Source organism: Nuphar pumila, chromosome 10 (assembly GCF_984573655.1).
Source record: "Nuphar pumila chromosome 10, dmNupPumi1.hap1.1, whole genome shotgun sequence".
NCBI classification, from domain to species: Eukaryota; Viridiplantae; Streptophyta; class Magnoliopsida; order Nymphaeales; family Nymphaeaceae; genus Nuphar; species Nuphar pumila.
In genome coordinates this window covers 103,864,550-103,936,638 of record NC_143258.1, presented here as the reverse complement: position 1 = coordinate 103,936,638, position 72,089 = coordinate 103,864,550, and the positions used below count along the sequence as shown (strand labels likewise).

The 72,089-nt window shown below is 38.2% G+C and overlaps 4 protein-coding genes, 1 long non-coding RNA gene and 1 pseudogene across 7 annotated transcripts in view; 2 read left to right on the top strand and 4 right to left on the bottom strand.

Annotated features, from left to right (window-relative positions):
• The window catches only part of LOC149827723 (PITH domain-containing protein At3g04780-like), an 11,739-nt gene extending 7,525 nt beyond the window's left edge, over nucleotides 1-4,214 (bottom strand). Inside the window, exons 1-3 of the mRNA XM_090019570.1 lie at nucleotides 4,130-4,214; nucleotides 3,952-4,038; nucleotides 3,753-3,876 (exon numbers count right to left, since the gene is read on the bottom strand). Of these exons, the coding sequence (XP_089875696.1) occupies nucleotides 3,753-3,876; nucleotides 3,952-4,038; nucleotides 4,130-4,168 (250 nt within the window). The 5' untranslated portion in view covers nucleotides 4,169-4,214. The remainder of the gene's footprint in view (nucleotides 1-3,752; nucleotides 3,877-3,951; nucleotides 4,039-4,129) is intronic.
• An 11,394-nt stretch (nucleotides 4,215-15,608) lies between these two features.
• Nucleotides 15,609-17,072, top strand: LOC149827722 (putative ribose-5-phosphate isomerase 3, chloroplastic). Its single transcript, XM_090019569.1, has one exon. It carries the CDS (start codon nucleotides 15,712-15,714, stop codon nucleotides 16,579-16,581), a length of 870 nt encoding a protein of 289 aa, XP_089875695.1. The 5' UTR covers nucleotides 15,609-15,711; the 3' UTR covers nucleotides 16,582-17,072.
• Nucleotides 17,073-19,011: 1,939 nt separating this feature from the next.
• On the bottom strand, nucleotides 19,012-25,648 carry LOC149827721 (uncharacterized). 2 transcript variants are annotated; one of them, XM_090018227.1, is made up of 6 exons: nucleotides 25,461-25,648; nucleotides 24,362-24,511; nucleotides 20,891-20,968; nucleotides 20,204-20,329; nucleotides 19,486-19,575; nucleotides 19,012-19,213 (listed from the first exon to the last, which is right to left on the bottom strand). In XM_090018227.1, the coding sequence occupies exons 1-6, from the start codon at nucleotides 25,591-25,593 to the stop codon at nucleotides 19,137-19,139; spliced, it is 654 nt and encodes a 217-aa protein (XP_089874353.1). In that variant the 5' UTR covers nucleotides 25,594-25,648; the 3' UTR covers nucleotides 19,012-19,136. The 2 variants fall into 2 exon arrangements, with proteins under 2 accessions (XP_089874353.1, XP_089874352.1); XM_090018226.1 differs by lacking the exon at nucleotides 19,012-19,213 and having other exon boundaries at nucleotides 19,290-19,575.
• Nucleotides 25,649-48,343: 22,695 nt separating this feature from the next.
• LOC149827720 (uncharacterized) lies at nucleotides 48,344-49,443 on the bottom strand. The gene is made up of 2 exons (XR_016434560.1): nucleotides 49,132-49,443; nucleotides 48,344-48,766 (listed from the first exon to the last, which is right to left on the bottom strand). It is a non-coding gene; the product is annotated as an uncharacterized LOC149827720 (long non-coding RNA).
• An 8,002-nt stretch (nucleotides 49,444-57,445) lies between these two features.
• On the bottom strand, nucleotides 57,446-60,263 carry LOC149827719 (pentatricopeptide repeat-containing protein At1g08070, chloroplastic pseudogene; annotated as a pseudogene). The gene has a single exon (XR_016434692.1). The product of XR_016434692.1 is annotated as a pentatricopeptide repeat-containing protein At1g08070, chloroplastic pseudogene (transcript).
• Nucleotides 60,264-69,600: 9,337 nt separating this feature from the next.
• On the top strand, nucleotides 69,601-71,688 carry LOC149827718 (protein IQ-DOMAIN 19-like). The gene is made up of 4 exons (XM_090018564.1): nucleotides 69,601-70,038; nucleotides 70,119-70,355; nucleotides 70,634-71,320; nucleotides 71,451-71,688. The coding sequence occupies exons 1-4, from the start codon at nucleotides 69,601-69,603 to the stop codon at nucleotides 71,469-71,471; spliced, it is 1,383 nt and encodes a 460-aa protein (XP_089874690.1). The 3' UTR covers nucleotides 71,472-71,688.
• Nucleotides 71,689-72,089: the final 401 nt, after the last annotated feature.

The following is a 72,089-nucleotide window of genomic DNA, read 5'->3' as shown; positions in this document are numbered from 1 at the left end:
ACTTACCAACATCGCCTGTAACATGGGTCGCTGCTCCTGAATCAACATACCATGATCCTTGATCATTTTATTTCAAGTGTAACCCAGACAGTGCTGCCAGCAAAAGTTGTTTCACCTACCCATCAGACTTGGTAACATTATCTTCCTTCTTTCTCTCAGTGTTTTGCAATTTGCCTTTATTTTGAGGATTAAACCAGCAATTTGCCTTAATATGTCCCTTTTTATTGCATAGGTAACATGTTGGGACAACTCTTTGAGTTTGGTTCTTCGCATTAGAGTTGAACCTGCAAATCTACCACGACCTCTTCCTCCTATGAAGCCATTTCCTCCACGACCACGACCAAAGGAGAACCCAGTGGCTAAGACATCTTGGGAGTCAGATTGAGCACCAGAATCTTCAGCGATGCCTTTCAATGACATTTCATATTGTAGAAGTTTTGCTCAGAGGTCTTCGAATGCGGGAAGCACGGGCAAGCACAATAATGATGTCACCAATACATGATAATCTGGGCCTAAACCATTCAATGTCTGTTGCACTTTATCCTTGTCCGGCACTTCACATCCAATAATGGCTAGTTGATCTGTAATAGTCTTCATCTTATTCAAGTAATCCATGATAGATAGACCACCTTTCTTAAGAAGCTGGAATTCTCGCTTGAGGAATAAAACTCTAGCTTCAGATATCTGAGAGTATGTCTCTGTCAACCTGTTCCACAATTCCATCGTTGTGCAGTCGTCGGGGATAGCAACTAGTACTTCCTGAGACAAGGTAGACGTGATGTAGGCAATTAATGCCTGATCTTTTCTCATCCAAGAGACATAATCCGGGTAGCGAACAAGGTGAGTAGATGCAGCCTCATGAGCGTCTGTTTCCTCTTTTGCAATGAACTCTGGTGGGACTGGAATTGATCCATCCATATGACCAAAGAGATCTTGGCTCCTGATAAAAGGAACTATTTGTCTCTTCCAAGTCAGGAAATTGGAGTTATTTAATTTTTTAGAAACGAGTTGACTAAGGAAGTTTGATGACAAACCGGACTGGGTTGGAAAAGAATCCATGATTACGAGACACAAGAATATAAAATGGAAAGCACTCTAAGAAAAAAGCAATTAAATGACTACTTAAAACTCAAGATAGTGTGACTCTTTAAAATCAGTCCAGAAGAGAACTCGCTATAACAGAACTCGGATCTGCCTTCTTTTTTTTATATCAGATCACGAGAGTACTTAAATTATCAATTCAATATTTATGAATCAAGCCAAAGCACAATTAATCAATATTGTGAATATTCAAGTTATCGGATCACGTGAACAAGTGTCAAATCACGTTGATTAACCGAGTTTTCAGATTAATCAACAACGAATATTCAGATAAAGGAATGAGAAAACAGATCCAACAGAAAGAAAAGAAAAGAAAGCACGAGCGACGATTCAAGAGATGTTGATTAATCATATTTTCAGATTAATCAGCAATAAAGGAATGAGAAAACAGATTTTAGAGAAGTAAGAAAGAAGAAATCGTGTTTTCAGATGAAGGAAGAAAGAGGAAATCACAAGTTTCAAGAAAGGGTTTCAAATGAAAACACGAAAGTGCTTTCAAGAAAAGAAAATCTGGATGAGAAGAAGAGATCGGTGGTTTGAGAGAAAATACAACACAGATTGTGGACGAGGGAAAGTTTCCTGGCCGAAATCAGATGATCTCTAAGGTCATACCTTTTGGAATCAATACCGAGCCCTAGGTCCAACCACGCTCTGATACCATGTTAGAACATTAGTTTCCACCTGGGTTGATCTGCAAAAGAGGGAAAAGTGAGAAGAAAAAGATAGAAGAAAGAGGAGACGCTGAGTCGCTTTTACTGCACACAGGCTCACGATTTTTCCATTCAATTATCATGGCCTGGTTTAATGTATTTAAGCATTAGGTATTAGGTTACAACTTAACAAGTTACAATATTACATCCATGCCCTAGTAAACACGTCAATAGGATTTCCCAGTTTGGGTCTGGGTCAGACCCAAACTGGGTCCAGACCCAAACTGAGTTGTTAGAACATCAGTTTCCACCTAGGCTGATCTGCAAAAGAGGGAAAAGTGAGAAGAAAAAGATAGAAGAAAGAGGAGACGTTGAGTCGTTTTTACTGCACACCGGCTCATGATTTTTCCATTCAATTATCGTGGCCTGGTTTAATGTATTTAAGCATTAGGTATTAGGTTACAACTTAACAAGTTACAATATTACATGCGTGCCCCAGTAAACACGTCAATAGGATTTTCCAGTTTGGGTCTCGATCAGACCCAAACTGGGTCCAGCACTACATGACACTTAATAACCCAGTTTGGGTCTGGATCTAGTTTGGGTCTGACCCAGACCCAAACTGGGTCCAGCACTACACGACACTTAATAAGAATCTCGATTCTCCCACACTTCTCATATGCTTTCCACATGCTTCATCTATTCTTCTTATATGTTCTCACTCTACTTTTCATGTTTTTTATGTGTTTCCCCCGCACTTCTCACTCACTTCCACGTGCTTTCTCTAAATTAGCAGTCATCATTTTTAGATTTTGTTAAAAAAATAATTCTTACACTAAAAAATCATGAAATTTACAGTCATCATTTTTAGATTTTATTTTAGTTTTTATTTGTATTTCACTTCAATTCCCATTGAATTCATATATTGCCTTTTTTATTCCTCGCTTTCCGCTTCCTATAAATTTTAAATTCATTGCTTCTCGCCTCCACTTCCCATATTGTTTCCCACTTTCGCTAACTAGTCTAATAACCTTGGTCAATCAACTGCTCATCTAGATTAGAATTGTCATGAAACAGAACAAAAGACTGTTGTCGATACAATTTCCCTTGAAACCAAACACATCATAAGAATATCTAGATTTTTTGGGATGTTCCCCGTATTGTGGGGGGGCCTTTGTTTCCATTGCATTAATATGGATTACCTTGAGAAATACCCATAGAGCTTTTTCAGGCATTTGTAATTTATGGTCTAATCAGGCAACAACTTCAAGCTTGCTAAAAGTAAAATTGGGGAAATCAATCAGCTAGTCCCCCTATCTCGTTGAACTGTTCATGAATATGTTACAATATTAAGAAGCCAAATGTGAGTCCTACTACAATTTCCTGCACTATATTCAATTTTGGGAACAGAAACATGTCAAAAATGGAGCTCAAATCCCAGCAGTATTTTCCAAAGGCCACAAACAGATAATGCATGACATGCACAAGCTTCCAAAGGCAACACCATGAAACTTGATCTTTCTCAGATTAACAATGAGTTCACCAAGCTTATGCATGTGTAGAGCAAGAAAAGATTGAGAAACCATAAAGATCAATATGTTGGTAACTGAAGACTGACACCATACTTCGTCACAAAGTTCACCTTTCCTTAAACAGTTCTTCACACGATAAAAAGGATCTGGTAGAGTGGTGTCCATTTTTTTTCATTAAACGCATCAAACGTTATTCTGTTACTACATATCCTAACATGGAAGGAATCAAAATATAATCTCAACATAGGTGATGGAATTAAAAAGAATCCCCTCAACATTTCATATACCAACATCCTAAAACTGATTAATCCTTCAATTGATCATCACCGCCATCATCAAACAGATTAAGCTTGCGCAAAACAACCAAAACAAAAATCAATAGAATCGTAAAGAAAGTGTAAGCAATTCCAGAAGGGGAATCGAAGAATGCTCAGAAGTAGGGAAATAGAAGAGAACACAAATCTCATACCATCCCCTTCTGGCCCTTTGATGATGAGAGAGTGCAATTTGACGACTTGTTTAAAAGGGATGTAGATCAGAAGCTGCTCGTCCGCATCGCTTTCCAGATACAACTCATCGACCTCCCTGTATTCCTACCACCCAACCCCCCAAAAACTCCACAAAGTAAACAAATGCCCACAATTTCAGAGAGAGAGAGAGAGAGATACTTGTTTGAGGGCATTGACTAGTGGGTGTGAGGTGTTCTGATTCAGACATTCGACGCCGCTCCAATCCACAAAATCCAACAAATCAACCTAAATAAGAAGGAAGACTTTAGAGAGTGAAAGAGAGACAGAGAGAGAGAGAGAGAGAGAGAGAGAGAGAGAGAGAGAGAGTTGGCCTCACCTGAACCCTATGTGTTGCAGTGGCGCTCTCCCCGGACATGGCGGACGAAGAGGAGGTGCAGGAGAGAGAGAGAGAGAGACTTCGCGGTGGAAACGCTAAGCATCTTTTTCCCTCGTTTTTCTACTACCCCCTAGCGAGGATGACAACTCTCGGATATAGGGTCGGAGTCCGGATTCTCAGATCCGATCCGGTTAGAAGACAAACTGGAATCGGATCTAAAGTCTGACATTCGGGTTCGATTCACCATATGAATATTTGGGTTAACAATATTAGGGGAGTCCAAATGGCACGCTCAATCTGGACCAAGATGTTTTACTCAAAAATAAAAAAACCTGGACCAAGGTCCGCAAAGGTCCGAGTCCGAGCCTGACCTTGACAGCGTCCAGAGCGAACCAGGTCAGGGGGCACCCTCTCGTAAGAGGTCCATCTGATGTTTCTCATTGTTGAATGACATCCCCAACACCAAAAATTGGGTTGCTTAACTCATAGAGGTGTCAATGGGTCGGGCATAATTAGATCCCAATCTATACCAGATCCAGTAAGGTCAGGGTTTGGTAACAAAGGAAGGGTCCGATTAACTATTCAGGTCAGACCTGTGAGGTCAGGTTATTACATGGGTTGGGTACGGTTTATGAAATTTTGTACCAAATCTGGGTCTGACCCCATTTTAGATTAAGATTCATAAGTTTACAATGTAAAGAACTAAAATTATTATTTTGCTGAGTATGAACTGGGCTTGGTTTATGTAATCCTTATCGGATTTAAGTATGATTTTTCTTATGAAAGAACCAATCAGACCTGGATCCAAACCCAATGCGGACACCTCTTGGTCGGATCTAGCTCTGGACCTAGTCATTTTGGCAGGGTCAGACCTGTTGACACCCCTACTCAGCTACTCTTGATGAACATCATCCCATCATGTGACATATGGTAGGATCCAACACATGGTATTTGGGATTTGATTAGCATCATAGGGACCCTGAATAATTACTGTTAGAGGTACTTGTGACATGATTTGCTCTCCATAGATTTTAGGGCCAAGTGTTGGATATTTGATATGATCTGGCATAACTTTTGATGAATTTTATCGATATTTGAATGTCTATGATTATGTTAATGAGCAGTTGTTTTGGTATTACATGCAACTATGATTTATACAAGATTTTATCTTAGTATTTATCAATTTTAATTTCAGGATAAGCTCACTTAATAAAGTATATAAGTTTGTGTCAATTTGGAGATGAGAAAAATCCTAAATTCAAAACTTGCATTTTATGTCTCACAAAACAGGTTTTGGGTATAAACTTGAGTGAGTTTGGATAATACAATATACCTTAGGATCTTTTGAAGATAAGGCATTCAAAAGATAAACCTATTCGGCCGTACAAAAAAATTACCTGAGAATTCGATAGAGAGACCTGACATTATGATATGAGCAGGAGCTAGAGTTCTATCTGAGAGACAATAGTTGATAACCACACTTGTTAGTGACGTTCAAATAAGGCTGTGGAATGTTTGGGATTTCATTAATCAGATAGACAAATCTCATCATGGGGACAGGATCATTATTAGAGGTACCGGTGACATGATTCACTCTGGAGAGAAGATTGGTGTTAACAACTTATCCTGGATTATGGAGTTGGATCTTTATTCATAAAGGTCCAGAGTTGTGGTCAGGTTAATCTTCGTTGCAGCAATTTTCTTTGTTTTCTGTGGGTTGAGATGAAAGTTTTAAATGGCAATTTCTTGTGATATTTTCAAAATATTATGATATTTTTATGAAAACAGAAATATCATTACTTAAATGTAATATTTATGATTTTAAAGGCTATTTGTCATAAAAATGTGGTTTATTTTTAAATATTTTTGTTTTATTTCTCCATAAAATTTTATTTTTGTAACTCTTTAATTTGTCTATTATTGACGATATTTTGTCGAAAAAACACATGAGATTTTTAAAAAAATTCTAACTACTGCAAGTTTTTGTCCGCCAATATTTTTGTCGTTTTAAACTTTTTGTCACTACGGCGGTGAGGCTAATATTGTGTTGCAGCGATTTGCTGTACTTTTTTGTAGGCGGGTACTTTGTTAAGTCCTCGGTTGAGTGTTGGACCTGCTCTCTCCTTAGTTAGGCTAATATGAGTTTAGGCAGACCCCTACCCATTGGGTTTTGAACCTGCAACGTCCCAACACAATGTGACGTGCACTAGCTTCTCCTACCAGACAAGCTGAGCCCCAAGTTGGTAACCAGATTCAGTACCGGTTAAGCGTGTAAGCAAGCCTTACCAAGCTGACCTAACAATCTTATATTTACATGGCAAATGAAAGCGCATGTAAATTTTTTTTTATAAAACATAAAGCTCCCCAATGGAGCTGATCAGGATCCAAATGCGAATTGTAAGAAAAGGATCCAGAATAATATCCAAATATTGTTAGATGAAGTAGAGTTGAATCCAGATCTGAATTGTACATAGCAATACTATATACTTGAAATAGAATAAGGCTGGGATTTCTTTACATGTAAAAAGTACAAACCTTAAATAAACGCAAGCTTGGTGGAAAATTGTGATCCGAGTCCAAAACCTAAAAAATCTGATTTATGAATCTAAATCCGATTCTATTAGGCATTCTGGATATTATTTCAAGATTCACATTCAAGGTGTCAGATTCAGATTGGAAGTCTAGCTGATTACTCTGTATTTGCATCCCCTATTTTGAACAGTGTATGGGTTTGTTTGGGGACCGGATGCTGGGGATGAAGTTGTGGATTCCACAAAGTGATAAATGTAGATTTGTCACCTGTTTTGGACAGTTCAATCCATAGTTACCAAGAAGCGAAATGGACACCATAAGTGATGGTATGAAGTAGGGATGGCAGTGGACCGGGGGAAAGCGGGGCCCTGCCCCGCCTCGCCCCGTTTGGACCGTGGATGAAGGGTATGAAATGGGGATAGAGGCGGGGACGAAGGTTAAAATCCATCCCCGTTCGGGGATGAACGTACACTTTTTCCCTCCCCTCCCCGTCCCCGCTTCATCCCCATCCCCGCCACTTTTCCCCACAATAGCCCCACCCCGCCTCATCCCCGTTTGAACCGGGGATGGAGGACATGAAACTAGGATGAAGGCGAGGGTGGAGGTTAAAATCCATCCCCACCAGGGATGGAGGCGGGGATGGAGGTTCTAATCTTGAGGTGGGGTGGGGGTGGAGACCTTGTCCCCCGCCCCGCCCCACTGACATCCTAGTATGAAGCGCGAAGCGGGATTTGTTTAGGAAGAATTGTAGAAGCATGTAAAAAGCAAGAAAGGAAACATGAAGAAAACAAGTGAGAAGCCAAAAAGATAAACAATAACACGAAAAACATAAGAAAAGAAGATAGTAGCTAAAGGAATAGAAAATGAAAGGGGATGTGAGGGGGAAGGCATCTAAGAAGCAAGTGGGAAGCTTGCTAACGTATATGGATTCACAATTTCCAACCGTATTGGAACTCAGACCTGAATGAGTTTGGCTCTAACTTTTAGACCCTAATTGGAATCGGGTTTGATATGACCCGACCTGAATCCAGTCCAGTTATACTCCTAATCACAGATGTTGTTAGCGTCATTTTTTACAAGCCACATTGATCATGTCACCAATTTTCAAAATTGTTCTGACTTGGTAACGTGAGCGATTTTAGAAAATCATTTTTTTAGCAATTTTTATCAGAAAATGCTGAGAAATTTAGCAAAAACTGAAATTGTCATTTTTTTTTATGAAGAGGAACCCTTGCCGAAGCAAGGAAAACCCTGAACGTGGCCCCACGACCGCCCTGCCTTGCGTAGCCCACCTCTGAAAGCTGCTAAGGATGCACTCGTGCACCAGCAACTGGTAAAATATTATTAATGATTAGGGGGTGTCAGCGGGTAGAATTTACATAGACCAAACCTTATAGGGTCCGGGTATGATGACAAAAAAGAAAACCCGATTATATTCTGGTCCAGACCCCAAGGTTCGATTAATACATAGACCCGGGTATAGTTTCTGAAATTTTATATCAGACCCCGGCCCGACCCAAGTTCCTATTAAGACCCATAAATTTTCAATGTAAAAATGATAAAAAAATATTATTTTACCCGGTATGATCCAGGTCAGGTTGATGTAGTTTTTATCGGGTCCAGGTATGGTTTCTCTTATAATAGACCCGATTAGACCTAGGTCTGGATTCGATACCATACCCGAAAATCTGATCGAATCTGGTTCTGCCTTGGTCCAAACCAAACCTGACCCATTGACACCCCTATTAATGATGTCTATGGCGTTGGGACAGGGAGCATGAGGGACACGTATTGCATTTTGAGGGGCCTGAGCACCATGCTAGGTGCTCGGCTTTATCACTGGAATACTGGAATGGATTTTCCACCGGTTATTTAAAGATACAAATATTTAAGTTGTCCGAATTTGCATGAAAATCAGATTCACATTTGCCTAATCGGATTATTTTCGGAGTTAAAATGGATGAGGATATGGTTTTCATTTTTTGCAACGGAAACTGACAAATATCTAAATCTATTTGCATTAAAAAAGCAGTTGAATATGTATTCGAATTTGTTTAGCCAACATCCTATTAGTCAAATATGGTATTGGCCACATCCGATTCTAATCCGAAGCTATTGAATTCCCCATATCGGGATAATGGATTGGATATCTGACATTTGACCCACTAACAACTCTAACAACATGTGTCTGGATCCAGGCCCGATCTACATACACACCCCACCCCATTTCCACTAACCAAATCTTCTCCAGTCCTTCATCATTTTCCTGGTCCAGGCCTAATCCACAGGCACACCCCATCCCATTTCTGTTGGGTTTTTCTCCTTTGTGGGAACCATTGGTTCGATGCACATTCAGTATCGCTGCAGAATTTCAAACACGACACTTGATCTTCTCGAGGACGATGTGAAGTATTCGCTGAATAGCGATTTGTAAAAGTCTTCTCAGCTGAACGACGATTCAACTGTTCAGGGCTTGAGGATCAGCGATTTGGCAATGACGATTTGTGGTGATTGCCTTCAGCTGCATAGCGATTTGTGAAATCGCTGGATAGCGATTTGTGGTTATCGCTAGATAACGATTTGTGTTTATCGTTGGATAACGATTCATGATAAGGCATTTCAGGCGCATCGTAAGTTGTGCAAGACGTTTAGTCTTCCATATTTAATGTGGGTCTCGTCTTCTATATATGGGGTGGATGAGAGAGAAGTTGTGTGTGAGATGCACCAGGAAGAGCGTGAAAAGACAGAAGAGTGTGAGAAACTCTTTTTAGGGCACCAAAAGGGTGTGAAGAGAACAAAGCAAGAAGTGCTGCTACACTTCTTTCAGGACAGCTTCGTCAAGTTGGTTCTTCAGATCATTCGTTCTTTGTTCTTCAGTGAGGCATATCCGCTTGTTCATTTCGTTATACCTGTGTGTTTGTAAGGCTTATGCCTTTTGGCCATTCTGTAATCTTTGTTTGAAGATAGTGGAAGTTGTTAAACTATTGGTTGTCGTGGGCGTACTTCACTAGAGAGGGAACCACGTAAATCATTGTGTGCTGTTTTGTTTTCGCTATTGGTTTGGTTGTTGTTTTGAATTTTTGGGTTTTTTTACTTCTTCCACTGTCATCGTTGTATTGTTTTCATCGATTCACACTTGGTGGGGAGATTCGGTACGTCTGCTTTAACCCCAACATTTAGTATCAAAGCCTTGGTTCGTATATTTGTGTGTGAAGTCATGGAGAACAATGTCGAGCATATGATCAATTTAAATGGCACAAACTGGATGACATAGAAAACTAGAATGGAAGGCCTCTTGGTTTGTAAAGATTTGGATGGACCAATTGAGGGTGTCAGCGGCAAACCAGAAGAAATGAAAGACGACGAATGGAGAAAGCTAGACCAAAAGGTGATCGATTTCATTTACCAGTAGATAGATGACAATGTCTTTCATCATGTATCCACAGAAACTTTAGCGCATGGTCTTTGGACCAAACTAGAAAGCCTTTACGACAGAAAAACGACAGTAAATAAGGCTTTTCTATTTCGAAAGTTTGTGAACCTCAAGTATAAATAGGGTGGCTCTATTGCAAAGCATTTGAATGAGATCAAAAGCATTATGAATCAGTTGGCCACAATGAAAATCGCTTTTGATGATGAGTTGCAAGCTTTGTTGCTCCTTAGTTCCCTTCCTAAGAGTTGAGAAACCTTGGTGATCACAGTCAGTAACTCTGCACCTGATGAAACAGTAACGATAAGCCAAGTTATCAGCAGTCTGTTGAATGAAGAGACCAGAAGAAAGTCATCAGGTCTTTCTACCTCTGAGGTGCTTGTGATTGAAAATAAGGAAGAAGAAGGAGTAAGAGCAAGACACCGCACTACCGTGGCAAATCCAGAGGCCACTCACACTCGAGTTCAAAGAAAGATGTCGAGTGTTATTATTATTACAAGAAAGGGCATATGAAGCGGGAGTGCAGGAAGCTCAAGTTTAAGGAGCAGAGCAAAGAAAAGAGCTCAGAAGAAAAACAAAGTGTCACAGCCGCAATCACAGATGAAGAGTTCATAGTTATCTGTGATGGCACTAGCATAAATTTGATCAGTCAGGAGACTGATTGGGTGATTGACTCTGGAGCTTCGTTTCATGTTACCTCACGTGCTAATTTCTTCACTTCTTATTCGCAAGGTGATTTTGGGAATGTCCGAATGAGAAATAAAGATGTATCAAAGATTGTTGGCATGGACGACATTTGCTTAGAAATAAGTGTTGGCTGCAGGTTGTTGGTGAAAGATGTGAGGCATATACCAGACATCCGACTGAATCTGATCTCTGCTGAAAAGTTAGATGATGAGGGGTACAACAACATCTTCAGTGATGAAAGGTGGAAGCTAACCAAAGGCTCATTGGCGGTAGTAAGAGAAACAAAGGCATGTTCTATTTACACTTTGCAAGCGAAGATCTGCAAGAGTGTTGTGAATGCTGTGGAGACTGACTCTTCCACAAAGTTATGACATAGAAGGCTCGGGCATATGAGCGAGAATGGGCTACAAGTCCTAGTCAAGAAATAGTTCCTAGCGGGTGCAGCAGGTACATCCTTGGAACCTTGTGTTCATTGCTTCCATGGTAAACAGAATAGAATTTCTTTTCATAGAAACATTGCATCTAGAAAATCTCATGTTCTAGATCTTGTATATTCTAATGTGTGTGGACCTTTGAAGGTCAAGACGCTTGGTGGTGCATTGTACTTTGTGACTTTTATAAATGATAAATCTAGGATAGTCTGGGCTTATACACTAAGAACTAAAGACCAAGTTCTAGATGTATTTAAGCACTTTCAGGTTATGACTGAAAGAGAAATTGGCAGACAGTTGAAGTTGTTTAGTCGGATAATGGTGGCGAATATATTGGGTCATTTGATCAGTATTGCACCAATCATGGCATCAAGCATGAAAGGGCTGTGAGGATGACACCTCAACAAAATGAGGTTGTTGAGAGAATGAATTGCACCATTCTTGAGAGAGTCAGATGTTTGTTGTCACACTCTAAATTACCAAAAGCTTTCTAGGGTGAGGCAATGAGGACAACAATTGATCTTATCAACTTGTCTCCTTCTATTCCCCTGAAGGAAGATATTCCAGAGAAAGTTTGGACTGGAAAAGAACCTTCCTATGGACACTTAAGAGTGTTCGGCTGCAGAGTCTTTGTTCATGTTTCGAAGGAAGAGAGGTCCAAGCTTGATCCAAAAGCCAAGCAATGCATATTCCTTGGTTATGAACATGAAGAATTTGGCTACAGACTGTATGATCCTGTTGATAAGAAGGTGGTCAGAAGTCGATATGTTGTCTTCTTGGAAGATCAGACAATTGAAGACATTGATGAGTTTGAGCCATCAGAGTCCAGTACAGGTGATCTTGTTGATTTAGATCTCCTAGATGCACCGACTACTCGTGATTTTGTGGAAGAGATGCCACCTCCTCACAATGATACAGAGGAAGGAAGTGCTGAGTCAGAAATTGAGTGGGAGCACACACCCCAAGAGCCACTCCCTCAGACTCCGGTAAGGAGATCCTCTAGAGAGAAACAACCATCCAGGAAATACTCATCAAATGAGTATGTGATGATTACAGATTAAGGTGAACGAGAAACTTTTGAAGAAAGTTTTGGTAAATGAAAACAAGTCTGAGTGGCTTAAGGCAATAAAAGAGGAAATGAATTCATTACATGAGAATCACACCTTTGATCTGGTAAAGAGGCCTGGAGGGAAAAAGGTGTTGAAGAATAAGTGGGTCTTCAAGCAGAAGACTAATGGGAACTCTCAACCTAAATATAAGGCACGACTTGTCGTGAAAGGTTTTGCTCAAAAAGAGAGAGTTGATTTTGATGAGATCTTCTCACTAGTTGTGAAGATGTCCTTCATCCAAACTGTGCTCGGTATAGCTGCTAGCATGAATTTAGAAGTTGAGCAACTTGATGTGAAGATTGCATTTCTGCATGGTGACTTGGATGAAGAAATTTATATGGAGCAACCTGAAGGCTTCATTGACATGGGTAAAGAGCACCTAGTTTGCAAGCTGAAAAAAAAAAAGCTTGTATAGATTGAAGTAAACACCAAGGCAGTGGTATAAGAAGTTTGATTCCTTTATTACTGAGCATGGATACTCAAGAACCTCCACAAACCATTGTGTGTTTGTGAAGAAATTTTCATATGGTAATTTTATCATTCTCTTGCTTTATCTGAATGATATGCTGATTGTGAGTCAAGATATCAGCAGGATTAGCAAGCTGAAGCTGGAGCTGGAGCTGAGTGAGACATTTGCCATGAAGGATCTAGGTCCAGCAAAGCAGATTCTTGGGATGAGAATCATTCGTGACAGATCACATGGGCTGATCTGGTTATCTCAAGAGAAGTATATCAGAAAGGTTCTTGAAAGGTTCAACATGGATAAAGCAAAGCCTGTTAATTGTCCTTTTGCAGGGCATTTCAAACTTAGCTCAAGTCAATGTCCTGCAAATGATGAAGAATGAATCGAGATGCAGAAAATTCTCTATGCTTCGATAGTAGGTTCGTTGATGTATGCTATGGTTTGTACTCGACCAGACATAGCTCATGATGTTGGAGTTGTTAGTCAATTTTTGTCAAATCCGGGAAAAGAACATTGGGCAACAGTGAAATAGATTCTCAGGTACCTTCAGGGTACTTCGAAGATGAGTTTATGCTTTGGAAATGATGAACCTGTTCATGATGGGTTCACAGATTCTGACATAGCGGGTGATGTAAATAGTAGAAAGTGTACTTCTGGGTATTTGATTATTTTTGCAGGGGGAGCAGTTGCATGACAGTCGAAATTATAGAAATGTGTAGCTTTTTCCACTACAGAAGCTGAGTTCATCGCCATTACAGAAGCCAATAATGAATTGTTATGGGTAAAGAAATTCTTGCAATAGTTGAGCTTGAAGCAAGAAAGGTATGTTCTTCACTGTGATAGCCAGAGTGCGATTCACTTGAGTAAGAATTCCTCATTTCATTCAATATCAAAACATATTGATGTTCGATACCACTGGATTCGAGATGCCTTGAATGAAAAATTGCTGCAACTGGAGAAAGTTCATACTTATGACAATACATCAGATATGTTGACCAAGTCATTGCCCAAGGACAAGCATGAGAAGTGTCGATTCCTAACACGAATGAAAGAAGCTTCCACATAAGTCGAAAAGGGGAAGAATTATTGGGTTTCCCTCCTTTGTGGGAACCATTGGTTCGATGCACATTCAGTATCGCTGCAGAATTCCAAGCACAATGCTTAATCTTCTCAAGGATGATGTGAAGTATTCGTTGAATAACAATTTATAGAAGTCCTTTCAGCTGAATGACGATTCAACTATTTAGAGCTTGAGGATCATTGATTTGTCGATGACGATTTGTGGTGAGTGCCTTCAGCTGCATAGCGATTTGTGGAATCGTTGGATAGCGATTTGTGGTTATCGCTAGATAGCGATTTGTGTTTATCGCTGAATAATGATTCGTGATAAGGCACTTCAAGCGCATCGTAAGCTGTGTAAGACGTTTAGTCTTTCACATTTAATGCGGGTCTCATCCTCTATATATGGGATGGATGAGAGAGAAGTTGCATGTGAGACGCACCAGGAAGAGTGTGAAAAGGCAGAAGAGTATGAGAAACTCTTTTTAGGGCACCAAAAGGGTGTGAAGAGAACAAAGCAAATATGACTGAATATGATGTCATTTTGGGGATGGATTGGTTATATGAACATTATGCCAACGTTCTCTGTCGCTAAGGGAAAGTGGTTTTGTCCCGACCAGGATTGCCAAAGGTTGAGTTTCGGCTCTCGAGACCTACAGTAAAGGGCCGAATTGTATCAGTATTAAAGGCCCAGAAGTATATGCGACAGGGGTGCCGAGCATTCCTAGTAAATGTATTCTCTTGCGAGTCGAAGGTCACACCTTTAGAAGAACTTGAAGTGGTTCGTGAATTCCCAGATGTGTTTCCGGATGAGTTGCCTGGACTACCTCCACAGCGTGAGGTGGATTTTCATATCGAGTTGGTGCCTGGGACGACACCAATCTCGAAAGCACCTTATCGTATGGCTCCAGTAGAGTTGGAGGAGCTGAAGAAACAACTCCAAGAGTTGATGGAATAAGGTTTCATTAGACCAAGCGTGTCACCATGGGGAGCACCAGTTCTGTTTGTAAAGAAGAAAGATGGCTCTATGAGGTTGTGTATAGACTATCGGATGTTGAATCAAGCAACAGTCAAAAATAAGTATCCCCTACCTCGCATTGAAGACTTGTTCGACCATACACTTCTTTCAGGACAACTTCGTTAAGTTGGTTCTTCAGATCATTCGTTCTTTGTTCTTCAGTGAGGTATATCCTCTTGTTCATTTCGTTACACCTTGTGTGTTTGTAAGGCTTATGCCTTTTGGTCACTCTATAATCTTTGTTTGAAGATAGTGGAAGTTGCTGACCTATTGGTCGCCGTGAACGTACCTCAGTAGAGAGGGAACCACATAAATCGTTGTGTGTTGTTTTGTTTCCGTTGTTGGTTTGGTTGTTGTTTTGAATTTTGTTTTTTTTTTTTACTTCTTCCAGTGTCATCGTTGTATTGTTTTCATCGATTCACACTTGGTGGAAAGACCTGGTACATCCGCTTTAACCCTAACAATTTTCACCAACCAAATCTTCTCCAATCAAAACAAACGTCTCCCCATCCTCCAACCAAATCAGAAAATCTACAAAAACTGCACAACCCCACACAAGTCACAACAATGATACCCCAACTTCGCTCCCGCGTCGTGTCCCCTCGTAGACTACTACTAGTGAAAGCTACACAAAGTAAAAAAAAAAAAAAATCGTGCCCGTGTCATTTTCATCGTGTCCATGTGACATGTCTCAGCTCACCTTCCAGGCAGTACCTCCCTCCAACCCCAACCCAAATCCCCACCACCCAACCTTCCCTTCTTCCCCCCTAACCTTTCGTCCCCTCATCCCATCATCATCAATTCATCCTCCCACCCACCAACCAATCCTATCACCACCACCACCACCACCACCATGGCATCCCTCTCATTCATCTCCACCACCACATCCTCCTCCTCCTCTCTCACCTTCCTTCGCTCCCTCCTCCCCCCCTCCTTATCACATTCTTCATCATTATCACTCCCACCATCATCATCATCATCAAGGAGATCCATCACAGCGATTCGTGCCTCCCTCTCCCAGGACGACTTGAAGCGCCTGGCCGCCGACAAGGCGGTGGGCTACGTCGAGAGCGGCATGGTGCTCGGCCTCGGCACCGGCTCCACCGCCGCCTTCGTGGTGGCGAAGCTCGGCGACCTCCTCTCCCGCGGCGAGCTCACCGACATCGTCGGCATCCCCACCTCGAAGCGCACCGCCGAGCAGGCCGCCTCCCTCGGCATCCCCCTCTCCGTCCTCGACGATCACCCCCGCCTCGACCTCGCCATCGACGGCGCCGACGAGGTCGATCCCGAGCTCAACCTCGTCAAGGGCCGTGGCGGCGCCCTCCTCCGAGAGAAGATGGTAGAGGCCGCCTCCGACCGCTTCGTAGTCGTCGTCGACGACTCCAAGCTCGTCGACGGCCTTGGCGGCAGCCGCCTTGCCGTCCCCATCGAGGTCGTCCCCTTCTGCTGGCGCTACAATCTCAACCGGCTCAAGGAGATCTTCAAGGAGGAGGGTTGCGAGGCCAAGCTGAGGCTGTCTGAATCGGGGAACGGGAAGCCCTACGTGACTGACAATTCAAACTACATTGTCGATCTCTTCTTCGAAACGCCCATCCGCCACCCCCGCGCCGCCGCGGCGGAGATCGCAGGGCTCGAGGGCGTCGTCGAGCACGGGCTCTTCCTCGACATGACCACCGCTGTCATCATTGCCGGGGCCTCTGGGGTTTCTGTCAAGACCAAGTGAGAATTTGGCGAGGAATTAGATTCGGGTAATTCCCGTTTTCTCGTTTTTCTTCAATGTTGTTGTTCTGGTTCCGTTGTTTTTCTGGGGCTTCAGTCCAATTGGGGAAGGTGGGAGTGATTGGAAGGAGTTGAATCGATGGGGGAAATTGGGTTGTTGCTTCTTGTTGGCTGTTCAGTAACTAAACTTCTCTGTGTTCTAGTGGCAATGCTGTAATTTAGCAGGGGAATTGGGTATCGCCATTTACCCGGCATTTTTCTTTGATCAATTTGGGTATTTCACAGTTGTTTACATCCTTTCACTCTTTGGATCTTTTTGGTTAATAAGTTTCTATATAGAAAGTTATCTCGATCACAAACTACCACCACTACTACTACTACTGCTGTTACTAATTGTTTTGTGTAATATGGGGTTGTTATGGTATGATGAGTTTTGTTCTGATAAATTGACTTGTTATTGTTCTTATTTAATAGTTCAACATTTCAAACTCAAAATGATAATCTTCCACCGCACATTTGATATTTCTGTAGGTTCATTCATCAGATGAACACTATAAATGTGTTAAGTTTCATGTTCATCTCCTTTCCGTATTCGCCCAAACTGCATAAGGGTAATCTCGAGTCAGATCAGGTGAAGGGGTGAGAAGTCTAGAAATTATATACAGTTAGAGATTGGGAAGAATGTAAACAGAGTAAATGCACAACTAGAAAAACCTGTGAGCAGGGAAAAAAAAGGATGGTGGAACACATTTGTAACAACAAGACTTGAAGCTTAAAATTTACATCGTTTTTATGTATCAAATATGGCTGTGCAAGCAACGGCTACTTGAATAGTTGTATATCTGAGCTCATAAAGGAGACATCATGATTAGCTTCAGAAGATGCAAAGATGAGGACAGTTTTTTTTATAGTCAAAGATGAGGACAGTTTTCCTGAGAGGAAACCAAATTTGTGAAAATGCCACAACCAATGTACTTGAGATGCTAATCTGGCTGATGTAACACTATACCTTTAGTCTTCTCGTTTGAAGTATAAAACTGTACATTGGAAGATATTTATGAACAAATTTTTGAAAAACAGACAAAATTCTTGCCAAATTTCTTAGGTGATGCATGAAGTACTGATAAACGGTGAACAATAATGCACAAAAGAAAGGGCCTTTTCTTTTAAAATAGGTGTCATGCTTCTATGTGTAAGTATGGAGGATCCATCTAAAAGAAACTGAAACAACGCTACTACTTTTGGATGTGAAGCTACGTGTTCTGCCAAGTTGCAACCTCTTGATGTTTTTGGGTATTTAGAGATGATGACCAACACAAACAAGAAAAGAATGTGAAGGACAAAAGGCACCTAGAACGGAAATATATTTATCATTGGTCTTTTGAACATTAACCAGAAGAGAACTTGAAGAACAAAATGACACACATTTAGCAGTGGTGTCCTTCCATGAATGGTAAACATGACTTCAGCTTGGTGTTTAGAGATTTTACTGAGAGGCTCTGAGAAAGTAGAAAAAATAACTCTTCCATGTTGAACCTAATTGTTCTCTTCTATTCATGCATCCATTAGTATGCAGAAGTTAGTCATCTCTTGTTTGGTTCTCTCTCTAGTCCGGTCCGGTTTGTCTTTTCTCTTCATCAATTTGTTTAAGACAGGAATTATATAGCCATTGTTGCCATGATGTTGAAAGAACATTATTAGCATCCATATTTCCTGTTTAATTTATATCGATATCACTATCTCTCTCTCTCTGTCTCATTGTGAGAACATTATTAGGATCCATGCAGTCTGGATAGATTTGTGCTATAAACTTGTGCACACGATTAGCAGTAATTGTAATATCAGCCTGAGCAAAGTCAAAATTCTCTGTTGTTGACAAGGTCTGTATCAGTAACAGAGTCCTTACGAAAATAGGTTTTAGCATCCTTTCAGAGGACGTGTCTCTGCATTTACTTGTATGCATGATTCATAATAATTCTAAAATCAGCATGAGTGAACAAAAATCTAGATTATTGATACGTGGTAAACCATGTCGGAGTCCAAAAGTAGACCTCATTTGTCCACCTTAATAATTTTCATATTCTGTGTCTGAACTTTTTCCTGGGAATCTTTTATTGAGAAGTCCTTTAATTTGTTTGAGAGCCCAAATGTTGTTATTTCCACAGAACAATTGTGATTGTGGTGTCCTTTGGTTTTAAATGCATTTCAGAACACCAAAACCATGTACAAAGAACTTTGTCTAAGTTCCACTTTCGAGAAACATGACCTAAGCAAATCAAAGCATATGACAAACAAAATTAACCTACATGACAAACACATTTATGGGGAAAATTCAATTTTTTTTACTAAAAAAATGAGGACAAGCTCTGATTCATCGAAATTGAACTCTTGGTTATCATGAAATTGACGGATGTTCTCCATATGTAATGAAAAATTGCCAAAGAAAGCATAAATTTTTTATAAGAGAAACTAATAAGCATGGCAATACCAATAACATTAAGAATAAAAACCACTTTTCTTTTGTACTGCCTCATTTTGTACAACGAGTGATGATCTCCTCTATATCATAGGAATCATGACTCCAAGCAGTGCCAAGATAATGATCCAGTTTATGCCCCTTGACAAACCTAAATCAGCTGAAACAATGTGAAACTTTAGTAATTTTCACTAATTGGCATCACACGCACACGCACCAACACACCTTCACACACACACATTCTCTCTCACACGGAGGGGAGCTGTTAACTTCCACGGCCATGGAGGATATTAACAAAGTCACTAAGTTTATGCATGGCTAGCATGAACATGCAACATTGAAAATGCACAACTCACCATTTCCTCAATGAGCACAGCTGAACATACAGAAAAAAAGAAAAACATAATGCAATAGCGTAAATGCGTGACTCACCTTTGCTGCTCGCTGGACTGCTGGCTGTTGGGGCTGTTGGTGATGATTGATTCCCAAGTCCAAGACTTGAGCACTCAGCTTCAAGAAAACCTGCGGGAATGCCGCCTCAGATCAGCCCAAATTAAAGCATATCACCAAATGGAAAACAAGCACCTAACATCATCCAAAAACAGTACTAGGACGAAGCCAGCATTGCAATGATGCCACCAGCAACATACATCTCAGCAGATAGATCACACTCAACACTTGGGGCAGTCATGTGGTTGGGCCAAAGTTACCGGAAGCGCCTAGGTGCATGGGGAAGCATGCTTCCACGAAGCGCATTTTGGAAGCGTGAAACATCGCGCATCTGAAACGTGCAGGGAAGCGCACTTCCCCCTCGCTTCCCCATTTTTTATTTATTTTTTTTATTTATTTTTTTATAGTTTTATTTTTTTTGCTTCCTCCTCGTTTTCGGTTCGCTTCGGAGACGGTTCGTAATTTTCTTCTAAGTCATCCCACGCTTCTCGCTTCCTAAAATTTTGAAAGTGCCTCGCTTCCCGCTCCCGCTTCCCGTATCGCTTCCCGCTCCCGCTTCTGAGTTGGGCCAGCAACTGCCATCTCTATTGAGCATCCTCTATCTCTGAGATGTATGATTGCAAGGGACTAAACTCATACCTACAATGCTTGGCTCTCATATAGGATCACATTGAAGATTGTAAGGAGCACGGTTACATACATTTACTGAAGCAGGGGAAGATGGTCACATTCAGAAGGTTGTCATAGCCCCCTATGCAGTCACACCTGTGCCCTAAATTTGAAGTCTTCACACAAGTCCCTTCTCCGCAGTATGTGTAGGTACATGCTGGACCATGCAAAAGTATTCTTAGTTAATAATTTATAGGCAGATCACTTCTAAGTTCTAATAATAAAATGGATATGAAAGATCGTGCTTTTAAAGGTAGGGTTTCTGCAAGAGCCTTTCTCTAGTATTACTGGTGATGATCATGACAAATGATGATGGTGGTAATGGCTGATGATGATAAAAATGCAAGATCAGATATATGAATACCGCCAAAAACGATGACACCTTTGATCTGTAGGATTCATGATGTTGTAGTGTAGAGCATGATGATTTAAACTTTTATAGTGATGGTGACATCCAGTGATTATGATGGTAGTGCTGACTGAGATACTATACATTTGTGATGATCATGATGGTACATGATGGTGATGATGGTCATGGCATGTGATAAAAGCGCATACAGTAATGTCTCAGTTATGCTAGATGCCGATGCTTCATGGTATAATGAATGGTGAATGAAAGTTGAATTGCTGATATCTTCGTAAGACTAACAATGTGACCTGTGCCCATTAGAGCTGTTGAGGCTATTCACTAGCAGGATATAAGGAACAAAAACTTTACGGTCTAAAAGAGAAGAAGGTGGGTGTGGGGGAGCCGGAGCTGGAGCGGAAGGCCGACTGCAATGAAAATCCACGGTGCCTGAAATTACAGAGATGAACTTCATCAATTGTGAGCAAGAAAAGACCAGAGAAAATGTAACTGCAACAAATTTTAGTTGAATATTCACAATTTTCCATTCCATTTTTATTCTACATCTGGAAGTGGTAAAAAGATAGGAAAACTCTGCATAAATATGAAAACAAAATCTTCCCATGTTCCAAGCGAGTGACAATTTTTTCATACTTAGACAAATTTTGCATCTTTGAACAATTTTCACATCCATACATATGAAAGCTCTGCCAGAAATGTGAAAATTAGAATGTTATGTGATTTCAAATGAGAAAAAAAATCTTAGTATGTGGGAATTTTTTTTTCACGTAATGAGTTGAAATTTTTTTCTTGGACAGATTCTTGCACCTGTAATATATTTTCAGTTGTGCATCTCATACTTCTTAGCTTTTCTATGATTTTCTTTTACCATTGCCAAACGTGACCTTGGAGTATATTTTCTAAATTTCTCAATATCTTTTTATTTTTTAATTAATCCCCTGATTGCTCCCTGATATTGCAGACATGGCAGTACTAAGGTGTTTTTCTTGGCTTTTATATATGACTTGAAGTTGCCGTTATACCATATTTTCTCTCTTTATTTCTTAAAAATCGTGACGTGAAAATAAAGGAAAAGGGTTACCATCTCTTCCATATCATGCCTCGGATATAGCATGAGCTGCGATACAAATCTTGTTCCCTGGATTTTCTTTGGTAGGGAAAATCTCACAACAAATTGAAAGTTCTTTGTTCTTTGACAAAAATATCAGGACAATCTCTATATATTTATAATTTAAAACTAAAAATGAAAGAATTATAAGAATACTAAAAGGGATTTAAAACTATAAAAATCATGATGATATTGCAATATGTTGGAGATAGGTGAGATTTTGAAAAAACCTTGTGTTATTTTCTGGGATTTTGTCAGCTCGCGAATATCTCTTAAAAAATATCATGAAATTTTCAAAATCTAAGCCGTATTTGTGACTATGGTGGGGGCCTCCATGCTTAGATCACATCCTCTGATTAAATGAACGCTTAGGTTTAAAGTCTAGTCCTTTAAACTCATACTTAAATGATCATATCTAGCAAACAGTAAGACTGGTGAGACCTGGATCCATTTGGTCAGTCTTTGCTCCAGATCCACCAGAAGGTCCAGAACTCAACCTAGACTGGAGTTGGACCCATTGACACTGAATCATAAAGCATGCCCACTTGACCGTGGTGGCCTTAACCTTCCAGCATTGTGATCTCAATTGATGGTTGCCAAACAATGAAAAAAGTTGAAACAAGAAAATTTCTTGATTTACTCTTTCAAAAAAAAGAAAATTTCTTGATTTACAGATCACTTTTCCACACACAAAAAAAAAGTTGTCAGGCTTTTTGTTCACACTATAAAGAAAAGTTGTGTAAGGAATTTGCATCTGTTTGGATACAAAGAAAATGACTTCTCTAGCAACCCTCTTCTTTTTGCAAGCCGTTTGTGGGATGGCTTGTGTTCAGCAGGTAAAGCACTCATTCAAACTCGGAAAATAGGCTGGGCAAGCCGAATACAAACAATGGGTGTTCAGCTCAGCTCATTAATTAGTAATAAATATACTTTTTTTTTTAAGGCAAGCTGGGGTTAGGCAGACCCCCCACCAGTCATACAACCGTACCAAAGAGTATAGATGGTTGAAATGTTGAACTTGAAAGCAATAATTTTGGAGGTAAAATCCTATTGGTTACAAGTTTGAAACAAAGTGATTAATTTGTAAATGGACAACTTTGAGCTTTGCTCAGTAGATTGAGTTCAAATTCTAGTATTTTCAATTTTTCAAATTAATTATAATTTTGTTTATAAAGGTGCCAGGGTTCAACATGAGCTCAAGCTCATTGGTTCACCACAAGAACGAGCAACAACTTCAGTTCTGTTAGTTCAGCTCATTTACCAGCTTATTCATAATTAAGGTTGTATGAGCCCAGTGCACGTTTCCTTGTGGTGGGACGTTGCAGGTTCAAACCCCAGTTTTACGTTGAATAATGACTGGTGGGGGTCTGCCTAAACCCAGCTTGCCTTAAAAAAAGAAAGGCTCCCTACTGGAACCATGACCCAGCATAAGGTCTGTATGGGTTCAAAGATAAAACACATTTAAGTTTGGGTGGGCACAGATTGAGGTGATCTTGGCTGGAGTTTTTTTTTTTTTTTGAATTTACAAATCGAAGAAACCACACCCAGCATGAAGACCTGGTTGCATTGGCTCAGCCTGCCATTCCTACCGTCATCGTGCCGGCAACGTAAAACTCTAAGGCTAGGACCCCTGCCCTGGGGCCTATGCTATGCATTGGCTTGCACAGAGGGAAGCTACCCATGAAAATCAAACCCTGACTGATCATCTAGCAGCCAAGGCCCCACCCCGCTACGCCAACCCTCCTTGGAGCTTGGCTGCAATGGCCGGTGCCTCCTTAGTTTTTTATGCCTAACACTTGCTCATGGAAATGTTCTTTTAAAAACATTTCTGAGTATGTGGTATAGAGCCCACATAATAAATGCAAATAGAGATCTTTCCTCCAAAATAGGTATAAACCTCCCTATATGGAGAAGCACTTAGTTTTACTTAGGTGTGATATAATAAACACCCAGAACCATTTTTTTTTTTTTGAAAAGCAAGCAGAACAGCTGCCCCATGTGGTAGAAGGATTCGATCCAAGGCCTTCTGCTTGACAGAGGACCACATGGGATACCACCTCTGTGGTGGCATTTCTTTTGTTTTCATCCAAAGAAAGCCTCTTTCTTTTGAAAGAGAGCAGAAGCGAGAAGCGATGTATTTGAAAATGTATAGGAAATGGGAAGCGAGAAATAAAATAAAAAAATATAAGAACACAAATAAAAACTAAAATAAAAGTAACTATTTTTAAATTTCATGATATTTTATTGTAAGAATTAATTTTTTAACAAAATCTAAAAATGATAGACTGCCAATTTAAAGAAAACACGTAGGAGTGAGTGAGAAGAGTGAGAGGAAACACATAAAAAACAAGAAAAATAAAGTGAGAGAACATGTAAGAAGCACATATCAAGAGTGGAAAATATAAGAAAATTGTGGGAGAATCTGGTCAAATTTTGGAAGCCAAGAGTATCGGACTTCCAAAGCCAGTTATCGGACCCATTTTGACAAGAAAGCCGTCTTTTGCATTTATTATGCGGGTCCTACCACATATTTAATTTCTTATGAACATGTTTGTTTCATCCCTTCTAAGAAAGAAGCCTTATTTCTTATGAAAGTCTTTTTCGTAGGAAAGGTAAGAAACAAAACATGCGAGTGAGGCTAGAAGATTTTGCAAAGATAATCAAATGACCAAATGACCCTCAAGAACATATAAAGAGACAAGGTTGATACTCACAATTAGGGATGACGCAGGGCAGAAACTCAAAAGCGCTTGAGTTGATGAGTTTTGTCCAACCCTCTTGACACTCACACACGAACGGAATGATATGGTCGCTTGTGACTCTGCAACTGCCCTTCCCACAATCTATGCCTTTGCATGCATCATCTACCAACAAAACACACACATACAAACAACTTCATTCCTTTAGGAAAACCATGTGACAAGGACAGACCATTTTTTGGCCTACTCTGTAGTGACACGACATGACACGGTGAAACATGTGACACGCTCAAAATGTAAATAGTAGTTTTAAATAATACTTTGAAACAATGAATACACGGAATTTTCTATTCAACTAAATACTAAGAAATCTGTTTGCCATTATGCCCTATTTTTCAGAAAAAAAAAACTTGGGGCACTCGGCGTTCCCAAATTCTACCAAGTCACCAATGAGGGCTCAGCTTGTTTAGTAGGAGCAGCTAATGCACGTCTCCTTGTATTGGGACGTTGCAGGTTCAAAACCCAATGGTATAGTTGTATAAGTGGTAGGGGGTCAGACTAACCCCAGCTTGCCTTAAAAAAAAAAACTTGTACCAAGTCAGGCTGGTCGTGACATGGGTTGAATGGTGAGATCACACACACAATGTCACAACCCCATTGTCATAACCAAGTGTTCGGACGCTTGTAGTGTGGTCGATAAAACCGGGATAAGTTGGGATATTGCAAGTATAGGTCACTGTAATTTCCCAAACATATCCCACTTTTCTAGATAAGTGTGTGCATCCAAACACGGCTATTGTCATTTCAAGATGACCAAGGGACAGATCGGTCATCTTCTCTTCTACAAAACTGGGTTCCCATCAATCATTTCGAAAAATGACAATCATGTCCTCCACTGATTCGGCACACAGCCAAGGACAGAGGAGACCATTTCCTTCGAAGCTGAACACCTCGGTTCTCTGTGGAGTGGAGTACGACCGTCCATCTTGGGGATGAACCGCCGTGACGTTCTCCCCCAGATGGACAACACGGTATCGGAGACGGAAAGTTTTCCGGCGAGAAAAGGAATTGAGCAGGAAGTAAAAACGAACAAGAGAATGAGAGAAGGAATTACGGAGAAGCGGGGAGAAAACCGGCGAGTCCAACAAGTCGAACGCTTCCGCGGCGTGGAAGAGAATGTGGAGGATGGTCGCCGGAAAACAGATTCCGGTGAGCACCATGGCTGTCGTTCCCTTCCTCATCCTCATCCTCTCTCCGGGAAGGGAAGCGTTCGGGATTCCGTGTGGGGGAGTTGAGGACGGTTGAGACTTGAGAGCGTGGAATTCTCGGATGTTCAAATTCCTTATATAAATGCCTCTCCGTGGTACTTTGGTAATTTTTCTATTTGTTCCTTTACCGTTGTTTGTAATCTAGACGGTATTATCCTTTGACTCTTGAAATGACCATAATAGCCTTCCTTTTGTCTATCGTTCCATGGGCCCATAACAATAGTGGGTATGGGGTCTGGACCACCGTCAGGCGGCTTTAATGCAGTATAACAAATTATATTCTGATGTTTTAATATGTTTAAACTTTTTTCAATATAATTTAATATTATTTTTCATTTTTTTCAAAAAATAAAATTTTAATTTATCACAGGTCGATTCTTGTGGTTTTGAATAGGGATGCAAATAGGTTGGATCCATGGTGGAGCTTTCGCAATTTTGGGCTGTTCGGAATTTGATTCCCGATTCTAATCCCCATGCATTTTAGTTTGATCCGGGTTGGAAAGGCTTGCAACCCTAGTTTTGAGTATCCAACTCTAAACCAAGAAAAGGATCAAATCAAATTGGTTTAGAGACATGTGTATCTTATATGAATTTTGGATTCTTATTTTGCGATCATTAGGTGCAATACAATTTGCACAAATAAAAGTGATGCCCCATCTAGTTGCACGACACGTGTTGTCGGGCCCCACAAACATATAGGCACCGGCTAAGCTTTTGTGAGGCCAACGCCGCGAATCGCACACGTGTTGCGCGGACAGAGACGTCATTTTTTTTCTTGTGCAATTACATTGTACCTGATCCTACTTATTTAGGGTGGGATTCGAGATTCAGTGTTTGTTTACCTTGAATTTCAACCAATGTCTATGTCAGATACAATGCACACATAAGAGATTCAAGGTATTCAAACGCACCATTAAACATCAGTCAATCTTGGTCTTGTCAACAAGATTGGCACAGTGGGATGCTGGGGGGAGGTAGGTCGCAAGGCAGGCGGTCTATGTTCAAATCTCATGGGCGTCATCCCTTGCCCAAGCTGAAGTGAAACTACTCTTTCGGGCCAAAGAATAAACCCATGCAGTTTTATGTTGTTAGTACAGTGATGCTAAGTTAGCACCGTGAGGTCTTTAATCTTTGGGGTGGTTTCTCGGTGTAAATATAAAAAAAAAATCAAGAGAACCCACCCTACGGATTGACTTATTATTATTATTATTATTATTTATTCACTGAGAACTAGATCACTTATGCAGGATTGCCTTGTTATCATTTCATTGTTCACAACAAGGTTTGAAAACTCGCCAAGTCAACTTGACTTAGTTGACTCGGCCCGAATCATCATGAATCAAAATCCAGTACAAGTCATTTTTGTACAAAACTCGACCCAGTCATGGGCTTGTATCTGGCAAAGTATTAGTATGCTGCATTTGTTGATGCATCCAGAACCTGCTCAAAGCATGTCCTTCCAAGGCTCGACCCAGCTCGTGACAATTGACTTGGCGAGTCATGAGCTTGTGGCTGGCAAGTTCGCAAGGCCTGGGCACAAATATTGACTGGGTCGTAAGGCCCATAATCTGAATAGCGTTGGACCAAAAGCCTAGCAATATAGGGACCCTACTCTTTGGCCCAAATTCTAGGTTGAAATGGGACTGTCTAGACCCGGTTGGATGAAGCCAACACATTTGCACCACTCCCTGGGCTCATCCACACCAACTAGACTTAAGCACGGCGCAGACCGAGTTAACCAAGACTCTGCGAGGTTCATCACTAGTCAGGCTTTGGTCAGAGTTGGTATGCTAATCTGATCCTAGTTGCAGTCCGGGCCTGGCCCCTGGGTTGCCTGGAGATGGGGGTATTTTGGTTATTAAAAAGTCAAAGGACAAGACTGTCATTTTTTTGGTAGATGGCACCGTCAAGAACTTACTAACTACTACGTGGGTCCCGCGTTGGAGTTGTTTAAGGAATTTATGTCACTGGAGAAACTGAAGTGACAAAAATACCCTAACTGGATAGAATGGATCCACTCGACCAACCTTTCAGATAAAACGGGTCGGACCAGGCGTAAGTATGGGTCCAACTGGTCTAATATCTTTGGATCTGGATCCAACATGGCATGTCACAGGTCCATGCTTCTTATATACATCCAAGTTTTTTTTCTTTTGATTATTTTGGGAAAATATACAAGCAAGTGATTTCGACTTTTTTCCTGGATTTCTGAGTAGGACCTAGACATTGGATGTATACATATGTAGTTGCATTTGATACTTATCTGACTGATATGCTAACCCGACCGGTCCATCTTCGTTCAGATCTAGGCATTATTGAATCCTAACTAATCAGATTCAGATTCACAGTAAGATGGAAAAGGTAAAACCGAATCCAGATCTGACTATCTAATTGGATATATTTTACATGTAATTGGGTCAGATTATACATTGGACATAGATTTGGATACGTAGCTGCATACCAAATATGAATATGATTATTAATTTTATAATACTTTGTTTACTGAATCCTATTAATTCATTCATATTTAGTTGGATATCTGGCCTAGGGAAAGGGGGCCGTCTAACCAAAAGAAGGTTCAAAATCTACAACTAATGATAATGGTTTCATTCTCTAATGATCGAGTTTTTCATGGACCGGACTTTACATATTGGATTTTTATCGAGCGACATGTTTTGGATTATTATTTTTTGATGTTTAGATGCATTTTTTAAAGCGCTAAAAATCAACAGTCCACAATACTTTGTAATGTAAAGTTTTAAATGCAGTGTAAGTCATCCATTTTTCATGTTTCAAAAAACATGTCAACATGTCATAATGTATTCATGTAAAGCATATTTATTAATAAATAAATTATAAAGAACAAATATATGACGTCCGATCGATGAGATGCTCAAGCATTGGAAAGCTGTCTGATCATAAACATATATAAAGAACAAATATATGTCATCATCGTTGTAGATTTTGGACCTTCCTTTAGCAATATCCTATTTGTAACAGGGGTGTCAGTTGATCAGATTCAGGTGCAAATGAGTCAGATTTGGGTTGAATCATGCCAGATCCAAATCCAAAATATGAACAGTAGTTCTAAATCCAAATCCAAATCTGATCCCAAGAGGCAAGATTGAATCCAGATCTGTACTATATGTGATAATAGCGGATCCAATAAAAAAAACTATGTACATATAAAAATTACGAATGGATTGGATTTTGATTTGATTCTAGATTAAATTTGACTTGCAATAGTGATCCAAATCTGAAAACAATTTGATTTAACAAATCCAAATCCAATCTGAATACACATAAGGAACTTACTTCAAGGAACCGAATCCGGTAATAACATGTCGGACATGGATCAGACATCCAACCCCTTTCCGACACCCCTAATTTGTGTGGTTGCATGCTAGCATGGACTTGGGTTAGATCTCCTGTCAAGATCCAATCTTCAATCAATATTGACCTCTTTATTGCAGGCTAAATCCCAGGGCATTTTCACTATTTCAAGTATTTCAAAAGGTACTTTGCAGAACGATGATAAATTTTGGTATGGGGTTGTGAGGCAGATGTTTGATCAGATTTCAGATCACACAGTTTTATAATCAACAGCATGAACGAAATCAGATATTCATGATAGACAGTCGATCAAAACATAAACATAGAGCAAACATGTCGAAATCCGTAATATACCAAAATTCAGACACATGCCTATGAATAAAGAGATGCAAAGAACATAATATAAACAACAGAAACATGTTAACATTATATAATAGGCTAAGGCTTTACTCCACTTAGAGAAAATTCACCCTCACATACGGTGCAAATAGGGTCCGACATCCTTCCTCCAGGATATAATAGCCTCGACGATCTGGATCGGTGCACTCCGATGGTGGGTTATCCTTCGAAGACAACCTCTCGAAACCACTGTTGCAGAAAACCCTTTCCGGGAAAATTTAGGAGAAAGAGAGGGAGAGAGCAGCAACAGAGAGAGAAAAAACCATCCAAATAACACAGAAAATCGGGGCAAAAAGATCATTGGTCTTGATTGGATATGGTCCTAAAGGGCCAATTACTTGAGCCTGAGCCCGCACGTGTGTGGTAGTCATCCCAACCCCTTGTTCTTTGGAACAAGTGTTAGAGTCTCCATATAGGTTATAAAGCCCATAACATTCTTGAAACTCTTCAATATAGGACTATTCAACATCATCAAGTCCAAACACACTCCAAAAAGAGTGGTCCCCAATGTTTTTCATTATTTGGATTCCCTCATCTTTCTTTCCTACATCCAACATTCCCTCACAAATTCAAAGAATGAAAACAAGAGAAAACCAATATGCAAGATAGAGTAATCTGCAGCAGGACATATCATGCTTTCAGTAATGGTACCTTCCAGTTTGAACCACTACCTTAGTTGACTAACTTTACCCCCACAGGAACGAAGTGAACTAAAGTCTTGAACTTGAACCTTTGGTGTAGGAGTGTCCATTAGTAACAACACGATAAAGGTTCTAGTTATAATCTTTAAGGGTGACGCGATTAAAGACCATGTGCCCGAATCCTGTTTCATGAGTGACTTCAGGAATAACCCAATTCCTTAAACTGCGGCCACACAGTCATACTCACATAGGTGGGCTTCTCTAGAGATGCACTGCTAACATCTCGCCTAGAAGGCTTTGAACCCATTCAGAGTTTTAACTCTTGCTTAACTTGCAGCTACAACACATTTTCAGAGTAATCAGGGGAACAAACACAGATACTTAGTATCACATAAATAAGGTGCTATCTAGTTCACCCTACAACTTATTATTACCACATTGAACTTACTTTGTGGGATCTCCACTCAGATAGGTTGGGTTGCTACTGTAGATGAACTACTGATGGGTTTCAGTGTCATTCTCGCTCTGGATTTTAGGACTAATGACTTATCTAGTCCTTTCGTTAATGGATCAATTGTGTTCTCTTTGGATCTAACATAGTCCACAACAACCACTAACTAAGACACCAGTTCCCTTACAGATTTTATTCTGACTTGGATGTGTATCTTCTGCTTTTGATTATATTTTGTACTTTTGATTTTTGCAATTGTGGTCATATTGTCACAATGCACAGATATTGCAAGAATTGGTTTGCTCATTAAAGGAAGTTTCTCAAGAAGTTCATTTAACCATTCAGCTTTCATTCTTGTGACATCTAAAGCATAGAGCTCAGCCTCAAAAGTAGACAGAGACAAGATGGTTTGCTTTACTGATCTCCAGGCGACTGTGCTGCCACCCAAGGTAAATACATACCCTATTACGCCATAACTCCCAGAGTTCATGGCTATCTAGCTCGCATCACTATATCCCTCAAGAATGCTAGGGAATCTTTTGTAATGCAAACTCAAGGAAATAGTTCCTTTCAGGTATCTAAGTACCCTATCCAATGCCTTTCAATAAGTGCGATTTGGACAACTTGTGTATCTACTTAATTTTGTCACGGAGAACGAAATATTCGGTCTCGTGCAATTTGCAAGATACATCAAACTTCCAATAATCTGGGAATACCTTAATTGAGACATAGGGATATCAGTCATATTCTTATAAAGAGGAATAAAAGGGTCGTATGGAGTTGCTACAGATCTCCCTTGGTTATAACCAATTTTTTCAAGTACTTCCTCAACATAATGAGATTGAGAAATAACTATACCATCAGCTGAACGAGTCAGCTTTAAGCCTAAGATTATATTTGCAATACCCATATCCTTCATATCAAACTTACTACTAAGAAACGACTTTGTCTCATTCACAATTCTCATATTGGAACCAAATAATAGAATATCATCTACATATAGGCATAAAATGATACATGCATCATTTTTAACTTTGCAATAAACACATTTATCAGATTCATTGACAACAAAGCCAAATGATAAAATAACATTATCAAACTTCTCATGCCATTGTTTAAAAGCTTGTTTTAGTCCATATAATGACTTAACAAGCGTATAAACTTTGTTTTCATTACCAGGAGCTACATAACCCTTAGGTTGATCCATATAGATCTCTTCTTCAAGATTGCCTTGCAAAATGACAGTCTTCACGTCCATTTGATGAACCGAGAGATCATAAATAAAAGTCAATGCAATAAGCACCCTAATTATGGTCATTTGGGTAACCAGAGAATATGTATCAAAATAATATATTCCCTCATTTTGTTTGAACCCCTTGGCAATCAGTCTCGCCTTGTACTTGTCAATGGATCAATCTGGTTTTAACTTCTTCTTAAAGATCCATTTGCACCCAATAGTAGAACTACCAATAGGGAGGTCAACCAGTTTTCAAGTGTCATTAGAGACAATTGAGTTTATTTCACTCTTTATGGTTTCTTTCTAATGCCTTGCCTCAAGAGAAGCCATTGCATCTCAGAAAGTGGGAGGATCATCCTCGATAAGGTAAGTGATAAAATCACTTTCTAAATCCTTGGTAATTCGTGATCTCTTGCTTCTTCTTGGTTCAGCCACTTTCTCAGACTCAATTAGTCTAAAGTGGAAACAAGATGACTCAACCCCCACATCTGTCATCCTTTCCACATGTTTGGGAATGAAACCAGAAGTTGAAGGTACATCTAAAGAAGAAAGATTCTGGGGTACACCAACTTTCATGGGAAATATATCCTCAAAGAATGTAGCTTCTCGAAGCTCAACAATAGAGTTTACATTTATGCCAGATATCTCAGACTTAATTACCAAGAACTTATAGGCATAACTGTTTTCTACATAACCCAAAAAGACAACATCTATGGTTTTAGGACCCAGCTTCTTCATGTTGTACTCTGGGACAAATACCTTTGCAAGGCACCCCCACACTTTAAGGTATTTCAAGCTAGATTTTCTATTTCTCCAGAGTTTAAAAGAGCTACTCTCATTATGCTTCTAAGGAACTCTATTCAAAATATGACAAACCGTATTCAGAGCATCCCCCCACATATAGGTAGGTAATGCAGAACTCTCTAGTAGAGCATTTATCATGGCAGTTAGGGTTCTATTCTTCCTTTCTGCAATCCCATTAGATTGAAGAGAATATGGAGCGATAAACTCATGAACTATGCCAATATATTTGCAATATTCATCAAGTTTGTTAGAGGTATATTCTCTCCCTCTATTAGACCTCAGTCTTTTAAGTTTTCTACCAGTTTGTGTTTCTGCTTTATTCTTAAAAATAAGAAACTTATCAAAAGCTCCATCTTTTGATTTTAGCAGATACACATAACAGTATTTAGTGCCATCATCTATAAAAGTGATAAAATACTTTTTATGATTTCTGGTTAACACTCAATTAAACTCACAGATATCTGTGTGCATCAGATCCAATATTTCAGAATCTCTAACAATCATATGGAATGGTTTCCTACATTGTTTTGCTTGCACAAAAATTTTATATTTTTTAGTTTTATCTATGGAATGCTCAAGAATCATTTTCAAGTTCATCATGCATTTTACAGAATTGAAATTCACATTACCTAATCTATTATGCCACAAATCAGATGATTCTATGTTATAAGAAACATTAGACAATGAATCACAAGAAACATCATTCTCTAATTTATTACTGCAAATATGTTCAACTCGAAGTTTAAACAAATCATCATCTAATTACCTCTTGCCAATAAAGGTTTTAGAATGTAAAATAACAACTTTATTACATTTAAAGTTAAGTTCATAAACCTCTCTAACAAGACATGAACCACTTAAAATGTTCCTTCTAACTACAGGCACATGGTGCACTCTGTGTAAAGATAAAACTCGTCCTAAAGAGAACTTCAAATTCATGCGTCCAATCCCTAACACCTTTGCAACCGTTGAATTGCCCATAGTCACAGATCTGCCTGCAACAACCTGGTATGAAACAAAGACAGACTTATCAGCACAAACGTGCACATTAGCCCCAGTGTCAACCAGTCACCCAGTCGGCTCATAAACATGATAGATTTGTAGGTTAACAAAAACATACTCAATACTGGTCTCAACGACCTCAGTCACCATATTGACTTGAGGCGTTCCATCTGTAGTTTCATGAGCCTTGGTCTTCTTGAAAGGACATTCCTTAACCCAGTGCCCAACCTGCCCACAGTTTCAACACGGTTTGTTCTTTGCCTTCTTCTGGATTTTGGTCTTATGTTTAAATTGGTTTTTCATTGCAGATTTTTGTTTTTGTCCCTTGCCTTTAAAAGATCCAGTCATCATGTTCACTTTAGGTTGTTCAGTTGGCATCACAATCTGTTTTTGACTCATATGCTCTTCTTCAATGGCTATAGCTACCATAAGATCATTCAGAGAGATCTTTCCTTTACGGTGCTTGAGAGACATACCAATGTCTACCGAAGACTTAGGAAATTTCTCCACGATGGTCATAACTTGAAACTTCTCAGGAAGTTTCATATCAGCCTTAGCCAAACTATGAAGCAACAACAGAAACTCGTGTGCCTGTTCAGTGATCGACTTGCCCTCAACCATCTGATATTTCAGAAACTTGACAACAGAGTACTTCTTAAGACCTTGGTCTTCGGTATTGTATTTTTTGTCAAGTTGATCCCATAGAGTTTTAGCAGTGGTAGACGATGAACAATATACGTCGATCAACATGTTGGACAAAGCCAACTGTATGCAACCACGATATATATTGTGCTTCTCTTTTCACTCTACAACCGCATAAACCGCAACAGGATCAAGGTCAGTTTCAGAAACCGAAGGGCAGTCGAGTTTCAGAACATATAATATGCCTATCGTTGTGAACCAGATTTTTATGTGTTGTTGCCAACACTTGAAATTCTGACCGACAAATTTTTTTGGCATACCAGACATGTCCACTTTCGATATAAACCCTGATGCAATCGACATGCTTAGAATCTTCTCTAAGACTGTTGGATCAGATTTTCGATCACACAGTTTTACAATCAACAGCAAGAACGAAATTAGAACATGTACAAACATGATATTCATGATAGACAATCGATCAAAACATAAACAAAGAGCAAATATGTCAAAATCCATAATATACCAAAATCTAGACACATGCAAATGAACAAACATATGCAAAGAACATAATATAAACAACAGAAACATGTTAATATTATGTAATAGGCTAAGGGGTACGAAAGTACTCCCCTTAGAGAAGATTCGCCTCCACATACGGTACAAATAGGGTCTGGTGTCCTTTCCTCAGGATATAATAGCCTCGACGATCCGGATCGGTGCACTTCGACGGTGGGTCGTCCTTCGAAGACAACCTCTTAGAACCACTATTGCAGAAAACCCTTTCCGAAAAAACTCAAGAGAAAGAGAGGAAGAGAGCAGCATCAGGGAGAGAGAAAACCAAGAGAGAGTCAGGCGACTTTCCTCTGTGTGTACGTAACCCCAACCCTAACCCTGTTTTATAACCCACGGACGGTTACAAAACGTGGAAGGGACCCGTTACGGAATATGAGGAGTCAAGATCCGTTAACGGACATAGACTACAAGGAGTCATGACCCGTTATCCATTTCTCATAACCCATTATTTTATCCAAATAACACAAAAAATCAGGGCAAAAAGATCATTGGTCTTAATTGAATATGGCCCTAAAGGGCCAATTACCCTAACCCGAACCCGAATCGACCCGACCGACACGGCGAACAGGCGCGCGCGCATGTGTGTGATAGTCATTCTAACCCCTTGTTCTTTGGAACAAGTGTTAGAGTTTCCATATAGGTTATAAAACCCATAACATTATTGAAACTCTTCAATATGAGACTATTCCACATCATCAAGTCCAAACACCCGGTTTGAACCACTACCTTAGTTGACTTACTTTACCCTCACAGGAATGAAGTGAACTGAAATCTTGAACTTGAACCTTTGGTGTAGGAGTGTCCATTAGCAACAACACGACAAATATTCTGGTTGTAATCTTTAGGGGCGGCGCGATTAAAGGTCATGCGCTCAAATCTTGTTTCATGAGTGACTTCAGGAATAACCCAATTCCTTAAACTGCGGTCACACAGTCACACTCACATAGGTGACTTCAGGAATAACGCGAACTCGAGCCCGGCACGACAGGCGAGCATGCACGTGTGTGGTAATCATCTCAACCCCTTGTTCTTTGGAACAAGTGTTAGAGTCTCCATATAGGTTATAAAGCTCATAACATTCTTGAAACTCTTCAATATGAGACTATTCCACATCATCAAGTCCAAACACACTCTAAAAGGAGTGGTCCCCAATGTTTTTCATTATTTGGATTCCCTCATCTTTTCTTCCTACATCCAACAGCCCATCCATGTTTGGATTCATATTGATCCAGATTCAATTATATCCATATATAGGGATCCCGGAATAACTGCCCATGAAAAAAGTGGCTTGGGTCACCCTTTTAGTTGAAAAGGTATGCTCAATTCATGAGTATCTGCTTGTGTCAGTGGAGTGCATAAGCAACCCTACTGAATGTGGTTGGTGCCCTTCAACCAGAATTTTGATCCCTGTAAAATGCAATCAAGTTCCTGAACTCGAGACCCTGATCGGCTTTTTTGTTATGTGAGTCCACATGAGTTCAAGAAATTAGTCTTGTTTCATGTGACGCTCAAAACTTATCCCAGAGGGCAGGGGCTGCACATGATCAGGTGAGCACTGGCCCAGTGCTCACGTATCATGAAAATCACTTTTGGAACAAAGTAGTTAAGCCATAGTACCAAAAATATAATGGGAAATTGAATTTCTTTTGAGAATTTCCTAAAATGCAACATTTCTAACAAAATCACAATAAGTTCAATTTGACACCTGCTTTCGATATATTTGTGATTTCATTGTGAAATTTATGCAGCCTTTTTTCATTTATTAAGAGTTTCATTTCTTTTTTTTTAAGTTTTTTTATTTTTAAAATATGTTCTAATTTTAGAAAATTGCGAAGATGGACCATTAGAAAAATGTCCATGCTAAGTGGATTTGGGTGTGAAAGATGTATCATTAAAAACCATAATAAATTCTCAAAAAGGGTCAGGGGTTTTGTTCCCACAAAAATTCCCATAAGAAAGTAATGTTTGAAATTTTGCAATTGAAAAGAAAATGTTACATCTAAAAATTTGTTATTGTCCACATCAACTTTATGAAGGTGATAGCTAAATGGATCATGGATGAACTCACACTGTCTTAACAGATGGCCAGGGACATCACCCTTCATATTAAAAAAAAAAACTTATGGACTATGTCAAAATTCTTTTGGGAACTAGGACATGGGTGCACAGGTTTTTTGTATTTAATAAAATATGTTTTTTTATATTTTAACATATAAAAATATATTCACTATTAAAAAATCTCTTGAAAATTACAAAATGAGGACATAGGGGCAGTCAGGGTCATTTTTTTAGTCATACCATATATGCACGTTACAAACAAGGGAAAATTCTATCCAGGGGTCAACCTTTTGCCCTCAATTTTAAAAATAGACCTCATGTTTTTGAATTTCCTGATATGAGGCACAAGTTTTCTGGAAACCGCTAAATAGAGGCCTCAGGTTAATGTCCAACATCTTGGGAAATATGATCTTTTTAGTTTCTCAAAATGGTACTCTAGAGTTAAAGAAGAAAGACATATTTTCCCTCAAGAAAAGAAGGGTACTATTCCCGTTTGATTCAATTTAATTGAGATATAACCTAAGTTAATGGATAATAAGGACAGAAATCTATTTGGCAGTTTTAGAAAATCAGAGGCTTATATTGGAAATTAAAAATATGTGAGCCTCATGTTTGGGATGAAGGGCAAAAGGTTGGCCCTTAAATGAAATTTTCCCTATAATCAAAGAGTTGAAAGGAAACATTCTTTCTAAGGCATGCATGGTGAGTACCGGTTAACCCAACCCCACCTGTGAAGAATGTTCCTTAGGGCAAGGCAGATGTAGCAGCAACACCAACATTCCAGCTGGGAAAAATTTACATATTTCACAAGATTGCAGTTGTGTGACCGGTAGGGGTCTGCATCAGTGTTACAAAAATTATATTGACATTTTTCAAAATCTCACTTGTTTCTAATATATTGCAATGTTATCATAATAGCACTGTAGATTTATTTCTTTTTGTTATTTTTTTATGTTTTTAATTATACATTTACCAAGTACAATAGTATAACAAAGAGAGAGAGAGAGAGATAATATTTGGTACCAATAAAGGTATAGAACTATCGAGAAGAAATCACTTTCCTTTCATTTTTTGTGGATTTTTTTTTGTAGATCCAACCTTATGGATGTGATGTACAATGTTTGTTTAGTAGAGAATACATTTTGAATCACATGACTGTGGCATGCAATTATGTTTTTATAAAGGCTTCAAAAATCAACAGCCCATAGTGTACCAAAATTTTATGACTCAAAAAATCCTAAGGCTTGATCCTTAGCGAACAAACCTTGCTAAGTGCATCTATGTACTCAGAGTTGATACAATTCAAAACTACTATTTTTACCTCAAACAGTTTTGTAACTATGTTAGAAAGTTTTATCGTGTCTAATACACCGCAAGGTTTTATTTTTGAGATGGTGAAAAACCAACTGCTTACAACTCATGAAAATAAAGGTGGTTTAGAAATGACATAAAACATCATACTTGAGTCAACTTTAATGCACAAGAATGGTAAATAGAACATGCTAAACATGACACAAAGATTAGATTTTGCTTTTGGAGATTAGATTTATGTAAATCAAGTGTGTACCGATACAGTAGCAGGCGCCCGCATGCACACACACACACACACACACACACACACACACACACATATATATATATATATATATATATATATATATATATATATATATAAAGAGAGAGAGAGAGAGAGAGAGAGAGAGAGAGAGAGAGAGAGTCTTATGGTGCATCTACACCCATCTAGTTTGAAATAATGGATCTAGGTTAGGATGTAAAAATATGATTTTTCAAGGGATAAAATTTTGGTATATCATGATCCATTGACTTTTTAAGATCTTTAGAAATCTACATGCATGCAAGTTGCTGTCACATGATCCACAACTTTTCTTTACTAACAGAATGCAACTGACCCTTGTGTCACATTTTGATGGGACAAAAGATGAATTGTCCTGGATGAGGGTTTGATTGCTTGGACCAAACTGTGTTGTCTGAACACTGCTGGTTGGATGAGTTGTCTTGGACAAGTCGAGTTAGATACATCTTTATTTTTTTAAATTTTTTAGTTCTTGTCCTAGGTGTTCCTGATATATACCACTGCTTCACGGGTTGGAACATTGTGGGACACCTTTTAGGTCCTACATGTGGAGCGCCGTGTTCAGGTATGTCTGCCATTTATGTCAGGCGTGTGGGGTAGACAGCAGTGACCCAAAGATAATTCTGTTCGTGCAATGGCACACCTTCTAAGGGTATGTTTGATGGTGCATCCTGCACATCGCGTTGGATGAAAAGCCTCATTTTCACACATTTTGTAACAAACATGGGACTTACTCTTGCCCTTGCCCCGCTTCATCTTGTCCACGATCCTTAATCTCTATTAAAAAATTACTATTATACCCTTATACATATTATAAAATCCTATGTATATTCATAACCCTAACATAAAACCCTTTCTCTCCTCTCTCTTTCCTCTAATGAGTCATGCGAGCTCCAATTTCTCTCCTCTCATTCTTGTCATTCCTCTAACAACAAAAAGCGAAAGGCGATAGCGGCAGAATGATTGGATAAATGGAGCCCAGTCCCACCTTGCCTCGTTTAGACCAGGGATAGTGGACATGAAACAGAGAATGGACTGGAGATGAAGGTTAAAATCAAAACCCATGTGGGAATGAAGGCGGAAATGGAGGCAAGGTGTAGACCTTGTCCCCCATCCCAGTCTATTATCATCCCTAGTGGTGGAGTGTGAAATGAAAGAGAAGTTTGGGGCTGAATTTATCTTAAAAAAAATAAAGAACAAGTTGAAGTATGACAGACCCAACTTGACAATAATGAACAAAATCTTAAATACATTGGGCTATCGATGGGACACTAAATTGAAGATGCCTATGGCAGATACAGATATATGGATTGAGTGTTTTAGGAATAACCCATGGAACAATTATAAAAAGCTCAAAAAATGATGATATTTTCCTTATATAGTTTGAGAATGTCACATAGGACAATAGTTTATGATTCTAAAAAAGGCATATACCGAGCATTATGTGTTGCAAGATGCCCGTAATGTATGTTTTGAAGAATAAGTTACAATTTTTTATTAATAATTGGCTACAATGAGCGAAATAGAGCAGTACAGTATGTGTCTTAACACTAAGGACAAACAATTAACAAGTATTTTAATTTTGTTTTAAACACATTACTTAGCATTAGACATCGGTATATGGGCCAACACAGTAATGATACACTGACAAAAATTATGGGAGAACAAAGATTCTACCCATATTTTAAGGTAACCAAGATTCTATACTTGTAATGTGAATATATATAAATGTATATGTGTATCTTTGTATTAACTTACCTTTATTGCTTGGCTGTCATAAAATGTCCTCGCTATGGTGGGGTTTGACATGCGATTTCACTATGTGCTTACTGGGTGGAAAGAAAGCCCAACCGATGTGAAAGTGTTGTATAAAATACTTGATGAACATGACCAACCTCTAGTAAAAACCAAAGGTAAGTAAATAAATATTATGTGCATAAATTATATTGATTATTATAATTAAATTTTTTTATTAAATCATAAACTAAATATGTGTATATAGGCAAATATTATTTTGTAAATTCTGGATACCCAAATATTGTTGGATTTTTTACTCAAAACAAAGGATATCACTATTACTTGTCAGAATTTAATCTACCCGGTGCAAAACAAATTGAAAAAACAACAAAGTTATACAACCATAGGCACTCCTCATTGCAAACAACAATGTAACATGTTTTTGGTTTGCTCAAAACGTAGTTTCAAATTTTGAAGTGCCAAATAAAATATTCAGTTCCCATTTAGGTTAAAATTGTTCATGCAATATGCATAATACATAATTTTATATTAAAAAATAACCCAGATGCCGAAAAATTCATAATTGACAATGATGATGATATGTTGGCTTCTGAATCTTAAGAAAAAAATTCTACAACAGTAGTTACTCGTGGTTTCAACATGGATCTGAGATATATAATAACAACTCAAACGTGAAATGATTGGATACACAATAAGTATATTTGATGATTTTATTACTTGTTATGTAAGTTTCATAATTATAGTGTAGAATGATTACCAAAATTATGTATTATATATGTTTGATCAATAGCATTATATGTTTAACTTATGCTTGTTTTCTTAAAGAGTTGAGATGATGACGTCTCACTGTAGATATTATGTTGTATTCGGGGGGAGGGCTAGAGGCATCTGCGACTTTTGGGAGACATGTTAACTACGGGTTATCAAATACAGTAGAGCATTGTGCAGATCATTCATCAACTTTAAAGAAGCTAATAGTTGGTTGCAGGAGTATATGGTAAAAACAAGGTGGGTGCAACAACGAGGTGCACAAAAGAGCGACTACACGATGTTTGAGGGGATGCTACATTTGTTTTGACATGATACTCTTCCTCGTTTTATACTTTTTCCTAATATGTTCATATTTTTTATGCTGAAATGAAGTACACATTTTGAGCCTTGGGTGTGTGGTTGACATACTATAATACTCTCTCACATATTGTTGATATATTGCTTCAGTTTGCACATTTTAGATTTTTGATATTGTTGATATTTTAATGAATGAAATATATATATTTGAGAATACATGTTGATTCTCGAATGAATGAAATACATGTATTTGGGAACACATGTTGGTTTTTTATTGAATGAAATGAATGTATGTATGTGAGCATAGGTTGATTCTCGAATGAATAAAATGAATGTATTTAAGAACACATATTGATTTTTTATTGAATAAAATAAATGTATGTATGAGAACACATTTCTTATAAAAAACATGTATCTTTTCATATTTAGTTGAACACAAGCTTATTTCAGAAGTCAAACTAAGTTGAGTTGCAAGAGGCTTAGCTCATTTATTAGCCCCATTGAGTCTTGCAGTTAAAAAGGTGCTTCTTGAAGCCAAACTTGTTCATGGCTTTAAATGATTTGACACAAACTATCATTAGGATGATGTTCAGGCTCTCTTAAGTCGCATTTTCCTCTGTTAATATCGCATTCATTTGTTGCATGTTAGAGATAAGCTAAAATATTATAGAGAGACATATCAAAGCCTATGACACATTATCTGATGCAAGAAAAGCGATCTAATTATTGTCAATTTGTCAATCGCTCTCTTGGAGGTAACTCAACTGATTAGAACTTTGTCAAATTTTTATAAGTCTACAATATTAAACTGAACAATGCAATCTCCATGTACCATATATTTTATTTTGGTCTTTATCATTAATGATATAAAACTAGAGTTTTTTTGTAGTTCACAGGGTGTATGTGTGATGCATGTGTATGTGTGCACCCGTATACATGTATATCTAACTTCAACTTTTCATTCTTAGTTAAGTATTTAGCCTTTACTTTTAAAATCATTCTTTCATGAATATTTATTACATTATTTTGTCAATTCACATGCATTAATACATAGACCTATATTTTATTGTGGATCTCTCTCTCTCTCTTTCATGTATTTTCATATATGTTTTTTGTTTTATTGAAGTTCTTTTATATGGGGCGTGCCCATCAATGTCTATGTTTTCTTTTATACCTTTAATTTGCTTAATGTCTTGCACGTTTCTGATTTGTTTATCTTTAGGTTGTTACCATCTTTTTTGGTTTGGTGAATTATCTTTTTTGAGACTTTTGGCATGAATTTATCAAAGCCCTTTAGTGGGTTTTGCTAGATTAATGAGCTTAGACCGTTCCAAGTATTGCCTTGGTTCTTATTTCAAATAAACTATTTTTAGAACATGGGTATCGTTGGTATAGCTGCTTAGCAATATGTTAAGAATATTTTCAAGTTAGAGGCTTAATTGGGTGGCTTTTCAATAGAAGATCTTTATGTAGATTTGGATTAAATCTCTACTACTTATGGAATATTGTCACATTCATTGAGACTATTTGGTTATCAGATATAAAAAGTTGCTTAGTTCTCTAGAAGTTCGTTTACCCCTTCCATATTTGAGACTATCTGCTTCATGCAATCTTTCATGTTTTACACCTTTACCCCTTTGGCCCATGGATATCAATCGAACATTTCATATGCCTTAGATTGGTAGCGTAATGTCCAAAAAATTTATCGAATAAATGAAATATGAAGGGTTTTATCTATTAAGATATCAGTCTACACTAATGAATTTTAATTATTTAACGAGGTATTCTTATTTATGGTAAATTATTATTAATTAGTAAATTTAATTAGGATTTATAAGGTATTTAGATTTGGACCTTAGTAGAGATCCAAGAAGATCAACCCACATTGACAAAAGTTTGAAATGTTGAAATAAGCACATTGAATCCACTGGATCTTAAGTTATCTAGATTTGGATCTTTGAATGATTTTAATCAACCCAAATGGATTTGGGTAGGGTTTAGACTCATATTTGGGTTTAAATCGGATATAGAAGAATTATGGATTCATCCGAGACCCAAATAGGTCTTGCTAAGGATTTGGATTCACTAGAAACCAAAATGGATCTCACTAAAGTAAAAATAGTTTAGAGCCATTCGGAACCCAAAAGAATCATATTAAATATAATAATGGGTTGGATTTGATAAGACCCAAATAAGTCTCACCAAATCCAAAACTAAAGCCCAAACCCCATGGTTTTTATCTCTTGTTTTACAACCCATGGTTTTTATCATATAGTTTTTACCTTCTGTTTTACAATCCATGGTTTTTCATCCCTTGTTTTCCCCTCCTCTCTTGCCTATAAAATGACTCCGACCCTCTCACTTTTTCATATCTCACTCTCTCATAGTGGTTTATGGTGGCCACCCTCACCTGGTTCTCTTTCATTAAGCAGAAGTCACCCATCAACCGAACACTCATGAGTTTTTCTCCCATGTCCACCCTCTCCTCTCTATCTCTCTGCGAGGGGTCCACCCTCCCTACTGTAGAGTTGACTCTCCTATTGTCGCTTCCTGATGTGTGTCATGTTGCTCTATCACCACCATCGTCGGACCCACTCAACTTTTCATACTTGACACAAAACCCAAAGCGTATGAGCTTGTTCTGTCGTATTCACATTGTCAATGAATATACACATACCTCATGTATATTAAAGTAGGGTAAAATTTATACTAACTTTGGTATTTGTATGATTCTAATGCATGTTAGTGTATCGAGTATTGTTTGCATGTAATTAAGTATATTTATAATGTTTATTATTTTTGCGTATAATTATGTATGTTTATGAGTTTTAAGAATGTTTGCATAAAAGTAATTATACTTTGAAAAAAGTATACATGACTTGAATTTTGTATGCTTATATAGGAATTACGTATGTTCGAGGTTTAAATGTTTGTATTATGGAATACACATGTCCACGTACGCATGCATGAAATATCATGTTTTATATATACATGCTTGGATTCATGTACATATGATTTAGATTTACTTGTTTTGTATACACCTACTTCAATGTTCAATTTACGAACATATGGATAATATATGTGATGTTACTTGTGGTTATGTTATAATGTCAATGCATGAGATGATATGCTTTTGTATGATGTTGAAATACCACATGATATAAAGTTATGAATACATGCAATAAATGTTTAAGCTCAAGATTGAGCTATGGTTCATGAAACTCTGTTGGTTATGCTAAATGAATGATTGCATGAAATGAAATATGCTATAAATATTTTGAGATCAATTAAATATTCGAGTCTAGACAGGTAACTCATGACCTTGTGTATGGTCATCTGAATTAATATGAATAAATGTGATAAATGTCTAAGCTTAAGATTGAGCTACGGTACATGAAACCCTATTGATTATGTTAAATGCATGATTATATGAATGATGCATGAAATTAAATATGTGATAGATCTTTTGAGATCAATTGAATGTTTGAGTTCAGATAGGTAGCTCATGACCTTGTGTATGGTCATCTGAATTGACATGCGTTGATGCCCCAAAGTGGAGGCCAATAATCTTATGTCTCGTTAATTGAATATATACATGCTTGTGCCTGAATTGGTGATCATTGACCCAGTAAGCGATTAACTGTGTTTATGCATGTATGCAATAGATCCATTGATAAACTATTCTAAAGAGAATCTTTGGGAGGATATACATGACTAAGATTAGGCGATCCAGCTAAGGCGGTAAATCTTTGTAAGAAAGTACATTATCGAAGATCATGAAACTCACTATGACGGTAAATCCCTTTGAGGAAGTGTATTGTCCAAGATCATGTAATCCGACTAGGGAGGAATCCCTGTTAGGTTATACATTCCTAAGACCAGGTGATTCAAAATTGAACTCATTTTTAAGATACGATAAATCTTTGAGGATGAACACTAAAACTAAATTCTAATATACCAGATTAAGGATGCATATTTGTGATTACTCATGATAATTTTGATAGAATGTTTAGTATGATATAATGCTTGAGGTTTCATGTCCTTATCAACTATGTACCCTGGCATGGGATTATGATTGAACCAGTTAAACAAATTAGTGAATGACACATCACACCTACTTAGTCACTTTGCAAATAAATGCATTATGTTTATCTGATCTATTTATATCATGGATATGCGATATATATTAGCTTTGTGCAATCACTATGTGTTATGGTGTAGACCTACCAGGATTTCACAAGCCTGGCCATTTTTATGAGTTTTTAGGTGAAGTGTGATGTATATATAGCTATAGAGTAAATGTAGAATGTTGAAGAGATGTTAAGAGTTAGTCATTTTTCTCTCCTAAAAACTGAATTTGGATATAATAAATTCAGTCTTATCGTTATTGTGTGGAATGTAACCAACCTGAGGTTTGAACTCAAGTTTGAAAAGGTTTTCACTGACAATTTTAGTAAGAAAAAAAGTTTGAATTTTCACGCGTTTTATGAGTTAAAAAACTTTGAGCATTATAGGTGGGTTGACCTAGTGGGTCGACCTATTGAAACTAATGTTATTTTGATATTGCACTTTCAGTTCTGATGAAAGTTCATGGAGATGAGCTAATAACCTACTTGTCGAGGTAGTTAGTTATGGGGAAGAGAATGGCATTGAGATTCCTTCCCTCGTTGTTGTTGCTAAGGATGATCTAGATCATTATCCAACATATGTACAAAACTCAACTAGAGTATGCCCTTTTGATTAAATTGAGATTGATATTTTATATTGAAAAAGACTTACATTCCATGTGTAATCAGCCGGTTAATGGGAACACAAGTTATTTTTTTTAATGAATTGGATGATTGTATTTATACAAAGGCTGTTTTTTAATGAATGAAATTGTTGCATAGTTGTTTTACATAAGTTTTTGTATGTTTTGGTATTTAGAACCCATTCAAGATTCATATTTGATAACTTAAATCCATGATTTTAGATAGATGTTTGTATTTGGATTCATATTTGATACCAATTATACTGTCAGGATATCAAAAAAGTTGTTGCGTAGTTGTTTTACATATGTTTTTATATGTTTTAGTATTTATATCCAATTCGAGATCTATATTTGATGCAAAAATTCATGTTAGAGAAAAAAATTCATGATTTTTGACATACTTTTGTAATTGAATCTATATTCATGCCAAAAATCCATAATAAACTTGCTAAAACATGTAAAATGAGAGTCAAATCAAGTCATACAATCCAAAATGAAGTAACCAGACCCATTATCCATGACCGTTCAAGTTGTCAACACATCATCAAACAATGAACATTTGAAACACAACATCCAAATATGGTCCAAACAAATGTTAAACTTGGTATAGTTGTTACAGACTGACATCTTTTTTTGTTCATTTCGTCCAACCATGAACAAGCCATCAAACATACACCAAGAATACAAAATTGGTCAAATATCACGGTGTTGCCACCATGGCTGCACAGGAGCCCAACGGTGGATGGTTCAAGTTCAGTTTGATAACTATGGGATGGCTCAAGTAATTGGCTTGTTAATTTGTGGCTTGAATTCATAGCAAAAACGAATAGCGAAGCTTGAGTTCTCCTTGACGAAGTTATTCAGACACTTTTCTTTGTTTTTTCAAGAAAGACATCCTTGTCAATAACTAAAAAGGATAAAAATAAAATTCAAAACGAAAATCCAAAAAATATAAACAAATCAAACTCTTAAAAAGTTCGAGCTTGGGTACTTAAAAACGAACTCAGTTTTTTAGCTTTAAGTTGTAAAAAAGGAACCGACTGTTGATCAAGTCAAACTTGAGTAGTTTGCAACGTGCAAAAGCATGCACGTGCGCAAGCACGCACACATACACACAGCCATAAGTTCTGCAGTGTCACGAACTTTTTCTTTTTCTTTTTGCATTGCATTTTTAAAGCCTTGTTCTCCGGAAAATCTTGTGATATTTTGAAATTCTAGTTTTTCTTAGAAATGTCGTGGCATATATAAAAATGCATATGAAATATATAAAGCATATACAGCAACAAAAAACATATGTAAATGAATACAAAAATATTACATAATTGCAATTTTTGCATCAACATCATGATAAAAAAATCTATTATTTTAATATAGGCCTAATTTTGATTATGCTTTTTTGGTATTATATCGGCGTTTGAAAATGTTATCATTAAAACCATGATATTTTTAAAAATGCTGGGCGATGTTGTAATATAGATTATAGGAATATCCACCAACTATTAGGCCATGTTTGGAAGACACAAAAACTTTCGTAGGAAAAGAAAGTTTTGCTTCTGAGAGTTTTTAGTACGAGAAGTTCTCTAAAAAAAGTTTTTCAACTGTTTGTGTAGCATGGAAAAAAAAGAGTGAAAAATGAGAGAGGGGGTGGTGGTGAGATGGGTGGTGGAAAGTCTAAAAATAAATTTTTTTTGGTAGGAAACATTCCTCCAGCTCTTCCATAAAAAAATGTACTTTTTAGAAAAAACTCTTTAAAAAAATTTGACATGCATCACTTTTTCTACATCTTTCTCACTTCCAAAGATTACCAAGTTAGAAAAACTCATTACCGGATGCACCTTTTTAAAGGAAAAAACTTGTTTTCGAAGGGACCTTTTCAAAGCGAGAAGTCTCAGGCTTTCCCCAAGAATGACAAGTGATATCAATGGTGATTTTCAATATCCACCGCACAGTACACATTCTCTAGGTATTCGTGTCCGTACTATAAAAATGGGTGGTACTAAAATGCCTTTAAGAGGACCCTAAAAAGAGTCCCTGTGTAGTGCTCCGTACCACAGCAGGGTGGATATTGAAAAAATCACAATTGGTGGTGATTTTATTTTCAATGTCCGTAAGAAACTAGCTTCTCACTTCGGGGAAGTATGCTTCTCACTCTCATAGTTTTCGTTTTCCTCTTGCTTCCCATCGTGTTCCCCTCACTTACTCATCATTTTTCCTTTGATTTTCTCTCTCCCTGCATTTCCACTCATTTTCCCCTTGTTTCCTTCGTGTTTCCTTTTTACCTTCTCACACGCTGTTTCCTTTATACTACCTTTTAAACACTAGCTTCCTTCTGCTTCACGCATCACTTCCTGTGTCCATTTTGCTTCTTAGTAACTTTGAAAATGCTAACACAAAAAGTTTCGGAACCAGGGAGGACAACTTTAGGAATCAAGAACACCAAGTTGATGAATTCCAGCGTTTCTTACACTATAAGCACGACTAAATTCGTTAAGTCCAAAGTTTCTAACACTAAAACTGATGATGCCCAAGCACATCCGAGAGTACAACAGATAGAATATATGTTACTACAGTACAACAGGGGCATTCCATATGAGCATTCAGCTAAATCTGTGGAAGCACGGCATATGCACGACGGTCTGGTGCAATTGGAAGCCACCTAAACAAACCGAGCACACATCTCTATCCAAACCAACTCGGTCCGGTTTGGTCTTCGCGCAGAAACGTCCTCCATTGACCGCGCCAACGGTGGGTTAGCACCTACTTGTTGCAGGCACGGACCCGGTTGTGGTCCTGTGACTCCTGTCCTCCCCAATTGAAAATTCTACTCCATCCGCGTTTGGGACTGCAAAGAAAGATCACGAAACTTTTTTGTCACTTTATTGTTTATAGAGCACATAACAAGCTTCAATCCTGTTTGGACATAACTTGCAATAAGAACAAGTTTGTGAGCCGTAAGCATGAAAGTGACCAAGTTACAAAAAAAAACCCTATTTTTATATAATCCCGAGATCACCGGGCTACCAAGAAAGGCAGGAAGAAAAGAAGACTGTTTTATACCACCGAGGTGGTATCCCATGTGGTAAGCGGGGTACTGTGCCAAGCTGAAGGCCCAGGTTCGAATCCCTCTTCCACATCGGGCTTGAGAGATCTGGTAGGGTCTGCCTAACTCCAGCTTGCCTTTAAAAAAAAAAGTGTTTCACAACGTACCTCATCTGGTCGAGGCTCCTGAGCTTCTCCTCGAGGCTTCGTATGGCCCTGAGGGTATTTTCGTCAAAAGAATATGCGCCGGCCCTAGGATCTCCACAAGGGAAGTAGCCGCTCCGAACCGATTGTCGAGGAAGGGGCTTGGGCGAGATCTGGTGGTGGTGGCTCGCTCTCCTCCGGCGAGCGAACTCGACGCCAGGTAATACGCCGGACATTTCTGGTGTTTTATGTCGGCAGAGAATTTTCCGGCGAAGGAGGAAGAAGAAGAAAAGGGAAAGGAGAAGATCGCCGCCGGAGAGATTGCGGAGAAATCGCTGAGTTTTATATTATAACCAGTGAGGAGTTGTAACTCGGGCAGGAAGTTCAACAATATTACGTAAATGCCATTCATTTATAAGAAGGGGAAACGGACAAGTAGACGGCTTCCTAGTTCGTACTTCCGTAACGATGCCGCAGTTTGGGTAACCTAATTGACGAAATTACCCTTGTTTGAGAACTTCAATGGGTCGGACCTAGACCTGATTTAGATAGATTCGGACCTAGGCATGACTGCCTTGAAGGAAGATATTAAGTGTGTAAGTGGATCGGTTTAAATCATATCTGACACATTATCGCATTCTGACTTACATGATCTTCTTTAACTTCAAATTTGGATTGGGGATTTACATTTTGAACCGGATCAAATCCTGCCTATTTTCATTTTTTCAATGTAAAAACCTTGTTTTTAGCCCTTTTGTTGTAAAATCCAATATAACCATGTTAAGTCCAAATCCATATTCAACTTTGTCATCTCAGGTTTAGTTCAGATTGAGGTCTAGATACGGATCTATTGCAAAATGTTCAGATCTGGACCAAAGCATGACATGGCTATCTTGTTGAAAAACTTCATTTTGAAATGTGACATGATTAGGGATGTAAACAATTGGGATTCAGATGGGATGTGATCAATAACTAAATCCAACTAATCATATGTTGCCTAAATGGATTCTAATTGGGATGCAAACTTGAATGGTGAAAAGTTCATACCAAATCTGTTTTTTTTTACATGTAACTGGATCAGATTTAGTAGAAAAAAAAAATCAAAACTGCATCCGCATCCAATTATAATTGGATATAATTTTGGTCCCAACCTGAACCCAAACCAACCCAATCTGGTTACACCCTTACGAAAAAAAGCAAATTCTGTCCACCGCTAAATGGGAGGTAGGTAGCATGAAATGTAGGCTCTAAGAGAGTGACGTTTCTGTTATATTAGGAAAACTTGGGTGCTTTTAATTTGGTTTGGTAAGCTTCTTTCATTCTTCCTTGTCTCTTTTTTTCTTCCTTTTGTCATTTTCTCTTTTTCTTCCTTATCTCTTTTTTCTTCCTTTTGTCATTTTCTCTTTTCTTCGGCTGGAGGCGTAAGTTTCTTTCATTCTTCCTTTTATCATTTATGTCTTTTTCTTCTTTTTTGTCATTTTTATGAATTTTCTTTAGGGGAGGTTTCTTTCATCCTTCCACTTGTCGTTTTTTGAGAGCCTTCCTTTTTATCTTTTATGCTTTTGTTTTGCTTGCATGCCCCCGAGAGAGCTCAACCACTTGGTGTAACTGTGAAATTAGACATTTACATTAGGAAAAATATGATCAAAAGATTTGTTTTTTAAAGGCAAGATGAGGTTACGCAGATCCTTACCAGTTAAACAATATATCATTGGGTCCCAACACGAGGTGATGTGCTCTAGCTGACAAGCGAACCCCTTTGATAAAATATGATCGAAATATTGGTTCCTGCTAAACTTAATATGTAGATCACATCTGGAGGATAAGATGGACTAAAACATAAAAATACACATTTCATTTTTCACTAGATGGTTTATGCTATATATATATATATATGGGGTTACTATTTGGTGCTATTGAAGGCACCAAATTATATGAAACTATTTAATTGAAAATCATAGGTTTTAGATTTTTTTTTTTTGTAAATTAAATCTTATGAATGTGATTTACAATGTTTGTTTAGTGGTAAGTGGGTTTTGAATCCTATGATTATGACACATAATCTCAATTTTCAAGGGCTTTAAAAATTAACAGTCTACAATGAACTAAAATTTAATGACTCAAAAAAATATCTTTTTGGATCCTTAGCAAACATACCTTCACGAGCACGCACACATATTCCTAATATCAACTCAACCTTACCATTATATATATATATATATATATATATATATATATATATATATATATATATATATATATATATATATATATATATATATATATATATAAAATGCATTTCTCAGTCCCCTTCAAAAATTATAGTTTTAAGTATTTTTTCTCATATCTAACACTGTAGATGTGATCTATAGGTTTTGTTTAGCGAGAACCAGCTTTTGAATCGCTAGAATCTGCCCTCTATATAGGTTTTTTAGGTGATCCAAAATCAATGGCTATGAAGGTACCAATTCTTACCGGCTCAGAAAACATGTTTTTTCATCGGAAAAAATGATTCATGAGTCGATTCCTACTATATTGAGCATGTTAAACACATGTAACGGTTCAGATCTATAATAAAACACTTAAAACCTATGAGGCAGAAATAGGGAATAATATGTTCAGTTCTTATATATATATATAAGATGCTCCCAGAGCACATACTCCCACCTAATAGAAGCTTTAGATTTTTAAATTTTTTCAATTTTTTTGTTGTCTATAGAGCCTATAGTTATGATCTATGAGCATTATTCAGTAGAAAACAAGTTTTGTAGAAAACAAGTTTTGGATAATGTGATTATATATAGCCTAGATGTAGGTTTTTTAAGACCTTTTTTTTTTAACCTTTAAAAATCAATGGCTCACAGTGTATCAAAATTTTATGACTTAAAAAATCATATTTTTATATCCAAAAAAACATGATCCAAGATTCTCATCAACTAAACCATGTTGAGTACATCTATAATGTCTGATTGAGAAGATACAGCCTACACCTGTGATTTTTAGTACGTGGGAGTTGATGCTCCTCAAGCATCCTAGCATTACTCTCTCTCTCTCTCTCTCTCTCTCTCTCTCTCTCTCTATATATATATATATATATATATATATATATATATATATATATATATATATATATATATATATATATATATATATATATATAGAGAGAGAGAGAGAGAGAGAGAGAGAGAGAGAGAGAGGTGTGATTAATGAATAGGTGCTGAACCCATGCTTAATCGCCCTGACCATCCCTCATGCGTTTGATGGACTCCAGTAAAAAAAAAAGTTAAAAAGATGTCTTTGACGCAAAAATGAGAAAAAAGACCAAGGGGCTAAACGTCGAAAGGATGTGCACGGTGTTACAAATTTATAATGACATGCATGTCCTTGTTACCCTTAGTGGTGGTTTTGAGCGCCCCTAAAGGTCCCAATAGCACTTCAAAAGCGCTGTTAAAGGATATTTTAACCCATTTTTTGTGTCAAAATGCATTTTTTCCTTGTTTTTGTGCATTGACCGTCTATCAATGTGCATGATGGATGGTCAGTGTAATTAAGTAGCTAGGTGCTCAAGCACCTATTCATCAGGCATGCATTTCACTATATATATATATATATAAAGAGAGAGAGATAGAGAAAAAAAAAAGAGAAAGAGGATTTATTTGCTACATTTGATTGTACCTACAATCGAGTTGAAATCTCATGATACAAGATGTTTTGACTCAATCTAAACTCATAGATGTATTCAACATGCTTGATTTAGTGAGAATTGACTTTTGAATCATGTTTTTTTATGAAAAAATATGTTCTAGGATTTTGACAATCCAAAAGTTGGTTTCCACTAAATAAAATATATGGATCATATCTTTGGTGTAAATATGACAAAAAAAAAGTGAGTGTCACTTTTCTAGTTCATTGTATTTACAATTGATTATATATATATATGAATTACTAGAATATGAGAAGTAGAAATATGAGCATTTTTAACACTTTTTTTGCAAATCCAATCATGTGGATGTGTTGACATGGTGAATTTGATTGGAATCAACCATGGGATCGTGTATTTTTTATGAAAAAAATGAGAATTTTGAATGCTTGAATATTTATAAAGATTATGAGTCATTGATTTTAAAGCCTTAAAAAAATCTCGGTTATGCATCAAAATCAGATGATTCAAGAGTGGGTTCTTATAAAACCAAGCATGTAGATCACATCCGTACCATTAGATTCAAGAAAAAAGAATAAAAAATTCATAAAATCCATGGTTCACACATTAGTTATCATATTTTCAGTTCTCATATTCTCTAATGACTCATATAAGCCAGCTTACATGAGCTGAACACGGCTTCTTCATGCCTCACGTGCTATACGAGTTGCTCGTGCCTCTGCTCAGCACACCGGGCTCACTTTACGGGTTCAAACAAGTCTTGGGCGAGCCGAACTCGCGGCATATAATGTGATTTATTTTCCTTTATCCTGATTTACTCAATTTGTTTCTAAAACCATTCTCAAGAGACAAAAAAAAAAAAAAAAACAATATCCATCTCTGAGAGTGTTGGTATTGATGGTACCCAATGGCCAGATGAGCACTAATATCCATATAAAGAGATGATTATATGACCGCTGTTATTCTACCAAAGACTATACTTACCAAGCAAATCCAAGGGATTCAGGTTATTTCAGTGTAAACTATGTTAACAAGACACGGTCACATAAGCATTCGTGACTCGCGTATGAAAAATGAATTTGAACAGTTTCAACCTAAACATATTTTATATCGGACCCAAACTTAAACAGACTCAAACACAAACTGATCCAAACCCAATCTTAATTTGTACTCAAACTCACTTGAAGTTAATGTTTTATTCATCTGTAAACTTTGATATGCATTAGAATAGTGTTTTTTATAAGCTTTCCAATTTGCAAGTATTTATTGAAGAATTCATCAATATATAATCCAGTTAAATTATAAAATCTGATCTTATTAAAAACCAAATCTATTTAAAACCCAATCTGTTTATGCTTGACCCGTTTTGCACCTGAACCTAATGACAATACAGGTCTACAGGTTCAGTTATATGTAAACGAATCTAATTGGGTTGGACTCAGATTCAAGTTTTAGACCCGATTAAAAAATGGGTCTATTTAAAATATGGCCCTTTGTGCCTTGAATCCATTGAACTTGTACATAATTTCAGTCATAACCAGACCTGAACTCAAATTCAAATCAATTTGATCAAGCCCATTTAACAAAACCTAACCCCAATCGACTAGTTACACGAACTAGACTCACAATAACCGGACAGTTCTTCAGTACAAAGAAAAAAAATGGACCCATTTTATGCCTGACCCAAACGGTTCTTGATTTTGGTTCTCAAATGGGTCAATTTAGGTGACAGGTAGGAGTGTCAACGGGTCAGATTTGGTTTGGACCCAGGCAGCTCCAAAACAAGATTTGACTTTGAGTTTCTGGTAGGTCTACCAGAAGAAAAAACATACTCAGGTCCTATAAGGATTACATGAACCATACCTGGTCAAGAAGTGGTGAAATAATACTTTTAACTTTTTTACATTGAAAAATTGAGGATCTTAATTGAAACTCAAGTTGGACCCAACCCTGGTATGAAATTTCACAAACCATAAGCCATTCTCTATACTAATCGGACCCTTTGGGTTTGACCCGGATTCTAATGGGTTTTCCTTCTTTATTACCAAACCCTGACCCTATAGGATTGGTATGGTTCGGGTTTAGGTCAAACCCAACTCATTGACACCCTTAATGACAAGACATGTATTTTTCGTGTAAAAATTGACAAATTAATTGAAATTTATAGAACTAGGGTTTGAGAGACAATGCCAATTTAATTTCGAGTTGGATGTAACTTAGGTATGCATTAGAAAAAACCAACATTACTTTCACTACAAAATTTCATACTATTTACCGCCACTGGCCATAGTTAATGCTAACAAAATTCGTAGTAAATAAGCTTTAACTACGGCCAACAGCTATAGTGGATAGTACCATACCTAATAACATTAATTATGATCGGACCATAATAACTTATGACTATTAAGTACAGTCGGTGACCAAAGTAAATGATCATAACATTAACTACAACAACTAAGAAGACTGACAAGTAATGGCAACATATTAAGTAGGGCCACTGACCGTAGTTAATGACAGTAGTCACTGATGATTAGTCAAAACTCGGGTCAGGCTTGGGTCATATGAAATTTCACAAAAACTATATCCAGATTCATATATTAATTAGACCCATTGGGTCTGATCCAAATTTTAATCAGACCTTATTTATCACCAAATATTGACCTTATAGGGTTTGGTAGGGGTCGGGTGCAGGTCAAACCCGACCCATTGACACCCCTGGTCTAGGGGTGGCAATCGGGTTGGGTTGAAGGGTTGACCGGGTGGGTTGGCGGGTCAGCATACCTCAACCTGAACCCGACCCGTTTAACGGCTGTGGAAAACACGAACCCGACCTGTTTATTAAACGGGTAACCCGAAATGACCCGCCAACCCGTTTAATAAACGGGTTGGGTCGGGTAAACGGTTGGCTGGTTAGCGGGTCGAGTTGGCGGGTCGGGTTGGCAGGTTGTCGGGCGAGTCAGGGTCGGGTAAACGGGTTGGCGGGTCGGGTTCGGGTAAACAGGTTGACCCGCCCGCCTAACCCGTTTATTAAATGGGTCAGCCGGGTTGGCATACCCCTAACACGAACCCGACTCGTTTAATAAACGGGTTAGGCGGGTCGACCCATTTATTAAACGGGTTAGTTTAAGCCAAACCCGAACCCGCCTAAGAGGCGGGTTGGCGGGTCGTGTCAGGTTTTCCCACCGGTACCCTGGTCCCAATGCTTGCACTGCTTGAAGAGAACGTACCAAACACATTCAGAGGTTATTAAATACACAAAACAAAATATTGGTTCAAGAGTGCTGCTTGGTTGTCTCCATTTTTATGCACCAGGATATTGTTTCAAATTTCAAGTTGGATTAAAGCAGAAAGGAAATGTTACAGATAGGGATGCAAACGGTTAGGACTCAAAACAGCTAAATATATGGAGATTTTTATCGGTATATGTGGACCCCCAAATTATGAAAAAAATTTGTTTTCCAAAAGAAGTTTTTAATTTAAAAAAAATGGATTCAAATTTGAGATTGATAGAAGTTGTAGGGTTCACTATTCAAACTGTGCATTTTCTCTTCCGTTGAGCACCAAGAGCGCAAAATCTTCAACACAAGCTTTAACTTACGGGTGCACATACCTTGCACAAAAGTCCTAAAAGAAAAACAAGCTGGTGTGGACTAAAGCTCAAAAAAATATACGAATAATATGCAAAGGTTAGGGAGCTTCACACTTATAAAATTAATAAAATAAACAATAAAAGCAAAGCAAATCTCACCTCGGGCTTAGGTAGACATTTTCTAAGTCATGATGAATATGGTAGAACTTGGGTAACACTCTCGATAAGGGCGGGCTCCTAAGGTCGGTGAGATAGGAGATCTTGATCATAAGCTATGCTATGTGGGCTTAGTTAAGCTAGGTGGACTAGGTCTAGTTGTCCATATATTTTGACAAAGTGTATGTGCGACTAGATCTCATACTCTATATTGTCAAATGTTAAAATAAGAATAGACCCCAATTTTATAGGTTTCTCTGTCTATTTTGGATCTTAATCTTATGAATTTGAGATCCAAAGATCCAGATTCATCCAAAGGTGAGATGAGGATCCTATTAGTATGTGTTTGAAAGAGCTTTTTTCGATTGGTGAAAGATCCTTTTAGCATAATTTTAAGAATTAGATAGGCTATATATGATCTCCGTGGTTTAGGATTATGGTAGACCATATTTTCGATTTTTAGGAGAGCTAAGAAAAGGTTTTTGGTAGTTTCTCTCTAAATAGCACATATTTTTAATCAAGGGAGACCGTTGACGACAAGTACAAATAACAACAATCCATGTATCATAACATTTTGCTGACGACACTTGGATTGCCGTTAGTAAAATAGGTTAAAACAAACCGACATGTTAATTTGTTTGACCATAACTATTTATTCGGATGTTCTTTTGATATAATTTTTGATGCGTTTAGAAGTTTACATTCTCTACTTTAATTCATTTCTAAGTATAAAACCAAATTCGGTAAAATATGCGCTCAAAGTGAGCCATACATGAAAAACAAGATTTTTATTGAACAACAAACCTTATTTTGGTCATAACTTTTGACTCAATTGACCTGATTTTTTGTTTGTTGAAAAGTTAAGACCATTTAATTTAATTGAACTTTTGAATAAAAATCTTAATGATGTCATTTTAAAGCAAAAAATGAAGTTGAAGTTATAATAACTTTAAAATGAGTTGAAAACACTAGATTTTGGCATGACTCCAAATATGAAATGATTCCATCAAAATTGGGTCTCCAGAGCAGCCAAAAATTACAAAACCTCTTCCTTAGATCCGGCCCATTTGCATCACTACTCACATAAAAATGCAAATTATAGACAAGTTACTCAAACTTTATGTTAACCAAAAACTTGTCTACAAAAAACATTTGCCCACCAAGATTTTGGTATCACCAGAAATCCTTGCAAGAGCATGACCCATCTTTAAAATGATGAAATCTTCTTGCATCTCTAACAATGATGCTCCTGTTGTAAAGCTGAGAAATGAGCTTAGAAACATGGTGACAGTCCTCACAAACTCTCAAGTTCTTCACTACTCTTATTGGCACCCCTGATCTAGTGCTTATGAGCGCAAATGCAATTGCAAGCTTCTCGCTGTGATAAAAAAGTTCTTCCACTCTTTCATCATCCTCTACCTTTAGGAGAGACGGAAGTTTAGTGACATAGCCAGTCAACTCCAAACGCCTAGAAATTTCATCCATCATCCTATAGATCTCTTCACTTCTAGGGTGTGATTTGTCCCCTGCAAGGAATTCATGAATGTCACCATTCACCTCAACTGAACTACAGCCAGGCAACTTATGTACCCCCACCCCCCTCATCCTGTTCCTGACCTCTCCAACTTCATCCCACTTGCAAGCACTTGCATATACATTCGACAGGAGCACATATGCTCCTGCGTTATCAGGATCCATCTCAAGGATCTGCAGTGCAGCTTGCTCTGCAAATTCAACATTACCATGAACCTTGCAAGCACCAAGTAAGGCTCCCCAAACAGATGGAGCAGAAAGTGCAACAGGCATGTTCTTAATGAACTCCACTGCCTCATTTAGAAGTCCGCATCGACCAAAGAGGTCCACCATACAACTGTAGTGTTCAACTTGTGGTTGCATACCGTAAACTTCAGTCATTAGCTTGAAACGGCGCCTACCCTCGTCTAATAAACCAGCATGACTACAGGCACTCAATACTCCAACAAATGTAATATCATCAGGATGGATGCCATCCTCTTGCATGCATCCAAATAACTCAAGAGCCAGCTGCCCATGACCATGCATTGCGAGCCCCGCTATCATAGCATTCCATGTTGACAGACCTTTAAAAGGCAAGCTATAGAACACTTCCAGTGACAGATCTACACTTCCACACTTTGCATACATGTCTATCAAGGCAACACCTAGATAAGGATCAATCACTCTCTTGGTTCTATCCATATAAGCATGTATCCACTTCCCTTGCTCGAGAGCCCCTACCCCAGCACAGGCTGAGAGAACACTAACCAAGGTAATCTCGTTTGGGTTTACCCTTTCTCTCTGCATCTGCTGGAAAAAACCCAAGGCCTCATTAAAATATCCATACTGGGCATGAGAAGCAATCATGGCATTCCATGAAGCTAAATCCTTACTGGGCATTTCATCAAAAAGTTGTCGAGCAGTAGTTATTTCCCCACATCTTATGTAGGTAACAATCACTGAAGTCCAAGAGATTTCATTTCTCACACTCATCCTCTCAAACAAACACTTGACACAATCTAGACATGCACATTTTGAGTACATATCCAAAATTGAATTTGCCAAATCAACACTCATCTCCATTCCAACTTTCTCTGCATACCCATGAACCATTCTACCAATACGTGGATCCTCCAGGCGCCCACAAACTTGGAAGACACTTAAAAGGGTAGCTTTATCTATATGAAAATCCTCAACTAACATTTCTTTAAAGAGCAAAACAGCTTCGTGAAAACAACCATTCTTAACATAACCCGCAATCATCGCATTCCATGCAACGGTATTCCTCTGAGGCATCTCGTCAAACATTTTCCGAGCAAGATCAACACTACCAACCTTTGCATACCCACTAATCATGGTTGTCCATGAGACTACATCTCTCTCCGCCATTTCAACAAACAATTCCCCTGCAACTCTAATCTCGCCAAAACTGACATACATATTCATCAATGCATTACTCAAATTCAAGTCCATCTGGACTCCCATCTCCACAATATACCCATGAACCTGCTGTCCCCGAGAAAACTCCCCCAATCTCGTACAGGCGGTGACTGCCCGCACAAGCGTAACCCCGTTGGGCTGCACAAAACCCTCATCAACCATCTTCCAGAAAAGGTCCAAAACCTTTCCCCAGGACCCGGATTTCGCGTAACCAGCAAGCATGCAGTTCCAAGACACAACGCTTCTCTGAGGCATTCCATCGAACACTTTGCGAGCGTCCCGAATCCGCCCGCAACCCGCGTAGAACTGCACCAACGCAGTGTAAACGTACACATCAAGCCCACCACCGACCTTCAAAACGTAGGAATGAATCTGGTTACCCTCCGAAACCGCCCCAACTCTCGCGCAGAACGAGAGGACGAGCGAGAGGGTGAAGTCGTTCGGAGGTTCGCAACCGTCCAGCAGCTGAGCGAAGACCAGGAGGCACCTATGTGGGTGTTGGCCCAAAGAGAGCTCCCGGATGAGGGAATTCCAGAAGGGGAGACGCCGGCGGAGGCGGAGTCTTGCGAGAACGAGAGCGTAGTCGTCGAAGTCCGCCTCGGAGAGGAGGGCAGCGACGGAGCGAGGATCTCCGGTGGCTCCCGAGAAGGCAAGGCAGGCGCAGGCCTGTCGAAGGCGTCCCGTCGACCGAAGACTCTGCAGAGGAAGCGCCGCCCGTGGCGGCGGCGCTGAGCACGCGGGCAGCGGCGCGGCCGCCGCGGGTTTTGGCGGCGGAGTTATCGCTAGGGTGGACATATTTTCAGGTCGTTAGGTTCGGACTTTGGAGGAATTTGGTTTGTTATGTTTGGGTCGGATCCTGATCCGAAATTTAGGAATATATTGGCTGGTGTTGAATGAAACCATGTAACAAATATCAGCGATATCATGAAATTTCGTCGCGATATTTTCAGTGGCCAATATTCCTGAAAGTGTGGTATTTTCAAAATTTCAGTTATTTTCAAAATAACATTTTTTTATCATGATAAAAACACTTTTTTATATATTTTCCAATCTTTTTGGGTTTTCAAAGTTATACGTTTTCTTATATTTTAATGTTTGTATATTCTGTTACAAATTCATACAAATTTTAAATTTGAGATGAGATCATGATAACATAGATTGATTTTTTTTTTATATTTACAGTTTTTATAGTGAATTTATTAGGTTTTTTATTTGTTGTATTTTTTATTACCAATCATTTTAACAGTCCTGTGTTAAGATTTCTTCGCAAAAATCTAATTTTTTAAAATATCATAGGATATTTCTGTCAAGAAATTTTCAGACATTTTTGTAAAAATTAGGAGTTTTGTGTTCAATGAATGCAATGGTGTCAATGGTATGACCAATGTTGTCAGTATCGGTATCGGCCTTGAATCGTTAGGCTGCTGTTCAGCTGTATCGGCTGATACCGATAGTCAGCTGTATCGTTCTGTATCGGCCCAAAAATAATAAAAATTTATTATTTATCAATCATTACGTGACACATGTTAAAACTATTAAAATAATTTAAAAAAAATATTAAATTTTTTTGTATTTATTATATTTATTAAAAATTAGCTGTATTGGCCGTGCAGCTTATCGAAATTCCGGCCCATATGCACCCGATACTGATAACATTGGGTATGACACTTAAGGGGGCTCAGCTTATCTGGTAGAGGCAACTTGTTAATGTTGACAAGCTAAAGGGATGTCATGAGTTCAAAACCTTGGTGCCAAAGCTGAGTTTACTAGATAGAGCTTATATATGATATAAAGAAATGGAATAAAGGGTGTTCAAGTTCAGCTCATTCTGTGGCAAGTCAAGCCAAGCTTGAACAAATGGTCAGTTCAAGCTGGCTCATTAACAATTAAAAATATATTTTCTAAAATTGAAAATAATAGAAATTGTACTCTAAACCTATTGAATCAAGTTCAAACCGGATACATTTACACAATAAATATAATATTTTAAAGTTGTAAACAATAGGTTTTGAACTCTTAAACTTTTTTTTTTTGAAAGGCAAGCTGGGGTTAGGCAGACCCCTACCAGTTATACATCTATACCATTGCGTTTTGAACCTGCAACGTCTCAAAACAAGGTACTGGTGCACGCGGTTGACCATCATGCCTTACATGCGCTAGCAGGGTTTGATCTGGTGCCTTCATCTCAATGTCTTAGTAACTTTCCTACAACGTCTCGAAACAAGGTAACCAGCACGCGGGTGACCACTACAATGGTAACTCTAAACTTGTTGCATGCAAACCAAACACTTACAATCTACCTTCTATAATGTGAAATATATATAACATATATTTGTTACTACTACCAACGAGGGCTCTGCATGGTTGGTAGGAGTTGTCGGTGCGCGTCTCCTTGTAGTGGGACGTTAGCATGTTCAAACCCCAGTGGTACGTTGAATAATAACAGGTGGGGGTCTGCCTAACCCCAGCTTACCTTTCAAAAAAATATATATTTGTTACTAGTTAACAAGCCTATGTGAGTTGAGCCAAGTCCAACGAGCTGAGTCACAAGTGACTGATCTTGTTTCCCAGCCCCATAAGATCAGCTCATTTGTCTGGTTTACCAGCCCCAAAATGAACAAAATCGGTCCAGCAATGGGGGTTGGTAACCAAAGATCAATTCACCAAGAACCATGATAGAGATAAGGCCTCTATGTTTTGCCTTAAAAAGGGTCATCAAATAGCTTGAGAGATACTTCCCAATTCTTGAACAAATTTGGGTCTACTCATCCCAAAATGGCTTTACTCTAATCCATCCATACCAAGATGTTCAAGAAAGCCAAACCCTAGAGCACACCCAAACAGAAATATTATATCCAAAATAGGGAAGCCATTCCAAAGACAGTGAAGATGGTTATTATTTATGGTGTTAGTGGAGATCTAACCCCATGGACCACATCATATGGCACTTGAAGAAAAGAAAATGATTAATGCTTTGAAGAATCAAAAGCTACTTTGTAAATTATTAAATTATTGGTCAGTCCACATCTCACCAGAAGATGTGGTGTGCTCACATGCAACAGTCAAACGAGCTCACTCCCAACTTGCTCCACTTTGAGCTATATTGAATAGTGATGAGCTGTTTGTATTATTCTCCACTGTCCATTGTTTGGCACTCTGCACTGGACCTAATAAAAGTGTATGGATAAGCAAATGTGCTCCCTTTTTTGGTTTCAGTGGCACCCAAATGCGCCCTTTGTGAAAAGTTAAGAGTGACGTAAAAGAGAAATCTATCTCTTTCTTTTTCCCTTTCTCTCACACACGTTGGGGTTAAGCAAATCCCTACCAGTTATACAACTATACCATTGGGTTTTGAACCTGCAACGTCCCAACAGAAGGTGACTTGCACTAGCTACTCCTACCAGACAAGCGGAGCCCCCGATGGTTCACACAGGCACCCTGTAGTATCATGATACAGTCATTATCTATCCAAAAAGTAATGTTTTGAATCTATATTAATGTTATTGCAGAGTTACATTTTTTTTATTAGTCAAGTTGGGTGATAGTCTCCATGGGGGATTCAAACTAGAGACCCTTTTGTTATCATAGTGTGACCTAATCATCCAGCTATCTCATTCAACTTCAACTTTCATCAATTGATCGCAATAAAATCGAAAGTAATTGCTATATTTGTAACATACGCTAGATCTGGAAGGAGCATGAATAGTTTGACTCTGCAAGTTGATGGTAGAGTATATAAAGCTCTATCCAACTATGAGATCTTTGTATTAACCACACTTTCCGGGAGAGGGCCTTGCCTAACCAACCCAGCATGATCAGAAAAAGCAGAAAATGTTATAAAGGAAGACATCCCAAGTTAAGAATCTACAAGATGAAGATGTCCTAGTTTCTCTTTTTAATTTTCCACATTTTCAGTAATGAAATTAGTTTTAAAAAACAATGAACAAAAGATCATGATCCAGCTAATCAGATAAGAACCATTGATAGTAAAAAAAAAGTATATAAAGAAAATGGCAGACCCTAAGATCCCCCCGAAGAAAGTTCTTAGCATACCCTAAAGATGAACTATAATTTATTTCACAATTATGCTATTAAATATAGGATTAATGTTTGATGATGGCACCATGGCCCTCCAATCTAGTTGAAAATTATGGTTCGAACTGTATCTACTCAATCCAACCTCATGACTGCATTCAGTATGGTCTATTTGCTAGGGATCACATCATGGATCATTTTTTTTAATGTAAAAACACTTCTTTGAGCCTTGAAAATTTTCAAACACCATGAGTCAGGTTTTAAAGCCATCAAATAAATTTGCTTATACATCATAATTGCAGAGGTGCAAATTAAACTCGACTTTTTCCTACTAAACAACCTTGTAGATCACATATTTAAGGTTTTATCTACTAAAAAAAGTGAAAAAGTGGTCTTTTTTACTCATTATGATATAATGGTATCATGACCAAGTAGTATGATACTATCCTTCAAATATAGGCTCATATTTGCCCACAAGAGCGACCATATAGTTTGTTACTTGACATGGGAAGACTACAGTTTTAAACCTATGATGGGTAAGGCTAAAACTGGGCATACTCCCCTGTGGGTAGGGGACCTTAAGGGTTTTACTAACCGAAAGCCTACCAATGTGAGGCCAATGATGGGAGTTTTCCCTCTTGCCTAAGAAATATAGGCTCACAATTGATAGCCAAATTGATAAAAAGCTGGAAAAATTGGTTGAGATAACAATTGAACATGATGATAGAAGGATTTCAAAAGAAGTTAAATTCTGCAAAACGGAATAATGCAGTCCAGAGGCAAACTACTTTGGAGGCCGTAATTATCAAGGAGACTGTGACCACACAGCATTATCCCAAGCATAAATTCTTTGCTTTGATTTCTTTCAAAAACAAATATTTGCTTTGATTTAATTATCAATGTACAACTTCTACTAACAAATTAAAGCAATATAATCAACCTATAAAGCTTCCTAAATGGCAACTAACGGCCCTTCATTTCATCAACACACATCATTATCCTAAGCATAAATTCTTTGCTTTGATTTAATTATCAATCTACAAAGTAAATCTCATCAACCTATAAAGTTTTATTTCTAGATGGCAACCAGTAGTCCTTCATATTATAAAATTCTGAATCTTGAAATTGATAAAAAAGAAGACGACATATATGCATGTGTCTGTGCATGTATTCATGATACAATGGCAGGAAGATTGTTCATAAAGCTCACATTTTCACTTAATGTGCATTTCTTCCAAGTGTAATTTGTATATTGGTATTCCAAACAATCTTTGTGTCATTATATTACTTTAGAATTAAGAGAATATATTTGCTACAACCATTCATATGTACAAATGGCTTAGCAATTCATTTTTTTTTTACAAATCTGACTCCATGAATGTGATCTACATGCTCGCTTTAGTAGGGGTCAACATTAATTAGATTGTCAGATTCTCATACCAGAGTAGGTTTTCTGGGGATGAAAAAATCAATGGCCGAAAATTCATCAAATTTTTTCAGCTTAAAAAGCAGTTCAAAGATCTATCTCTAGCAAATCGACGATGTTGAATTCTTTCAAAAAAATAATAAAATTCTTAAAAAAAAAAAACGATAGGTTGAGTCAAAACAACTTGCATAATGAGATCTCTGGTCAATTATACCTACAATTGTTGTAGCAAATATATTTTCATTTATTAATACACTTTTAAAAAGTACCATATAACAGATTGATTTTTCTTTTTTTTTCTTTTGTATCATGTTAATCATGAAAACGTATGATACTTCTTGCTTGTTAGACAATTAAACGTAAAGCGCTACACATATACAAAGAATAATAGCCAGAATCCACCAACCAACCAGTGGGCGTATATATATATATATATATATATATATATATATAGAGAGAGAGAGAGAGAGAGAGATTGTGTATGTCTCACTGGTATCACATGGTGCAAGCCTCACGCTGCACTTAAATAACCGAATAACCTAACGTGATTGATCAAAGCAACATGGGAGAATAAAGTGAAAAAGAGAATAACAACAAAAGGATTTTCATGACATTCAAAGCAGATACCTTCCTTACTATCCCAACCATTGCACCAAATGCAACCCCTCCTCCCTCCAAACCCCCTTCACGTGGACCACTATTGGGCTCAAGAAAAAATAATAAACAATCATTGAATAAAATACCAAGGCAGTTCACACTTCACAGAAGTGTCCTTGAACATCCCGCCAAGCACTGACACTGGAACTAACATATTGTCCTTTTTGTTCTTTGACGGTTAAGACTCTGGCTACAACTAGACCTTTTATGATGTTCATAATGGGATCCAGGCTAAGATGTCCAGGACTTGGGTGCCCCAGTAAACCTCATCACGTTTTCACACCTCATACACCACCCCCCCAAAAAAAATCTTCTCCTTCAATTGTGTTTTTTTTTTTTTCAATAAAATCTCTAATGAACATCATAAAAGGTTGGCCAAACGATTCAGGTTACTATCGTATGGATTTTCTGCTGATACGACCCGTATCGGCCCATACAGGTCAATTGAGGCCGATACTGACAACATTGGATTTGATCCTTATTAGGATTTGACTCGTACCTAGGTCCAGCTTAAGAAACCTGTGAGTGAATTTAGTGTGGACTTTGAACAATTGGATTATTGGACCATAACCAATGTCATGGTTTTTATGGTTCTGCTAATGAATTAAGAACCCTGCTTATCTGGTAGGGGTAAATCATGAACGTTACGGATGTCACAAGCTCATCTCTAAAAAAAAAATAATAAATCTCTAATAAAAGATGTCACAAGTTCAAAATTCATGGTTCTGCATCCTTTGTTATGAGGCCGAAGCTGGGTGCACACCCTTGTGGGCAAGAGCTGTCTCGGGTTTTATACCAATGAAATCAATGAGGGAGGCAGTTTTATCTCAGTCATCCCCAAAACAAGGGCTAACTTTGCAATCCCACCAACAAAAAATTGAAGAAACAAAAATAAATATCTGCCACCTGGTTACTTGTAGGGCTGCAAATGTGTTAGCTTTGTTGGATTCACACCAATGTTGTTAAAATCGATTCACCAGGTGAATCGGATCCAATCGAGTCATTTGTGAATAGACAATTTTTTACCAGCAAATGACACATGTTATTAAAAAATAAAAAATATTTAAAAAATATTAAATAACGATTTTAACCCCTTTGAAAACATTCAAAGAATTGGATTGAAATGACAGGTGAATCGGCCCCATATAAATCGGCTAAGGGCCGATCATGACAACATTGATTCACGCTCTCTGGATTCTTGACTCATCCAGGTCCTCCCTAAGTGGGTAAATCCATTAAAAAATATCATGTGAATTTTCTTTTTCTCTTTTATAATAAACTTGTAAAGTGTTGGGGCAATCATCAAGGAAATGTAGGTTCGAGCCCAAGTGCAGCCACTTCATGTAAAAGACAAAAGGTTTAGGGCCATCTCCAGTTCGACCTCACCTTCATTCAGAAATAACTGGGCTGCACTCAGTAAGGGCCTTTTATTTGTTTTGGACCCAGTTCGGATCTTCTGTTGAATGGTGGAGCTACAGGTCTTACCCAAGCCAAAAGCATACCAGAACCATGAGTCAGGTCTCGGTCAGGTTGTAGGGGACTGAAGTCGGGATCTGTGTCAATGATAGTCCTCATTCATCATGATCTTTTTTTATTTATTTTGGGAACCCCAAAAGTCATGTTCCTGCTGTAATTTTTTTATTTCTTTTAAAAGGCAAGCTGGGGTTTAGGCGGACCCCTACCAGAACAGCCACTCCATGTGGCAGAGGGATTCGATCCTGGGCCTTCAGCTTGACACAAGACCCCGCTTACCACATGGATATACCACCTGGGTTTCTGCTGTGAAATTTTGTCCACATGGATACAGGATATACCACCTCGGTTTCTGCTGTGAAATTTTGTTTTTATGTTATCCTACATGATTTTCATTGTTCACCATTTTATCTTTCAGCCCTTCTAGAGAGAGAACCACATACCATTGTAGAGAGAGAGTCGTATAATTTATTTATACTGCTTCCATTCACCCAACATTAGTTACAAAAGAAAGCAAGACAGAACAAAGCATGTGACTGCCAACCTATTTTTTACATTAGATCTGATTTGAAAAATGACCCACTTGTGATAATGAACCAATCATGCTAAAAATATATGAAAATTTTCATTTATATAATCTTAGGTGGTTAAATTAAGTATAATTAAAGAAAATATAAAATCCATTTTAGTTGGATAGATATCAACAACAGAACTAGGGATATTGGTATATGACCTCTCTCTCTCTCTCTATATATATATATATATATATAAAGGTAGTTTTGTAGCAGAATAGCATATGGTGGCACACACTCATGTTTCATGGATCTAGCCACCAACCGGTTGATCTAACATAGATCTGTTTAGCATGCTTTATTATGGTCTTTTCAAGTCTAATACATTATAAGATTCATTTTTGAGACATTGAAAAATCAATGGGGTGGTTTAAAATGGTATAAACATCGTATTTCAGTCAACTTTAACTCATAAATAGAGTATGCGCAACATGATTCAAAGGTTAGATTTTGCTTTTGGAGTTTAGATATGTGCAAATCAAGTGTATCATCCATAAGTTATAACGGTACGGTATCATCATAAAAGTATAAATATATATATAGAAAGATTATTTGGAAAATTGAAAACCAAGAAAAAGTAACTGCAGAAGAAGTTATGAATATTAAAACAGAATAATAAGTTAGCAAGGATTCCCCCACCTGTAAACCTGTGTGGATACCGACTCCATTTCACATGGCTTCTGACCTGTCTCTTTACGTGACAGCGACACTAGTTTGTCTCTTAATTGGTGACTACATGAAATTACCAACAAACATCTGATTCCCTCTCTAAATACCAAAGCTTGTGCCCTTTTTTTCCTCACAGCTTGCAAACTGCTGTAAAATCTACAACAATCTCTGGAAATTTTGTCTTCCAAACAAGAAAGAGAGAGGTAAAAAATTCTAAGGTGGTGTTTGGCAATGTTGTTAAAATCGGTTCATTAAGTGAATCGGTTTTTCAGAAAAACAATTAAATCATTCCAAATCGATTCAAATCAGATTGTTTTTTAATTAGTCCAATTCAAAGTCCCAGTTTTGAAAAGGACCGAATCATATCGGCAAGGGAAAGGAACGATTCAATCTGAACCAGTTCAGATTGAACAACGCTGGTGTTTGGCTGCACCCACTTCAGATAAATGGGATAAGGTGGGATGTGAAGTTATGAAGCATAATGCAATTTCCGAGTGTGCATCCAAAAATCCTGTAAATGTGTCTGCATAATTAGGGGTGTCAACGGGTCGGGTTTACCCGGACTAAACCATACAGGGTCTGGATATAATGACAAATAAGAAGACTTGGGTTTGGATCCGAAGGTCCCATTAATACATGGACCAAAGTATAGTTTGTGAAATTTTATACTAGACCCGGATCCAACCCAAGTTCCGATTAAGACCTGCAAATTTTCAATGTAAAAATGATAAAAAAATATTATTTTACAGGGTCTAGTTCATGTAGTTCTTATCGCGTCTGGGTATGGTTTCTCTTATAGTAAACCCAATTAAACCTGGGTCCAGATCCGATACCATACCCAAAAAATCTAATCCAAGTCTGATTCCATCTCAGTCCGAAACAAACCCAACCCGTTGACACAATCATATTGCATTCTTTAACATAAATCTAAGTATGGGCAATTTGGTCAATATGGAGAACTAGGAGGGGTGGGTCTCTCTCTCTCTCAAATAAAATAGACCCCCATTTGCAATAGAGTTTACCATTAACAAAGAAAGAGTAAAAAATGAAGAGCTGCCTCGAGCATCAGAGTCAAACCAATGAACGAGAAACTGCAACACATAAACAAAATGGGCAGATCATGATGGGGAGCAGATAACCAGATGGATATAGACAGAGATAGATGGATTCAGATTATTAAAAGAGAGAAAGTCTATCAGATCTGCATAGCCACCTTCTTGTTTTTATTCTCTTTTCTCACCATGGCTGCCCCTCATACAAAGTACCCATCATTCTACACTGGTTCATTTTAGCAGCAACAATGAGAAAAACCAGTAAATGGCTGAGAAGCTTCTTTGGGAGCAACAAGAAGGAGAAAGACAAGGAAAAGGAGAAAGAGAGCCAGAGTTTGTCTCAGGTTGAGAATCAATCAGTTTCAGCAGTAAGCCAGCCTCCAAAAGAGAAGCGCAGATGGAGTTTCAGGAGATCTGCTCACAAGGATTCCAATTCAAATGATTCCATTGCTTCTGCTGCTGCTGCTAATACAACTACATCTAATATATCCCTCTGTGAGACTGAAACAGAGCAAAGGAAGCATGCAATTGCTGTTGCTGCTGCAACAGCAGCAGCCGCTGATGCAGCCATTGCTGCTGCCCAAGCTGCTGCTGCTGTCATACTGCTGACTGCCACCCCACACCAACCAACTCCTGCTGAAGAGATGGCTGCCATCAAGATCCAAGCTGCTTTCCGTGCCCATCTGGTTGGCCCCCTCTCTCTCATGAATAAATTTTGTTTGTCAATAAATTCAAAATTACTGACTCCGCGCATTGCTCCACGCAGGCAAGAAAGGCCTTGAGAGCACTTAAAGGCTTGGTGAAGTTGCAGGCGTTGGTGAGGGGTCACCTGGTGAGGAGGCAAACTGCTGCTACTCTCAGGTGTATACAGGCACTTGTGACTGTTCAGTCCAGAGCCCGGGCTCAGAGAATTAGAATGGTTGAGGAATCGCCGCCTGCTTCTCAGAGACTATCCACTCACAGGAGATCAACTCATGAACACCACAGATTCAGGCATTCATATGTAATCACTTCTCTCTTGAACATTTCTCCTATATTTAAGATTCTCATCTTGTTAAAGTTGCAAATTTTTAAACGTACCAACATCTAACAAACAGAATGAATCAACACACACCGACATAAGCATCAATAGAGTTTGCTGCATTTCAAAAGAGAAAATAAACCAAGGGTTCACGGTATTTAACAACAATGCTTAGTAGTTCAGTGCTTTTTGGGGAGATCAAATTTCAGTCAAAAGATGGAACTGTTAATTGAGCTGCAATTTCAACTTTGTTCATTCAGGACATGGATAGAAGCCCAGATGAGAACATAAAAATCGTTGAGATGGATTTAGGCGAAAGCAGGGGAATCCCAAAGAGAAGGATAAGCAGTTCAAGTGCATATCTTGAAAAATCTGAGCAGATGTTCTCGACACACCGAAGGTCCTTACCGCCTCTTCCCAAGCTGGACCGCGCACAATCCCCTGCTCCATCAACTGCATTCACCGATCTCAGCCCGCGGGCCTGCAGCGGACATTTTGAGGAGTTCTCATTCACAACAGCACAGAGCAGCCCACAGTACTTCTCAGCAATATCCAGGCCGTATTCGAGCAGAGGTTCATTTGGAGGTTCTAGAATTGAATATGCAGAGTCTGTTTCCCATGACTACAGCTCCTTCCCCAGTTACATGGCCAACACAGAGTCTTCGAAAGCTAAGGCACGGTCACAGAGTGCACCAAAGCAGAGGCCTGAGTCATTTGAGAGAGTATCATCTAGAAGGCGCACGTCTACGGAAAGCAGGAGCGTTCCTCGTGGCATTCGGATGCAAAGGTCATCATCCTCACAAGTAGGTTCATCCTGCAAAGGCTATCAGTATACAGGTGCAATCAAGCTTGATAGATCAGTAATGTCTCTAAAAGACAGTGAATGTGGTTCCACCTGTTCCGTGCTCACAAACACCAATTACTGCAGATCCTTGGTTGCCATAGAGGTGTGTATGGTGTAATGGGGTACTCAAAACATGCTAAATTCAATTTCAAGTTTAAGCAGTATAAATTGCTTTTAGTTTTAACTTGATCGGAGCACTCTGATCAGCTATTTTGATGGTTTGCTGGATGCAGGCATACGGCAACAGGAACTAACTCTACCTCTTACCCCCATCATGATTGGATTTTGAAGCGTGTGATGTCTTTGAAAGTATGAATAATACAGAAGCTTGACAGGCTGGTTCTGCATCAACAGGTAAAGAGCCAGGCTGGAGTCTGCTGAAGATGATGCATAACAATTCCTTTTCAAATACATCTGTGGGCATATAATTTGCATCCCATCTTTTGCATGTAAAATTCCTTCTTATTTCCAGCCTCTGGATGTCTGCTGATTTTGCTCCCAATGTTTGTATGAGTGAAATGTAACATGTTCATGTTCTTTTTCTTTACCATTTGTTATAAAAAGAGCTTGGCATTAACCAAATGCATACAAGAATCACAAGATGAAAAGCTTTCTTTTCAGTCTCCTTTTCCATGGGGATGAGGATATTAAGATTATCAATATGACAACTCAGTTCATTCACAATCAAAGAAGAGAAATTAGCACTTACCATATTGAGCAAACATGTTATAACTAAATGAGTGAATTCCCCATCAGTGTTATTGGTGTTATGCTCCAACTCATTTTAAGGATGTCATTGTCCATATTTCTTATTGTTAAATCTTTATTGTCTCATGCTGCTGCTATAAGAGGCAACCCTGGGACGGAAAGAG

What these genes read in the sequence shown, in the direction of transcription:
- LOC149827718 (XM_090018564.1), top strand. Translation starts at nt 69,601, where the DNA reads ATGAGAAAAACCAGTAAATGGCTGAGAAGCTTCTTTGGGAGCAACAAG. An exon ending in CTGCTTTCCGTGCCCATCTG is followed by an intron (nt 70,039 to 70,118) that starts GTTGGCCCCCTC and finishes TGCTCCACGCAG; the next exon opens with GCAAGAAAGGCCTTGAGAGC. An exon ending in ACAGATTCAGGCATTCATAT is followed by an intron (nt 70,356 to 70,633) that starts GTAATCACTTCT and finishes TTGTTCATTCAG; the next exon opens with GACATGGATAGAAGCCCAGA.
- LOC149827721 (XM_090018226.1), bottom strand. Translation starts at nt 25,593, where the DNA reads ATGAGGATGAGGAAGGGAACGACAGCCATGGTGCTCACCGGAATCTGT. An exon ending in GCCCTGCGTCATCCCTAATT is followed by an intron (nt 20,969 to 24,361) that starts GTGAGTATCAAC and finishes CTGTAATTTCAG; the next exon opens with GCACCGTGGATTTTCATTGC. An exon ending in CTTCCCCTGCTTCAGTAAAT is followed by an intron (nt 19,576 to 20,203) that starts GTATGTAACCGT and finishes GCATTCCCGCAG; the next exon opens with GTTTTCTTGAAGCTGAGTGC.
- LOC149827722 (XM_090019569.1), top strand. Translation starts at nt 15,712, where the DNA reads ATGGCATCCCTCTCATTCATCTCCACCACCACATCCTCCTCCTCCTCT.